General features: G+C 40.8%; 6 protein-coding genes and 1 non-coding gene across 12 annotated transcripts; 4 read left to right on the forward strand and 3 right to left on the reverse strand.

The window, feature by feature from the left end:
- The first annotated feature begins 7,004 nt into the window (after positions 1-7,004).
- Positions 7,005-16,983, forward strand: LOC125303848 (choline transporter-like protein 1). The gene is made up of 16 exons (XM_048257794.1): positions 7,005-7,307; positions 8,000-8,086; positions 8,241-8,383; positions 8,708-8,844; positions 8,962-9,055; positions 10,864-11,024; positions 11,234-11,323; positions 11,476-11,612; positions 11,912-12,098; positions 13,066-13,234; positions 15,039-15,195; positions 15,286-15,369; positions 15,798-15,935; positions 16,117-16,353; positions 16,462-16,533; positions 16,649-16,983. The coding sequence occupies exons 1-16, from the start codon at positions 7,284-7,286 to the stop codon at positions 16,664-16,666; spliced, it is 1,935 nt and encodes a 644-aa protein (XP_048113751.1). The 5' UTR covers positions 7,005-7,283; the 3' UTR covers positions 16,667-16,983.
- A 273-nt stretch (positions 16,984-17,256) lies between these two features.
- On the reverse strand, positions 17,257-20,285 carry aptx (aprataxin). Of its 4 annotated transcripts, none has more exons than XM_048257858.1 (8): positions 19,878-20,285; positions 19,703-19,749; positions 19,536-19,589; positions 19,070-19,306; positions 18,894-18,953; positions 18,586-18,809; positions 17,812-17,915; positions 17,257-17,640 (listed from the first exon to the last, which is right to left on the reverse strand). In XM_048257858.1, the coding sequence occupies exons 1-8, from the start codon at positions 20,005-20,007 to the stop codon at positions 17,486-17,488; spliced, it is 1,011 nt and encodes a 336-aa protein (XP_048113815.1). In that variant the 5' UTR covers positions 20,008-20,285; the 3' UTR covers positions 17,257-17,485. The 4 variants fall into 4 exon arrangements, with proteins under 4 accessions (XP_048113815.1, XP_048113808.1, XP_048113799.1 ...); XM_048257851.1 differs by having other exon boundaries at positions 19,070-19,333; XM_048257842.1 differs by having other exon boundaries at positions 19,070-19,375.
- Positions 20,286-20,314: 29 nt separating this feature from the next.
- dnaja1 (DnaJ heat shock protein family (Hsp40) member A1) lies at positions 20,315-30,174 on the forward strand. 2 transcript variants are annotated; one of them, XM_048257832.1, is made up of 9 exons: positions 20,315-20,408; positions 21,324-21,465; positions 22,782-22,974; positions 23,089-23,193; positions 23,796-24,023; positions 24,144-24,258; positions 24,542-24,657; positions 28,068-28,168; positions 28,437-30,174. In XM_048257832.1, exons 2-9 carry the CDS (start codon positions 21,334-21,336, stop codon positions 28,671-28,673), a joined length of 1,227 nt encoding a protein of 408 aa, XP_048113789.1. In that variant the 5' UTR covers positions 20,315-20,408; positions 21,324-21,333; the 3' UTR covers positions 28,674-30,174. The 2 variants fall into 2 exon arrangements, with proteins under 2 accessions (XP_048113789.1, XP_048113783.1); XM_048257826.1 differs by having other exon boundaries at positions 20,372-20,723; positions 21,328-21,465.
- Positions 30,175-30,277: 103 nt separating this feature from the next.
- LOC125303856 (WD40 repeat-containing protein SMU1-like) lies at positions 30,278-39,836 on the reverse strand. 2 transcript variants are annotated; one of them, XM_048257814.1, is made up of 12 exons: positions 39,634-39,836; positions 38,975-39,185; positions 38,727-38,879; positions 38,456-38,566; positions 37,829-37,969; positions 36,587-36,706; positions 35,619-35,735; positions 35,147-35,274; positions 33,350-33,476; positions 33,034-33,201; positions 32,363-32,515; positions 30,278-31,960 (listed from the first exon to the last, which is right to left on the reverse strand). In XM_048257814.1, the coding sequence occupies exons 1-12, from the start codon at positions 39,657-39,659 to the stop codon at positions 31,862-31,864; spliced, it is 1,554 nt and encodes a 517-aa protein (XP_048113771.1). In that variant the 5' UTR covers positions 39,660-39,836; the 3' UTR covers positions 30,278-31,861. The 2 variants fall into 2 exon arrangements, with proteins under 2 accessions (XP_048113771.1, XP_048113763.1); XM_048257806.1 differs by having other exon boundaries at positions 38,450-38,566.
- A 655-nt stretch (positions 39,837-40,491) lies between these two features.
- Positions 40,492-44,961, reverse strand: LOC125303912 (stabilizer of axonemal microtubules 2-like). The gene is made up of 4 exons (XM_048257877.1): positions 44,757-44,961; positions 42,283-42,474; positions 41,933-42,132; positions 40,492-41,612 (listed from the first exon to the last, which is right to left on the reverse strand). The coding sequence occupies exons 1-4, from the start codon at positions 44,801-44,803 to the stop codon at positions 40,582-40,584; spliced, it is 1,470 nt and encodes a 489-aa protein (XP_048113834.1). The 5' UTR covers positions 44,804-44,961; the 3' UTR covers positions 40,492-40,581.
- A 1,099-nt stretch (positions 44,962-46,060) lies between these two features.
- Positions 46,061-52,001, forward strand: rps6 (ribosomal protein S6). Its single transcript, XM_048257891.1, has 6 exons — positions 46,061-46,161; positions 46,993-47,124; positions 47,333-47,543; positions 48,113-48,259; positions 50,908-51,065; positions 51,860-52,001. Exons 1-6 carry the CDS (start codon positions 46,156-46,158, stop codon positions 51,953-51,955), a joined length of 750 nt encoding a protein of 249 aa, XP_048113848.1. The 5' UTR covers positions 46,061-46,155; the 3' UTR covers positions 51,956-52,001.
- On the forward strand, positions 51,186-51,322 carry LOC125308758. Its single transcript, XR_007195962.1, has one exon. It is a non-coding gene; the product is annotated as a small nucleolar RNA SNORA57 (small nucleolar RNA).
- Positions 52,002-69,807: the final 17,806 nt, after the last annotated feature.

The raw sequence follows: 69,807 nt of genomic DNA on the forward strand, positions 1-69,807 counted from the left end.
AACAGGCAGGCCAGCTAACAGTGAATTATAATAGTCCACTTTGGAGATAACCATAGCCTAACCAGAGTCTTGTGTCAAATAAGGTCTAATCTTCCTAATGTTGGAAAAGACAAACCGACATGACTTTGCAACAACATGCAAACATGGCTAGGCCTACATGCTCAGAGAAGTTACAGTTTTTCTCAATTCCTCTAAAACCCATTGGCTGAACAAAGTTCTCAGTTGCCTGAACTCATTTATCTAACTGTTCAGTCTGTTGTCAATACCTAAACCCATTTCACATGGTAAAACACAATTTGCAGATATCACTTATACTTTTCAGCAAAACTCACTTATACTCATTCTCAAAACACATTCTGCATTAATGCACATGTCATCCATACTGGTAAACACAAGTAGCAACAATTAAATACAAATAGAGCAGACATGTCATTGATTAAACACAACCACTCAAAAAATTTAACTTGTTTCAAATGATGGGACACAACCAATATAAGACAGTTCAGAGAGCAAATAGGATTTTGAAGGTGGGAATGAGAAAGTCTGATTATGGCTAGAAGAAACTATGTGAGAGGACGAGGACGAGTATGCGAGGTGGGGGATGAGGAGGAGGAAGAACAAAAGAAATTGCAAAGAGAAAAGCAAAGTAGTCATTTCTAGATCAATTTTGAGCTACTATGATAGAACATGTTTTTGTTCATCAAAAGACAATGACAAAAAAATATTAAATTTGTTTTGAGATTACAGTTTTTCTCAGTTGCTAAAACACTAAAACCCATTGGCTGAAGAAAGTTCTCAGTTGCTTGAACTCATTAAAGGAAAATTCCGGTATTTAGCACTTTGAGTCCCTTTTCTGGTTTGTTTTGGATGAACTGGAATGGTGGACACCGACATTTTGACGATTGGTCCTGTCTCGACTTTTCTGACTCGTTTTGAATCGCCTCTGACTACTTCAGAGTGGCTGGTACAGGCATGCACAAACATGTCCTTAAAACAACCCTTAATGTTCGTTTTCAAAACTGTGCAACTCACCGAGTGGTTAGTGGTATTGTTCTAGTTCATCCAAAACAAACCAGAAAAGGGACTCAAAGTGTTAAATACCAGAATTTTCCTTTAAGCTATTGTGTCTGTTGTCAATACCTTAAACCATTTCACATGGGAAAACACAATTTGCAGATCTCACTTACAATTTTTAGCAAAACTTTGAACACATTCTCATTCTCAAAACACATTCTGCACTCTAATGCACATACATCCATACTGGTAAACACAAGTGGCAAAAATGAAATAGAAATAGACATACACATCATTGATCAACACAACCACTCAAAGTTGATTTCACTTGTTTCAAATGATGTTTCAAAACCAGTTGTGTGATGTGACCATCAGCCAGTTCAGAGAGCAAACAGGTTGTTGAAGGTGGGAATGAGAATGGATAGAAGACACAATGTGAGAGGATGAGGACGAGTGCATATGCGAGGTGGGAGGAAGGGGAGGATGGCAAGAAAAAGGATTTCTATTGGACACTGTACAATATTGTAAACAAATCGTATGGCCCTGAACATTGTGCTTTCAATTTGTTTACAGTACTGACTGCTCAATAGATTTTGACTGGTTGCAAGTTCATATCAACAAAGAACAAGAATCAAAGGACAATTTTGTGAGATGCAGGGTACTGTTATTAGGGGTACAAGGAGGAGGAAGAACAAAAAAATGCAAAGAGCAAAGCAAAGTAATTTCTACTTGATGTTTTCGTTCATCAAAAGACAATGACAGAAAAATATGAAATAAATGTTTTTAGATTAAAAATGTACTTCTCCCTGAGAACTATATGTTTTGAACAATGTGTTTTCTATTTTTATGGTGTATTGTTTATTGTTTCGTACTGCTTGATATCATTTTGATCACTTTGTTTGATTTGAGAGCAGTGTTTGATTTTGAGCACAAGTAAAACTGTTTTGAAGAGAAAGTTTGATTTTGAGCACAGGTAAATCTGTTTTGAGGAGAAAGTGTGATTTTGAGCATGTAAAACTGTTTTGAGGCAAAAGTTTGATTTTGCAAGAGGAGTCAGAGGTTTTGTAAATAGTGCTTGAAGATGAGGTTTTGTGTTAATGTTTTAAGAAAATGGAGCAAGGTTTCAGAAATTGTGTTTTAGCAATTGAGAAAAACTGTAAGTTGGTCATTAATTATGAGGCCCAAGTTACATGCCGATCTAGTTGGGGTCAGTGAAGATGAGTCAAGCTGGATGTTGGGAATAGCCGTTTTAACTGGAAACACCAAAAGCTTTGATTTGGAGTGATTAACCTAATCTAATCTAAGTAGCCGAGGCATGCATCTTTCTGTGAAAACCTGTGTGGGCACATAATGCAACAACATAAGAACAATACTCCTCAACATGCAGTTATGGAGAATATAGGGATTTCATCATCTAAAGTACATAGAATATGCAGACAATCCAGAGAAATCATTGCAAACAAGTGACAACACTGGAGTGCGTTTCTAGAAAAGTTAGCAACGACGTTTCTCAACCACCATGGTACGACGCAACTTACGCTCAAACCACTACGATGTAGCCTAACATCTGTTTCAGGATGGCAGTGTTCTTTTGGACCTCAGATGACACTGCATTAAAACCAGGCCTGTTTCTTTAAAAAAAAAAATAATGTATGGACTCAGGAATACTTCCAATAACCACTGTCTATGAACACAGTGTAATGCTCCATCCACAAATGCTTAAAATACCATGCAAAGAAGAAACCATGCATATTCAGACATGATACAAATACCACCTTCTTATCTGGGCCTTTAAGATGGACTGAGGTCAAGTGGAACACGGTCCTGTGGTTAGACCAATCACAATGTGTAATTCTTTTTGGAAATCATGGACTCCTCCTGGCTTAAGAGAAGAGGATCTATCCAACTTGTTATTAGTTCACACACAGTTCAAAAGCCAGCATATAAGGAAGCATTCGTGCTACTGCCTATGGCATGGACATCTTACACATCTGGTAGGCTAAGGCACAATTAATGCTGAGTGATAAAGGTTTTGAGTGACATACTGCCACCCAGACAACGTCTTTTTTTCAGGGAACACCCTGAAAATCTCAAGAAAACAATGGCAAACTTTATTCTGCACATCTATCTATCTATAAATTACAGGAACATCTATCTGTCTGTCTGTCTGTTATTCGCATATCTCTCGCTTGTGAGATTGATTTCAAACTTGGCAGTGTCTTGCTACGGGCACGATTAGGCATACGTGTAGTGCCAAGATTGACGTTGTTTGGATGAGTAATGCAAAATATATTGTTAAATAAAGAAAAATATGAAATCATTACATCTATAGGCTTGACTACTGCAATGATCTACTTTACGGCATCCCGGCAAAAACCCTAAATAGGCTGCAGTATCCGTCCGTACTACATGCCGAGGGAGTTCTCGCATGCTGTCTGTGTTTACGTTCCACCTTGAGCTCTCCCGGATACAGCATGTGACGTCATCCACTCCACAATCGCAAGGCTCCAAACCCAACACAGTGATGCCTTTTTTGTGATCTCTGGCGACTTCAATCACATAACACTGGATTCCACACTCACAGGACAGGACAATAGACCTCATGTATGCAAACGTGAGGGATGCATACAGTGCAAACCCCCTTCCCCCACTGGGAAAGTCAGACCACAACCTCATTCATCTCCAGCCAATGTACAAGCCCAAAGTACAGAGGCTACCAGTTGCCACACACACCTTCAGAAAGTGGACACCTGAAGCGGATGAGGCTCTGAGAGACTGCTTTGAGTGCACTGACTGGAGTGTGTTACAGAATGGAGAGGACTTAGAGGAGGTCACACAGTGCACAACTGACTACCTGAACTTCTGTATGGACATTGTTGTTCCCACCAGAACTGTACGCTGCTTTCACAATAACAAGCCTTGGAAAACCAGCAATGTCAAGACCCTTCTTAATAGGAAAAAGATGGCGTACAGAGAGGGGGACATGACAGAGCTGAGGCGCGTGCAAGGGGAATTCAAAGTCAAGCTGAAGGAGGCTAAGGAGGACTACAGAAGGAAGGTGGAACAGAAGTTGCAGGAAAACAACATGAAGGAGGCATGGGACGGCATGAAAATTATAACTGGCCTGAATAAGAGCCGCAGCTCTGTGGAGGGGGACCTGGACAGGGCAAACCAGTTGAACCACTTCTACAACAGGTTTGACTGCCCTGCTCCAGCTCCAATGGAGTGGTCTGTCCACCACCCCCGGCTGACTCAGGCACTGCTCTTGTTTGCGTGCCTGCCCTACCCCCACCTCCCAGCCTCCCAGTCTCTCCAGCTCTGCATCCCGGTGACACCCAACGACCTAAGCCTCCTTATTTAGTATGCGAGGTGGGGGATGAGGAGGAGGAAGAACAGTGGAGAAAGACTAAAGATGACTGAAGATAAAAATCACTTATCTTCTACACAGGACACATTCTTACCTAGACAAGGGGAAAAGTGCTGTGAGAATCATGTTCTTTGATTTCTCAAGTGCTTTTAACACCATCCAACCCCTCAGACTGGAAGACAAGCTCTTGCAGATGGGTGTGGACGCTCACCTGGTAACCTGGATTACAGATTACCTGACTGAGCGATCACAGTTCGTCAGACTGAAGAACTGTCTCTCTGACACTGTGATCAGCAGCACCGGAGCACCACAGGGAACTGTGCTCTCTCCAGTCCTGTTCACCCTGTACACATCTGACCTGCTACAACACTGAGTCATGCCACATGCAGAAGTTTTCTGACGATACTGCAATTGTGGGGTGTATCAGGAACGGGCAGGAGGAGGAGTACAGGAGCCTGGTGGAGGACTTTGTGCAATGGTGCAAACTTAATCATCTCCAACTCAACACTTCAAAGACCAAGGAGATTGGGTGGATTTCCGCAGGTCTAAGCCCACTCTGCTACCCCGTGATTTGGGAAAAGCCTGTAAAAGTCCTGGCAGGAAGCATGCATAAGGATGTAGATCCAGGAATGCACTAATATTTTGTTCGTAGTCCAGTTTGCAACAATTATTAGTTAACACTAATTTGTAAACATGTCGGAAAAAAAATATTTAAAACTGGATATACCAAAAAATGTTGATGTATTGTAATCGCTTCCTGCAAGGACTTTTACAGGCTTTTCCCAAATCACGGAAGAAACGTCGACGCAGCGGTATAGTAGCAGATAATCAGGCAAGTCTTATTTAAATAAACTCCTGGTGCACTTACAAACTTTCTAATGCCTCGTATATTTTTTCTTTTTCACACGGCCAAATTTCCGTCAAGGACACTGAAAGACCGGGGTACACGAAACTTGGTGGGCATGTAACCCCACATGGATAGCATGGAACCATCGTTTTTCGTTTTGATCTGTAGCCCCCCCACTGGACTGGACCCCCGAAAGGAGGGTAGGGCAGACACAGTTTTCTGTGAATATCTCCAGAACCGTAGGGTTTAGGAGGACCACCTTTTTTTGTATGTTGATCTCAAGGGGCCATGTCAACCCATTCCATAACCACTCATTTCATGTATAGCGCCACCTAGTTAAACACAAAAAAGTAAAAATTAGGTGTTGTAATCGCAGGTATCTGTGACCTAACAAAGTCAAAACTGCACGAAATTGGAAGTGTAGGATCATTATGACACCCTCTGAATGCACGCCAAGTTTCGTGGAATTCCGTTCATGCGGGGCCTCACAATAAATGAATTTATGTTACTATACACCAACTGGCCTGTGGTGGCCGGAGACAGTTTTCTGTGAATATCTCGAGAACCGTAGGGCCTAGGAGGACCACCTTTTGTATGTTGGTCTTAAGGGGCCATGTCAACCCATCCCATTACCACATTTTTCATGTATAGCGCCACCTAGTTAAAAATTAAAAAGCAAAAAATTAGGTGTTTTCATCACAATATCTCTGGCTGACATGGTCAAAACTGCACGAAATTGAAAGTGTAGGATCATTATGACATCCTCCAAATGCATGCCAAGTTTCGTGAACTTCCGTTCATGGGGGGCCTTACAATAAAATAATTTATGTGTACATTTAGTGACCGTACACCAACAAAGTTTTCTGTGAATATCTTGAGAACCGTAGGGCCTAGGATGACCAATTTTTTGTGTATGTTTTGTGTATGTTTCCCTCCCGGGGTCATGTTAACCCATTCCATATGCACACATGTGCATAAACAGATACGCACGCACACACATACATTCACAGTAATCATATGTATGACACATACTCACACAGTAGACATATGTACGCATGCATGCACATGCACACACACACACACACACAAACACACAAACAAACAAATCCATGTGCTTTATCGTTACCTTTTTCCACAGTTTGAAATAGCATAATGCACAATTTCTCCAGCGAGGGGGAAATATTGCCAAGTTTCCCTTTAATGGAATTGTGGTTGTAATATTGGCTTGATGTGGTCCTAAAATTGCAATCCTCCAAATCTCATAGAACATTATGCAGCTGTTTCCGTGCTGATAGCAAAACCTTTAGGGATTTTTAGGCCTATTCTGCCTTAGGTGTTTGCCATCATAGTGTTAACATAATAGGCTAATCCACTTCATTGCAAGGGAAAATGTAGAAAGATAACAACGTCAGCACGAACTATTCTTCGAGAGAACAATTTCAGTCATCTCGAGCACACGTTGAACTTTTCAAGATTCTTTTTTGCATAGGCCTACTTATTCTAATACCCAGAAAAATATTCTCTCATGTGAACCCTTGCAGGTAATACAACAACTGTCACAATGCCTCTTTATACCTGCATATACCTGCATATACACCTGCTCTTGGGTGCTCCTTGTTGGTGCCCCCACACACTTTGCACAAATAGGCTGACACCAGACATAATTTCACTGCATTTCTTACTTCCAGTAACTATATGCATGTAACAATAAACTTCCTTGTATCCTTGTATCCTTGTATACCTCAAGAGGCGTTACCCTTACAACAGTGCCATCATCTGGATCTTAAGTTTCGGTTTCTGTCTTCTATGCGGTTGCGGTTGGTTTGTAGCTGGTAGATCCGAGGGGAAGACTCAGTGGTGGCATATCGTAAACAAGAATTTGAAAACAAAAGCAGAGAGAAAAAAATTCAAGGCCAGAATATGGAGTGTTAAGTCGGTTTATCCTAACTCTACAACGATTCTTCAAAAACGTAACACCTTCCAGAATATCTGTTGTTAAGTGGGGAAGGCGGAAGAAGTCCTCGATAGCCTACGTTTTGTGAATTCTTGCAGGCAATGGCGTGTTTTGGCAACAATGAGGTAAATATATATATATCAACGTCATTGTTTCTCTGTTGCGGAACTTGAAAATCTGAAACTACACAAACGTTAGCTAACTTAAACTTTTGGAAATTGTGCACTCTAAAACATACGCTATCGTCGTCCGCAGTCAGTCATAGCAATAAGTCAGTCTTCAACAACTGGAGAGTTATGCATTCCTCGCTATGATTCCTCGTAGACAATGCACAATAGCGATGGTACCATTAGATCCTAATTTCTAGTTCTATCAGCCTTTTGTATATAGACATGTGGGTTGGTGTTCCTCTGGTAGACTGGCACTATCTAGGAAGGGGCTGGTGTTTTATGAACCTCTCCAAGATGTTTAGGCTATGTTGTCTAATGTTGTGTTGAGTCATTTGAAATTGGGGCAGTCTATACATGTTGCTTATTAGGTTGGCTTGGCCTGCCTTAGTACCATTTTTTAGCGCTTTAGTGTCACTAAGAATAAAATAGCCTGGCCATCATCCTGGTTAAACATAGACAGCTGTGATTAACATTGGCTGTATAGCCTACTATAGCCGAGGCTACTACCACAGTAGTCTACCGCCAGATAGCTTTCACAAAACTTGAATTGCAACAAAACCCTTTTAACGTTTTTTTTTTTTTTTACAAATATTTAAATCAAAAAAAGCAATGCCATGTCTGCTAACATAATTTGTTTTTGTTTACAGAAAAGGACTGAATGGACTCCACTGGAGGAGAGAAGTGTCACAGACATACCTTGGCTCATCTTTTTCATTTTGTTTTGCATTGGCATGGTGAGTGTCAGGTTTATCAGCTGATTTTGATATACTGCATTATATCACCACACAATCAACTGTTTGATTTTTCAGATCTTAAATATTTAAACAATAGTCATATTTAATCATGGTCCTTTGCTCATGCTGGTTTTGTGTACTTTGTGTATACTAGGTTATAATAACTGGATTATCAATTGCCATGGGTGGTACATCCAGACTGGTAAAGGGATATGACAGCTATGGGAACATATGTGGGCAAAACAACAGCAAGACTTTAGACATTCCTCAAAATGGAGGGGATTTCACACAGAGAAAGTGAGTCATCTGTTTCACCTTTCTGTTGTAGCAAATACTAGGTATACAGATATGTAGGCATCCAAGACACAATGTTACAAGACATGAATATGGCTATAGTGAGCTTTGGATTCAGCTGTTTTGTTATTAGTTTTACTCAAAACTTTTACTCAAACTCACTTTTAGTGCATACTGTTTGAAAACCTGCACAATTTTCCTTTCATCTGTCTTTACTGAAATACAAAATATAGTTATGCATCTTTTTCTTAACTGTAGGATATTCAGTATGAGATGGTGTATCCAAGTGCCCTTATTGAAATAATAATCTTCATTGGAACCCTGTAGGTTTGTGTTCTTCCTGGAGCCCTGTAAGATTGACCTTGTTAATAGGAAGATGAAGTCAATAGCTCTGTGTGTGTCAAAATGCCCAGAAGAGGAACTAAAAACCCTTGAGGATGTCAGAAAGTTTGCAATTATGAATGGTGAGGACCACAAAATCTGCTGTATCTTTTGATGTAGTTTTGTTTAAAGCTGTGACTTCAGTATTCAGTCCATGTCAGTTCAGCACTGTGTTGTAAACATTTGATTTTTATTTCTAGGGTCAAAACTTTGTAGATATGACATAGAGCATTCCTCTTACCCCAGCCATCCTGACAAAGCAACCGGCTGTCCACAACTGCCTGTTAAGCCCAGGTATGGTACAGAAGACTGCATACATGTTGTACGATTCTCCCCACATTATTAAATCAATAATGCAACTGTCTGCAGCTTACCTTTTACTGAGTAGAGAGAGCTTTCTGCCATGTCTTACTGGTCTGAGCTTGATTGCACATTAAAACCCATTACTGTCCACGGAGGACTTAATTTATTTATATATACCATAATTTAATGCATTTCTTAGTCTAGTTTTGCCATTTTGCAGAACTTTGGGATTTCCCTATGGGGTTTTTAATATAAATACAATATTTTTTAAATCTAATCCTTACATTTCATTGCACTGTATCTTGAAACCTATGTAAAAGCAACTGCATTTCAACAAATGTGGGTGAAAGGGAGGACAATAAAATGTTTCAGAGATATTGACCTGGCTTTAAAAAAGGATTTAAAGGCATCCTAGTTTTTTACCTTAGTAGAACAGCTTCAAAGTAATTTTGAAAGTAGCCTAAACAAACCAGCCTGGCAACTTTGCTCTCCCCCTACCCGTTTTACAAAAATGGTGCAAAAGCCTAGTATTTGTGGGGGCAGCCGTGGCCTACTGGTTAGCGCTTCGGACTTGAAACCGGAGGGTTGCCGGTTCGAACCCCTACCAGTAGGCACGGCTGAAGTGCCCTTGAGCAAAGCACCTAACCCCATCACTGCTCCCCGAACACCGCTGTTGTTGCAGGCAGCTCACTGCGCTCACTGCGGATTAGTGTGTGCTTCACCTCACTGTGTGTTTCACTAATTCACGGATTGGGATAAATGCAGAGACCAAATTTCCCTCACGGGATCAAAAGAGTATATATACTTATACTTATTTGTGGTCGACATAGCCCTTTGGAGATTATCTTTGCCGGTTCCTATCTTTCGGCTTGTAAACAAATCCACACGTTGTTGCACATCCACTACCATGTGCAAGCCGTGAGGGCATTGAATGACTTTTTTTTATCCCCAGAAGAATAGCATATAAAATGGCTCTAAGGTCTGCACAATGGCAATACTGAAGAAAACATGTATATTATAGTCCGAAACTCGGTAATGGAGCTACATTTCTAATCAAGTCTAAATGGTCCTAAAACCAAATAGAAAATTATTGTTTATAATTAATTCTTCTCTGGGCCTATGTGGGGTGTAAATGCATGACATCTTTTGACCATGTGATCACAGGAACGTGCATTTCCACCTGTGTTTTTAGAAATACTGAAAACAGTATGACAATAGAAATGGCTGTATGTCAGAAACGACAAGGATTTACAGCATAATTGTACCGGTGGTGGTACTGTTGGAGTCAGAAGTAGAATTTTAAGAATATGTTACTTGTCCTGTAACAGAATCCGTTACTTCGGTGTAAATCTAATATTCATCATCATATCAAATGATTGTTGAACTTAATTTTGTGATTTTTTTTAAATCTCAACTTTGTCCACTGATGCCATGATAAATATGAACAATCATATTTTTTTTTATTTTGTTTTTATGTGTAGCTTGTTCCAAGAGGCATTACATCAAATTTCATGTTCCTGCCTCTTGCAGAAAAAAAAACTAAGGGTGCCTTTCCTTAGTATACGTTTTTTTTAATAATATTTCATATTTTTTTAATAATCATTAGCCACATATGGTTTAAGGTCTGAACTAAGGGAACTACCTGAACTTGAACTAAAATGTTGTTTTCCTTGAATTTCCCCTTGGGGATTAATAAAGTATCTATCTATCTATCTATCAATGTTTTGAGCTTGATTTAAAGAGTGAGTATGTGACAAATAAAATGGCCCTTTGTTAAATGATTATATCTACCTCTGCAGCAAGGCTCGGCTCAACCGCTGTGTCCCAGTTGATGTCAGCTGCTACGCCCAGTTTGCTCAGGCCCTAGTCAACTCCGTCAGTGAGAACGTGTTCCAGAGGATTGCCGCCGGCGTCATGGCCTCAAAGGAGATCATCTTTGGACTCTGCATGCTCTCAATAGGTATGGCCATCAACTAGGCTAGTGGTCTACCAGTAGAGCACCGTGCAACTGTTTACATGGATTAATAGTATCAAATATGGATGTTAACATGAATTTTTGTTTTACATGGATTAATGGTATCAAATATTTTTCACCTTATTACATATTGGTCTTTATTTATTATGGAGAGATGTGCAGTGAATATGGTGCTTGTCTTTTGCTCTCCACAGTTCTCTCAGGGATTCTTATGGTGGTGATCAGATACATCTCTGCCGTACTGGTGATGATTCTCACAGTACTCGTAGTCTTGGGCTCCATCGGTATGATCAGCAAAAGTCTTTCTGCATCTGTTATCACTTTGTATTCCTTTCTATCTTGAAAAATATAGATTAGAATTCTCAAAATTAAGATTGTTCCGTATCGTTCATCTTGGTCCGGTGTGAAGGGAAATCCTTTTCTCCTTCTGTTTCAGCTGGCACTGGTGTTTTATGGTGGTTGTATGTAGACCTTAAGAAGTCTACTAATTCCACCTCACCTGTTGAACAAGCGATAGCTCAAGGCAACACCCAGGGTCTCCTTGCCTATGCAATCACAGCCACAGTGTTTACGGTAAAACTTTCCAAATATCATTTCGATGTAGATTCACCTATAGAGTAACCTGCTTGTTAGGAATGAAGGCATGTTTAGACTAGTACATTTTAAATGCTTAAAAGTACAAAATATTAAGAAGTTAGAAAATAGAAAAAGTAGGTTAAATTTGTTCACATCTACTATCATTTATCTATTTGAGTTAGCATGTTTAACAAAGCAGTCATTTTTGCATTTATACAATAATGAAAGTAAAGTAAAGACAGAGTGCTGTCGGCAAATGTTATATTACTCTAAGGCTCAGGATGGTCTTTTTCCAGGTGGTGCTCCTGCTGTTGATTGTCTTCCTGAGGAAGCGAGTGGCTCTTACCATTGCCTTGTTCCATGTGGCAGGGAATGTCTTCACTCATATACCTTTGCTAGCCTTGCAGCCAGTGTGGACGTGTATGTCCCTTTTGCTTTTTTGGGTGTGTTGGCTTGGGGTGCTCCTGTCTCTAGGAACTTCAGGTAAGATGTTAGCCTGGGTGAACCCAGACAAATCTACGAGTGCATTTGATTTTGCTCACCAATCTTAATTTAGATTTGAGAATCCAAACGTCCGTATGTCGGTCTGTCTCTATCTTAGCGGTATCTCAAAAACACCTCAAGCATGTGCTTCAATTTGATACAAATGTTCAATTAGACTCAAAGACGAACTGATTAGATTTTGGGGGTCAAAGTTCAAGGTCATTGTGACCACAAGTACTGTTTGTTTTGAAGAGTGGGTGCGCACATCCAAAGTAAAGTTTTTCTGCAGGTGCCAGACAATAGTATCAGACAGTAGAAAAAAAGTGTGGTCTGCACACTGCAACTGCTCCAAAATATAAACTTTATTCATTTAAAAGCAACGTTTCGATCAGCATATGCCTGACGAAGATCCAAGGGGATCGAAACGTTGCTTTTAAATGAATAAAGTTTATATTTTGGAGCAGTTGCAGTGTGCAGACCACACTTTTTTTTTTTCACAAGTACTGTTGGTCCCATTTCCGTGAACCTATATTTCAAGGATGCCTTGAGGCACATTCTTCAATTTGGCATGCTTCCACACAAGGAGTTGCCTTTGCAATTAGCTAATTTGGAGGAGTTGAAATTATGATTTTGATTCAAAATTGATTAATTGTGTAGTAGGCCTAGTAGGCAGCAGTCAACTAGCTGTGGATAAAATTGGTAAAGGCTAAATGGGCTAGACATTCCTATGTATGGAAGTACTTCACTGAAAATGAGATCTGAACAGCTGTACTAAGCATCTGCTCTAGATGACCATATAGATATGAAACACTTGCTTCCAACATCTACTACTAGCAGTAATGTTAGCACCAGCACTGTACTCAGTCAACTAATAAAAATCGTGAAATCCTTAGCAGTAAGATGAATCTGAGATTAGTGACACTATTATGGTGCCACCCCACCAGTCATAGCCCTCTCGTCTCCACAGGAAGCCCTGTGTTGAATACAGACACACAAACGGTGGAGTTCAAGCTGGCTGAGCCGCTGCAGTACATGGTCTGGTACCATGCCGTGGGCCTCATCTGGGTCAGTGAGTTCATCCTGGCCTGCCAGCAAATGACTGTGGCTGGCGCTGTGGTCACCTACTACTTCACCAGGTAAGGGACATGGCATCTCAAGGAAAAGAGGTCTACTGAGGCATAAATGTAATTGTAATAACGATCACAAAAATGAACTAATTAATCAGTTTTGCAGTGATTTATCACGATTAATTGCACAAATGCAAACACACTTTTAGCTTTGAACACAGATTCTGCACAGAACAATACGGCTAATAGATTTCCAACTAGATGTACCGCATAGCGGTACAAAATATGACCACTGCTCAGTCCTGTACATCCTCTCCCGCTTGTCATGATTGTTAATTTGTCTCCATCTCCTACTCAACCCCCTACTCTTGCAACTTTTGTGTGTGCTTGTATGTGCGTGCCTGTGTGTGTGTGTGCCTGTGTGCTTGCATGTGTGTGTATGTCAGTTTGTCTCCATGTCCTATAGAGCCTGACCGATATGGGATTTTGAAGAGTGATAACCTACCAATATTTCAATATTTGAGTTTTTTCAAAAACTGATAACCGATATATCGGCCGATAGTCATTTTAACAAACACAATGTAAAAATGTTCTCCCATAACAAGGTTCTAATCAAGGTGGGACATTATGTATTTGAATAGGCCTAACTATCTAGTTTCCTAATGAAAAGCTCTTCATAAACAGCAATTTATTTGTTTAAAAAATAAAAGAGAGTATAGAATAGAAAGAATAAGAATAAAATAGGTCTTTGTTCTGTGATGATTGCCATAAACTACATTGTGAGCAGTTTATACTTGCAGTGCCCGTTCAAACATGCTATTCCTGTAGAAAACCTATAGCCCAATTGCATGCCCGCAGGTAGGCATGCTTTAAAAATAAGATGATAGGGAAAAACATCATTCCAGCTAAGCTCATTCAATAATGAATATATTATAATACATTAGCCTTTAATAAATGTTCAGTGAACAGACTTTAGGCATGGCTTCATGTGACATTTTTTACAGATCAAAATGATATAAGCCTAACAGCTATTTTCAGTTAAGGCTTTATTTATTGTTAAGCCTATTGAATAACTTCAGGATAGAGATGACAAACCATTTTGTGGAATGATGCATCATATGAAATTTGCAACGATGTGACTTAAAAACGGTCTCTGATAAGCAGTATAAGTGACATCTCGCTCTGTCTGCCAATCATTGTCTGTCTGTGTGGCATTCTGAAACATACTATTAGCTTATCGCGTTTCAATTTGGGACTTTGCAGCTGGAATTGTCGTTTTTTTTATTAAAAGTCTCAAGTCCAAAATAGCCTGGGCTATTCCCATTGTCAGTTTATTGCACATTTTTTCGTCGTTTTGAAGACACTGCATACCCGTTTTTGTTGGCGTGTTGTTGCGAAATCTGCGGAATCATTTTATGCAAGCAAACTGCATACAAGGAGCCTTAATTGTTAGCTCAGATGCTCACATTTATTTTGTGTAGACTTTTTGGTGGACTATGGGCGAGTCATGAGCAGAAAACCCTATTTAGCAAGCAGAAATGTCCTAGCCTGATGTTTAGAGTGCATCGTAGACACAGGTGCCCTGTATATCTTCCATCAGCAAACCATTGCATTAGCGAACGTTAGTGCGACCGGGGATTGTTGACCAAAAATTCAGGAAGTAGATGACTGAAGAAAAGAAAGAAGAAAAATACTTTGACAATCCATATATAACCGCTACGATAGCGGCGGCCATAATAAAACCATTAAGATCATTGACTCTTGGCTTGAAAGGCATATTTTGTATGCACATTAACAAACCCCAGACCAATGAGTGCCAGTTGATTGCCAGTTTTTTGTAGTATAAAACTGCCATTTCACCTATACTGTGCAGGAACAAGTCTCAGCTGCCTGTGATGCCAATCCTGACCTCAGTCCTAAGGTTGGCACGCTACCACTTGGGCACTGTGGCCAAAGGGGCCTTCATCATCACTTTGGTGGAGATTCCACGCCTCATCCTCACCTACATCCACACCCAGCTTAAAGGGAAAGTGAGTTAACGTGAGAGGGCAGGAGTGTTCAGTAGAAATTGCTCTACAAAGACAAATGTTAACCATGCATTGTCAAATTGCATTTTGTAGGAAAATGCTTGTGCTCGCTGTATGCTCAAAGCATGCATATGCTGTCTGTGGTGTCTTAAGAAGTGCCTTCAGTACTTGAACCAAGTAAGTGCTATTTGTTCACTCGTGTTGATGCATAATGCATACTTTTATAATCAGGGAGCGCTCCTAGACAATTGAAAAATGTGCAAAAACATATTTTCATTATTTTTTCAAAACTTTGATGACTTAAAATGTACAAAAATAACTGGTTGAACTTATTTAACAGAGGCTATACCTCTATGCATCAAAGTAACCAGCAGACTTAGCAACAATGAACAGAATTTCCAGTTACACATTATACATACTTCTCTCTGACACGTTTTCTCTGGCACCTGTTATAACATATTTTGGATTGTGTGCACCCGTTTGCAAAAATATATGTATTCGAAATTACTCATCATGAATACCGAAATGTAACATGCATGCCAAATTAGTTGTACTATTTGTAAGTACTCTAGTTTTAAATTCCATTATTTTTTTATCACTTGTAGAACGCATATACAGCCACTGCCATCAACAGTACAAGTTTCTGCACATCTGCCCAAGATGCATTTATTATCATGGTGGAGAATGTTGTTCGTGTGGCTGTCATTAATACCGTGGGGACCTTCATCCTCTTCCTTGGAAAGGTATTGTAATGGGGTAAATTATAAAATGTGAGGAGTGTTGAGGCAAATGTATCTACCTCTAATTTCATATCCAATGCCTATATGAATTGTTAATGTGGGTAGAATGTATTGAATGTGTTGTCTATTTATAATGAAAATATAAACCACTGACGTCTAATTTAGGGTCTTTATATTGTTGCAGGTGCTGGTTGTGTCATGCACAGCTTTTGTGGGTGTCCTTACTCTGAGGTACCAGCAAGAATACACAGTGTGGGTAGTACCCGTGATTATTGCCTGTCTATTTGCCTACTTGGTTGCCCACTGCTTCCTGTCAGTCTATGACATGGTGGTGGATGTGCTCTTCCTCTGCTTTGCCATCGACTCCAAGTACAATGATGGGAGTCGTGGCAAAGAGTACTATATGGAGAAGGCTCTCATGGTGAGTGGGGGAGAATGGGACATATGGAGATATATCTGTTACCAAGCGGAGACTTGACAAGCATGCGAGTTCTGTGTGAATGACTGAGGGTGTTCTTTACTCGTATAGGAGTTTGTAGAGAACAGCCGTAAGGCAATGGAGCGGGGTGCCTCAGGTGGCAGCAAAGAACTGACACCAATGGTGAGTAATGTTTCCCAATTACATTTATCATGCCATAGTCTTAGGCATCGAATCACTTTTCGTTAATAAATTAAACATGTATCGTATACTCATCTGATTCTGTTCTCAATTTTAGGCACGTAGAGGTAGGTAGGTTTGGCTGGACCTGATGAAACAAATGACACCGCAACACACCTCAATCCTTGATGCCATTTTCTAATGCACCCTTTAATATCCTGAAACTGTCAGTGTGTTGCATTCCAGATTAAATGGTTTGACATGTTCTAATGCCAAATGCAGCCTTTAATGTCCTGAAACAGTCATAGTGTGTTGCACTCGAAGCGAAATGTTTTACTTGACTGCCTTAACTTTTTATTCATTTTTTGTATCAGAAAAGTGTTTATAGATATGTGTTAAATTGTTCTACTTACTGGAGTGTTTGTTCAAAGTTATTAAAAGCTATTGATTATATTTTAAAACATCCATGACTTTCTTTAACACATATTCTTTAACATCTTTAACACACTTTAACATATTTAGTCTACAGGTAAACTGCAATCGTAAATTTCAGTTTCTTCAACTGACCACTAGAGGGCAGCATAACCCTTTTCTACTCAGAGCCGGATATAGAGCTATATACGGCTCTGTTTCTACTTAGATCCGCAGCTAGAAATGTTCAACTCTGTTTTTATCACTCACCATGTGTTATGCACTCAGACTCAAAATGTCTATAGTCACTACAAGTTCTAGGAAACACAAATTTATTTATTTGTTGTTACAACTATTAGTAAAAGCGTTCATCATAAACAGAACAAACTAACTTTATGCAGTATTACTCTGCAATACAACAGCTTCAAATACTTGAAAACATAATTACAGCTCTTACGAAGTACTGTAGGACAACAAGAGTCCGGTAAATACAGAATAGTGTAACACGGATAACAATGAAAATGAGCTCTGTACTGAACTGAGGTCAGACTGTGAAGTGGCATTTCAGATGCTCCTTCAGTTTGGGTATGGTGGCTTGTTCCTTTTCACACACATGGCAACGCAGAGGCAGCTTCAACAGCTCCGCCATCCCTTCCTTCACGCTCACTTTTCCATGATGCTCCAGCATGGTGATTACTTCTGATGACACAAAAGAATTACAAGTCAGAACAAGCTGCAATCATTCGATTGCTGGAGGCAGACCATTACCAGGATGTATATGTTATGTATATGGCTGGGGTGATATATCTGGATGAATAGCATCTGTGAGTACATAGTAAAGATTCCAATCCGTGTGTTTGACCATCTTACCTTGAGATTCAATGAAGTAATCTGTAGTGAACGAATTCCAGTGTTTTTTGTTTTTCAAGGATGGCGAGTCAAAATCTTGGCTGATGACATGAAGATGGACATGGCTGCAAAACATGAAAGGACATGATCAATGAAAAGTTAATATTACAGCCTCATTAATGACATTTTGTATTGCTCAGTCCAACCCACTTTTGCCACTTGAGCCAGAAATGAAACAAGGGTTTTTTAGCATAGAAAAGAGTGAGAGGACCCTGAGGAGCAATGTGCAGAATTTCATTCAAGGTATTGCCTACTGGAATAAAATTACAGACCACACATTAAATGTTAAGTAACTGGTCAGTGAGAGAGTCTGACAGATGGGTCAAATATGTTGCTGTTACAGAGATTAGGATTCACTGCAATAGTTGTGTACAAAAACATTTAAACTAACACTGACAAATAAATATAGTACAAGGCATACTTTTACAGTACCCTCCAGAATTATTGGCACCTCTGCTAAAGTTGACTAAAAACCGGTATAAAAAATAATCTGTTGGTGATTTATTTTAATCTCACAATGAAATAAATTAGGGAAAAAAAATCAACCTTGAAGGAAAGCAAATTTATTTTGAGAAAAAGGAAAATCTCAAAGAAATAAATATTTTTAACAAAAACACACAATTATTGCTCACAATTATTGGCACCCCTGAAAATCTTATATACAAAACCTAACAGAAGCATTTTCCTATATATACAGCACTGACCATGTAAAAAGTATGCGTATTTGCATGTCACCTCATGCTGGGGATGGCATGGTAGCCCAGGCGAAAGCTAAGCTGAATAGCTGGACACTGCTCCACCATCTTCTGGCCCACACCCTGCATGTGCACCAGCAAGTCCCTGTGCTCAGCTCGGAGGGCCTTGAGGTTGGGGATGGACTCCCAGGGCAGCACAAGCCAGTGGTACCGCGCCTTTGGGTACTTGTCCTTAATGACGACCACGCGGTCATCCTTATAGACCTACGGGAAGAAGAGGGGCTGCTTCAGTGAGTCTTGTTCATGACACTGACACATCAATACTGAGTGTCAAAATGACACGCATACCTGCATTTTTGGGTCCTGCATTGACGCCTTTAAGCCCTGACTCCAGTGGCCTCCACCTTCCTGTAATCAATGGCTTTCATAAAGATTACACTGAAAACAATGCAAATGCCCTGTGACAACTTGATAAATATTCTTCAGTGGCATAGACCTTGCTGTTAGGAATGCATGCTTCTCACCATATGGGCATTGGAATGCTCAGGCTTTTTTAGGGTAAGGGCAGCACTTGATCCTCCAGACTGGCCTGGGCCTTTGGCTGCATGTACATGCAGGGTAGTATCCTGCACTGTGTGCTCAAGTGTTGGTTGTTTATTTCTGTGAGCCCCATCATGGGCAGCCTCTCCTGATTCCTCGTGTTGGTGGGGTCTTTTGGAGCCTTTACTACTGTTCTTGCTAGACAGGCCGGAAGAGTCCTCCTTGAAACATGCAGTGTATGGATAAAGCTGGTTGACCAAGCAAAGACGCTGTTTAGTCCTCATTTTCACCTGGCAGCAGAGGTAGGCGAAACATTGGACACCAAGGAAATGAACAAATCTGTATCCAGGTCCCAGCATTGTAATGATTCAATGACAAATTCAGAAGAATTGTATTAGGACATTTCTGTTGGACAAGTTTTAATGTATGAATGCATTTTTGCATTTCTACCTGGTTTCCTCTTCCAATGACTGCCATATCAACACTGCTAGGATTGACGCCCAACTATCCAAAATATCGAGAGAGAAAAGTTCAGGTTTTGTTCAGTTCACCACCAAACCATTTTTTTATGATAATTGACGGGGTCTGTAGTTTTACTACCGTTTTACTGCACTGACCTGTTTTACAATGATGTATCCCTTGTTGTGGTCTGCCTTCAGCTCAACTGTGAGAAGACACAGTTCAAGACACAATTCAAGCGTTCCATCTTCCAACTCCGGCCAGTATAAAGCCAGGCTAGGCAAATGTAACAAGGTCTACTCAACAATCTGTCCGTGGTCTAAAGTATCTTACCTTGTTCCCTTGAGCATTTCTGGTCTTTTATTTTCGTCTCCGGCCCTCGACCCAAAAACACTGCTTCCAGGTGGGGTAACTTGATTGGTTTATGACTGTCATCCTCACTTACTAACCAACACGAGGGCATTCCTTATGTAGTATGTTGCATACGTTTGTTTGCAACTCACTGAACTTGCCGCAATGGAAAGAACTTAGCTACATTAGCTAGCTATCACAATATTACAGGCGTTACAATAAGGTATCCTTTTTTATTTTTTTGTACAAGATTCTATAGTTAACCAACTCTGGTTATCAACCGTCTTTGGTACAGAGAATGTCTAGTACAGCCAAAGCAGAAAGATTGTTCCAGATTGCTGTTACAAGTTACAAGCAAGAGGGTCTGGTGTCCCTTTGTTATGATGCACTTCCTGCGACGGTCACTCGTCTCTAAAATGACTTAACTTCCTCTTGGTGGGTCAGTCAGAAGAAGATTCTGGAAGTCTGTAGCCATAGCAACTGAATTACCGAGCTGAGTTGATTTCTAAACTGTTAACAACTGTTAGGTATGGCTTTTTGTCTATATTTTAAACACGTGGACGGTTAAACATTTTGTTTTGCTGATGAAGAGCGTTGGCTTGCTGTTCAGGCAGCTAAGCTAGTCATGGGATTAACGTTAGGCAATGAGTGTTGGCTAGCTAGCAAGACCATGGGAGACGTGTTAACGTTATTTTTGTTGGTCAGCCCTTGAGCACATCGAATAAGTTAATGGTAACGTTAGTCATCGCTAGATCGCCATCGATACATCAACTTTCAATAAGACCTGATTTATTTTTTATGCATATACCACATGTATCCAATGCTAGCGTAAGTTGACGTGTGCTATCAAGTTTACTGTTATCGACAGAAACAGTCATAAAATGATAGCGTGGACCCATGATCTGTAGCACTAAGTCATTGGTTCCTGGACTCACCTTATCAATTACGCTATTGGGTAATATCATAGACCGTATATATACACAGTCTATGGGTAATATCAGCATCAACTAATGTTTTATTTTACGAGTTGTCCTGCATTAAGTTGGCTAGCAAGACTAGCTCTATGTCAATAACGCGTTCTGTTTCAGTCATAAGTTACCCTCGGGGCATTTTTACTGATGGGTCAATTTTGCACCATGGTCTGCCAAAAGACTGATGTCAATAATAGTACACTGTATATTGTCATGGGGACGGCTTACTTTGTAACCCTAACGTTGACGTTACCTCTTGTCAGAAAATGGAAGTTTAAGCAGTGTGTAGGGGATGTTGCAATATAGGCTACTTCGCTAAACGTTTTTACGGGTTAACGTCAGATTGTTCTTAATCTTCTCAGCACATGTACTATAGCAGTCTACTGTTACATCATGCCATGTAGTTTGTAACGTTTTTGTCATTATTATTTATCTTAAACATCGTGCAAACAACTTTTTAGGCGAAGATGGTGAAGGAAACAGGGTTTTACGATATGTTGGGCGTAAAGCCCAGTGCCACTCCAGAGGAGTTGAAGAAAGCCTATCGTAAACTGGCCTTGAAATACCATCCAGACAAGAACCCAACAGAAGGAGATAAGGTAAAACAATCTTATGCTCTGTTTTTTTGTAATGATGAGTTTGGTTATGATTTTCTATTTGCTGTGCATCAGTAGCCACGGTTTACAGTGTGGACATTTCTATTAAACTATTCTGATTGAAAATAAAGTGCCGTCTGTTTACATGGGGTGCGTTCTATTTTGATCAGGTGCTTTCAAGCGCTTTAGAATCTTTGATCGGAATAGCCATTGTTGCCTACTTTTCCTTGAGAAGATACAGCAGTCAATCCGAATGACCATACATGGGTGTTCATTCAGAATTGGAGCGGACTACACCACCTCTTTCATTTCGATTAAAATTCTGATAGGATCAGGAGTTTTCATTCAGATTGAGGTGTTTATGTGACAATTTTTATTCCGATTGAGTCGTTATTCCGTTTCTAACCGGAATAGAAGTGTCCATGTAAACGTGGCTACTAGCTACGTTTTGTCCTGTACCATTATTTAAATGTTTTCCCCTTTTCCTTTAGCTTACGCTGCTAGTAGTTATCCATCAGAGCTCTCCAAAACAGATAATATTGCCATCTAGGAGGGAACTTTAGTTTATTAACAAGAATATTTTGAAAAGGTCGCTTTTAGTAATGTGGTAACGCTGTGAACACAAACCCATATGAAGGTTGGATAATATTACAATTGAACTCGATTCATAAGATATTATAAATGTTAACTAGATTGCAAATTATCTGTGATATGATCCTGTAAGCTTTTTTTTGTGCTATTCAGTGTGACATGATGTTTCCATCCTTAAACATGTGTGCATCTTTTTGGGATGGCAGGGTCAAGATAAAAAAAGGCAGTATTAGCTTTTTCACCAGAGAAGAGTGAGGAGGGTTGAGCAGAACAGACTTGGCGTGTAGTGGATGACGTCAGGAGTCACCTGTTTGGCTGTTTTCTCCCTTTGCTACATGTAGGGAAGGCTTGCCATGAGGCATGTCCTGAAGAGGAGCATATTTTTGTAAAATGCATGACTGTCCTACTAATTAGATCAACACTTAATGTCTGGCAGAGCTCCATGAAAATCATCTCCTGAGATTGCTCCTCTTGGTCCTCCAGCTGCCCATTCAGCATCTGCCTCTCAGACCATACAGAGTGGCATTGGCAGGGCTGTAAACAGAGCTTTAGGAGCACGGAGGGGAGAGGTGTAATTTGATTGATTGGCTGTTGATCTCAAACATTAAGCTTAAAACCTCTGACAAAACTGAATTGCAGACTTAATGTGAAGGACAGCCATATATTTTGGCAAATTTTAAAGTAACAGATCACAATAAAATAAAATCTTGTCTGTACTTCTCTTCTAGTTTAAGCAAATCTCCCAGGCATATGAAGTACTCTCTGACCCCCAAAAGAGGGAGGTTTATAATCGTGGAGGTGAACAGGCTATCAAAGAGGGAGGCAACGGAGGGGGAGGAGGTGGTGGTGTCTTCAGGTCTCCCATGGACATCTTTGATATGTTCTTTGGTGGAGGGGGCCGAATGCACAGAGAAAAGAAAGGTTAGATACGTTTATGGCTTATACAAAGTAAAGAATAACTTACAGTATTGTATTTCCTTTGTTCTTTTTCACATAAACATATGCTGGTAAATTATTTTGTCTTTTTCTCTAAAGGGAAAAATATTGTCCACCAGCTTACAGTGTCTTTGGAGGAGCTATATAATGGAAGCACAAGGAAACTAGCTGTTCAGAAGAATGTCATCTGTGAAAGATGTGAAGGTATTGAACAACACGGATAGGAAACACACCCTATTATGTAATGTCCACACTTGTAGTATCCACTAGGGCTGCACAATTATCACAATCGCAATATGAACCAACGCAATTACCTAATCGCAAAAGCTACAAATAATCATGCACAGTTAATTTGATCACATTTCTTTCATATTCACTTTTATATGCATTTCATCCTCCTTGACTGCCACTTCTGGTTGGTGGATGTGCGTTGTGTGTGAGGGGCACTGATTAGTGAGCTTCATAGTCGATCGGGGGTGCTGTGCTTCTTGTGCACCAGGCGTGCTCACCAATCAGGGGTGGCACGAATTAAAGAGACATTTGGAATATTGAACTGAATTCATTGCCATTAAACAATCGTATTGCATATCGCAATATCCGTCAGAAAAATCTCAATTAGATATTTCCCCCATATCGTGCAGCCCTAGTATCCACATATAGGCCTAATATGTCACTGGGGTAATGTAGTACCCGCTAACTTCATTGCCTTCACATTTTCGAGTCATAACACTGTCATTTAGGTCCTTGGATATTCAAAAGCACCTTTACAAAACATGCTCCTCTTTGCATGTCCTTTCTTGTACTAGGGCGTGGGGGTAGGAAAGGAGCGCTGGAGGTGTGCCCCTCGTGCCGGGGAGCAGGCGTGCAGGTGCGGCTCCATCAGCTGGGCTTTGGCATGGTGCAGCAGCTGTCCACCGTGTGTGGCTCCTGTCAGGGCCAAGGTCAGCGCATGAGTCACCGAGATCGCTGTAAAACCTGTACAGGACGCAAGATTCTCCGCCAGAAGAAAATCTTGGAAGTCCACATCGATAAAGGTTGGGGGAGTTTTCCTCTTGTTAAGACTGTGTTTGGTTTGAGGAGAGAATCTAAATTAGGCTGATGGACATGTTTGTCATTCTCATCTTCTTATGTAAATGTGTGTGTGTTATTCGTAGGCATGAAAGATGGACAGAAGGTTGTGTTTCATGGAGAAGGTGACCAGGAGCCAGGTTTGGAGCCAGGTGACATCATCATTGTATTGGACCAGAGGGAACACTCAGTGTTCACCAGGTGAATAAGAATGCAACGGCAACTCACAGAACACATTATGAAGGTTACATGCGAATTCCTGCTGCTCGGGACCACCAGTGTAAGTCTCTGATGAGCATCAGCAGTTCAGAGTTATCCATTCACACACTGCTCTTCAGCATCATCTTGAGACTATAATGCAATGTTTATTTGTATTGTTAAAGTCGCTTTGGACAAAAGTGTCCACTAAGAATCATAAACATCTGTCAGAGAGTTGACTCTTAGAGAGTTGATCACATTATTGCTGTTTGTGGTTTGCTCCTAGAAAAGGAGAGAACCTCATGATGACAATGGAGCTGCAGCTGGTGGAAGCTCTTTGTGGCTTCCAGAAACCTGTCCAGACATTGGACAACAGGACTCTACTCGTCACCTCCCATCCAGGTACTTTATAGCTAATACAACTCTACTGTTGTGTTGCAATATGTCCCTTTCCATTACGAGTGTTTGGGGTAAAACCTAGGAGGTGGGAACTTGTCCAGTAACTTGCTCTCACACAGTCCTCTCAGTCCTTGTGTTTCCATTACAATTGAATGACCCTGGTCAAACTCGCCAGCCTCTGGAAGTTTGTTACAGGCCCATATGCAGCTTTTACTTCACGATCGCGACACTAATTAGATGTTAAATTGCATAGCAGCTGCAAAAAATACTCTCCTCACACTAATACACCTTTGCTAAAGCTTTATTATCATTTACTTCCGTGCAGAGACCGTAACCTAAATATTCTTACTATCTATATGAGTCTATCCTCCTCGGAGGTGAAAAATAAACATTTTTGAATCACCTATTTTACGCAAATAGGCATACGCTACCTTCAAATATAGTGAACTGAAGTCAATGGAGACCATACGCAAACTTTGAATAGCTGCACCAAATCAAATGTTACATTATAGGTTTCATTTTTACTAGGGGTCGACCAATTATCGGCCTGGCCGATTATTAGGGCCGATATTTAGCATTTTATAATCATTTGTATCGGTCATTTTTTCCACCGATAAGCCGATATTGAAATGGATAAAGAATGAAACGCTACTTTGTCTGTAAAGCCGCCTCTCACTCCCTGAATTTGCTACTCTGTGGTCAAGAGCATTGTCCCCCCACTACACCGCCTGATTTGTTAGTTAGCACGAATGCAGCCAATCAGGATCAAGACTGAACACAGACAAAGTTTAGGTTTCTCACTGAGGCAGACTGGGCTTCAGCTGTAGCCTACGGAGCTATTTTTCGAAGGTAAGGAAGGTAGCCTACTTTGCTGAAGTTGCAGTGAATCACAATCATCTACACTGAAGTTACAAAAACACCACTTTGTAAGCTATTGTCTCTTTGATCCGATCAATAAGTAAAGCACCCACTTCCTTCATTTAGCTTAATTCCCGATTGATGCACGCACTGATGCTGTTTACAAGTTATCCCACAAACTTGGGTGCTGCGCGTCGGGGAGTTCTCTGCCTCAGCCTCGCTTCGTTAATTGTGAATAACGGACACCTCGGCGGACATAGTACAGACAAGTCCTAAATTATGCGATAGCTTAACGCCAAAAGTCTAATTGCTCCTTTTTTGAAACGGACTGTCAGAAAAGACTACATGCACCCAGTGCCAACCGTAATTTAATCCGACCTGAACAAAATCGCGTCCTGAGCTGGCTATTAACGTGCCTTTTAGGCTCTCAAAAGTGTAGCTTATAGACTACACATGGACACAAATTGCATGCTTAAATAGCCTAAGAACTATTTTAAAACTGTTTTGTTAAACTATTCAACCGTAACACTTGCCATCACGCATGCACCTCTTCCTCCCTCGTGCACTCACACACGATGGCAAAGCATCCTCTTTGTGACGGGTCCCTTAACAAGCACATAGCTCATTGTGCAGGCCTACTCTATGAAAATAATTGCTATCACTCAGCTCTTGGATTAACATGATACACAGGATTTACACTTGCAAAGTGATGCAAGTTGATAGACAATTTTGTATCAAAAGAAGAAAGAAAAGTTTGCATAATTTAAATGATTCTGAATGAAATGTTTGCAGCATATAGCCTTTACTATCTACCCTCCTTTTTGACAACTGACATATCGGTTTTACATATCGGTTATCGGCCTCCTGTTTTGGTAATAATTGATATCGGTATCGGCCCTGAAAAAAACATATCAGTCGATCCCTAATTTTTACCATCGAAATTTAACCAGTTATGAAGCCTATTTTAACGGAAATGTGTTCATTCAGCGTAAGCTACCTCAACTCGGTCAGCTTAATTTAGCTCTAGCCTAACTGACGTCTGCCTTGCTTTTTTTTGTAAAGTGCTTATCGTCTTCCACTCACGCCTCGTTCAGGCTATGCACAGGCAGGTAGGCTGAAGCCTTCCCATAGAAAATGGAGAGTATCCTTGTATCTTGTATATGGCCTGGCATGTTTATTATGAACACACCACATCTCTTAAAACAGCCTAATTCTAGTGTCGTCCATAGATGAATACCACGAAATGATAAATGAATACCACGAAATTCTAATCAGTAAAAGCCTATTTTTAGCGGACATTTGTTCATCCAGTGTTGGCTACCTCAACTCAACAAGCTAACAGACTAACTTGTAATCAGTTTAGCTGTAACTGATGTCTGCCTTGCTAGGTTTTTAAAAATGTGCTTGCCGTCTTCCACTTCCACACCTCGTTCACACCTCATTTACATCTCGAGTTCTTTCAGGGCCTACCCCGAGGCACTCCGTTCGGCCCCATAGAAGTTCCCGGAACTGTCGCGTTACCGGGCCGTTCGTGTAAAAGGGTAAAAGGAAACACGCACAAACATCCCCGTTCCCGTAAAAATCAAGTTCCAGGCGCGGTAATGGAAACGGGACTATTGTTGGCCTTTGAAAAAAGGCCTGTCTTTTCAGATTTTCCTCCAACTAGAACTTGGTTCTATAGATGGTGAACAATCTGAGCAATGGGCCTCATTCACCAACCGTTCTTACGAAGAAATTTGTTCTTAAAGCCCACTTACGCAGTTTTTACGAAGATTAGGGTATTCACCAAAATATAGAACAGAATCTACGAACACTCAAGAGCACTCTTACGCACATTTGAGAACTGACTTGTTTGTGCAAAATAAATGGTTATTGCATTTTCATCATATCTGCAGGTGTAAAATCTAATACAATTTAAATGTATAATTTATCATTTAGGATACTAATTTTTTTACTAAAATGCATTCCACTATTTTACAAAACATTTATGTATTTTAGAATAAATATTTAACACACCAAATAACACTTTTTCACTTTTTATACTAGCTACTAAATATAACGACTCATTTACTGTTCAATTCCTGCAGCAGTGCTTTCACTTCAAAGCATGTGTCATATACGGTAATCAAATTGTCTTGCTCATGTATTACAATATACGGTCAAATGAAAGCTGGTGCCTCGGCCTCAATTTGTGTGCACACGGCCCGTATCGGGAGTGACAGGGCGTTTACCTATGCTAATTAAGAACAATTGGCACATCCCATCAACTTAAGAAGAAATGAGATTCAGCATGATAAGAACAAAACTGTGAACTATTCTGAGGTTTAAGAACACTTTCGTGAATCTCCCTAAGAGTTTTCGTAAGACCTTCTTAAGAACACAGTTAAGAAAATTCTTAGGAAGATATGGGTCAATGAGGCCCAATGTCCTGATTTAGAAAATCTATGTGTGTGTATTTTCCTGACATCCATACATACCCTGACATCTGATTTCGTATTTCTGTTCAATAGAAGGAGCCCAAATAAAATATGAATTACTCTGCTTTTTTTTAACAGGAGAATTGATCAAGCCAGGTGATATAAAGTGTGTCTTGAATGAGGGAATGCCTTTGCACCGCCGACCTTTTGAGAAAGGCCGTCTTATCATCCACTTCACGGTGGGTGTTCTCTCAAACTTCCCTTTCTCCCTTAATTATGAAATCATGGTGGATCTGCTGTGTTTCCACTTTACCGATTTGACCTAGACTTATTTTTGCCATTTCTCAACCAGTTGCTCTACCCGAAATATAATTCAGAGTTTTACTATCTCTGAACATGCAACATACTTTGTTTCCTGGCTTCTGATTGGTCAAATCTGATATTTGAGTATGCATAATTTGTCAATCAAGCCCAAATTGAGGATGACATCTCTTGCTCTTTTTCCAGGTTGTCTTTCCAGAGGAAAACTTCCTCCCTCCGAACAAGTTGAAGGAGCTTGAGCGCTACCTGCCCAGGAAAGAGGAGCCAGATGAGCCTAATGCCATGGACGACGACCTGTACATCTACGCTGACCTGGAGGACTGCGACCCGGCCCGGGAGCGCCAGCACCAGAGGCACTACTACTTCGTGGAGGACGACGACGACTTCCCCGCTGGTGGAGGGATGCAGTGCCAAACCTCCTAAGGTGCCTGGGTCTTCCCAACATTCACAGCCCCATGGCACATCTCCGTAATGCCCCCTCCATGAGTGTGATGGGCAGTGCGACCTGGAGGTTATGCCAACTCTATACCCCTACTATACCCACACAACCCCACCCTCATAAAAACCAACCCCATTTCAACATGCCGATGCCCTTTGATGCAGATGGCTCAGTGTAGCCTGCCAAATCAAGTCCGATGTTTTGCTGTGAGGAACTGAACTGAACCAAGACTTATTTCATGACACTGGACTGGCAAAGCCCTTCTTGAGTGAGTCGAGTTGTGGTGAATGATTACACATACTGTCACTGTGATTACGCCCATCTCTAAGGTTTCTTAATGATGATTTTAAGATCATGAAGAGATATAGCAGCTTTGTTGTTGCACCAAATACACATCAATGAAGTGTAAAAAAGTAATTACCCAGTTCTATTCCATTTTGAGGATTGCATCCTCTCATCTTCCATCTCAGTGATGGGAATAATATCAAGATAAATTAACAGACTGAATGTCACTTGGATGAAATAGTTGTGCTTGAACAACTGTCAGCACAACGCATGTTCAAAAACAAACAGATTCAGATTTCAGATTTGTTTTTTCAGAAACAATTCAGATTTGTCAACACCGGTTCAAGTGACCATCCCAGAAGAAATACTGTTGGGAAAAGGCAAAGTTGAAGACAGAGCAGTGTTTATAAGGCTGCTGATGTTTTTAATAGCCAAGATACTTTTTTTACGTCAAAAACCTTGATGTCAGTGCTCCACTTGCAATTGTCTTGCAGAAAAGGGCTTGGTGCCTATATGTGTTTGTTAAATGTTCCATGTCAGTGAAGTTCAAATCACAGGAGAGTTCTTCAGTCCGACAGTGATCGTCGTGCAGGCTTTGACATGTTGCATTTCTTTGCACAAGGTTTAACATTTAAAATGTGAATTGATTGATTTAGTTGATTTCATAAATTGTTTTCACAAATAATGCACAACGTGGTCAGTTGCCAAGTAGTTTTCACAATAGATGCTGATCCACTTCTAATTTCCTAAATGTCATAAAATGATATAGGGTGCCACACCTTATGGACTGCTACTTTCAATTAAGTGATTGGTCTGGTCCCCCATATTATGTTTATTTAAAGACACTGTTCAAAATTGGTTTGCCAGATATTCCATTTTCGATTTATAGGAGCTAATGTAATTTGGATGATTACCTCATTTAATTCGGTGTGCCTGCACTGAAGCCTTATGGTCTGTGGTTCCAATATTGCAATTCTCATTGCACCCGTCTTTCAGATCAAGAAAATGACAAACTTTTTAAAGTGGCTTCTTACTAAATGTATTGACACTTTAAATGCAGGACTGACTGATCTTTGTTTTGTTTTTTTATTCTAAAAGGTGTCTGTGTTGTGTCTATATGTACGTGGGTCAGTTCTATTAGGACCAATAAGTTATGCATTTAAATGTTTTTATTTATAATTAAATCAACCTCTGTTCATATCTGAGGCTTGAGAATATTTTGTGAAATCTCCTACATTCAAATTGTGACTGTATCAGCAAATAGTTACACAACACTGCATAAGCCCATTAGGAAACACAGGGATATGTGCCAAATGCTTACTTAGCTTCAAGCCTTTATTGAACCATGAACTTTTTACAGTATGGTAGACCTGAGACCTTGAAGTGTCTTTTCTAATTTCCACTCAAGAGATCCATTGATTCAAACACAATACAAACTGCAACGCCAGCAATTCTCCATGGTGAGTAAGAGAGTCTTGCAACAGACACAATACTCTACATGGTTCCTATTTAAAAGGAGTACATCACTGGAATCATACTCAGATAGATTGGCATATACAAATAAAGTTACAAAGTTAACTGATCAAATGATGTACATACCAAGTGTATGCTCTCAGAGCATGTGAATGAACTTGGTGTATATAGTGCTATTTGACAGGACAATAACATTTGCAAATGTATGGTAACACCCTTAAAGATCCCATGGAATCATTGGTGGCCATATTGCCTTTCTGCTTGTAAGATAGCATTGGCCCAAACATACTACAACTAGCAGTTGAAATACTCATGAGCAACTTACTCCTTCACTGAAACTATTCAGCAATGTAAGGCAACAAAATAAGAAATTAGAATTTCATATTTAAGACACTGAAGTGATACACTTTAACATCAACTGGCTAAAACTACTCAGCAGACATAAAACACAGGCAGCAACACCACATTAAATATAGTACAGAACTATATAAAGAAGTATAGGTCACATATACAGATGATACCCATGCTGTACAGATACGGCATGCTGGTAAACTTCATGAGGTCAAGTGCTAGAACACACAGGCCCTTAGCATATCACTGCTCTCCACTCCCTCTGAGTGGAAAGTGACAAGGTTTTACTTCATCCCTGGTGTCAAGCAAGACCTCAAAATGTCATCACAGAAAACCACAGTATCCAACAGGAGACACTATTAGACACGGTGAAGCCCCTTACTGATATTCCGTGTCCATTTGCAGCTCTCTCTGTAGTTGACAACATGGCCAACTGGTAGTATTAAGCCGTTCACCTGAACCCCTAAGATTTTCGTAAAGGGCAGACTCATCACTGTAGAAATCAGCATGCATATTGCAGATACAGACAATATTTTGAAATCCCCTTCACATCAACACTAGTCAATTGTGTTTCTTAAATGAGAAATCAGAAATCTGCCATAATTGACATAAAAGAAAATGAGTACAGTATAGATTGGCAATAATAGCAAGAGAAGCCTAATGCGTGTCCAGGTGTCAGGATGAAGATTTCTAAAATGAAAGTCACAAGTTATGAACTATTAACCCGTCATGTTAGTGATGAGTTTTTAGGAAAGCCTGTGCACAAATTTCACTCCATTAAGACCGCCCTGCACAGTCCAGCCCAGCTCTTCATCATCCTGGTGTTCAGCCCTGGACCACAAGGGCCCTTAAAACGAGCTAGCTATTTTGAGGAGCAAATATTTGATCTCATTCATTTTCTCTAACTTTGAGTGATGCTTTTAAGATCTCAGAAACCCATTTGCTGTCGAAATATGACAGAAATAATGGCTTGAATACACAGGGGGTTCTCAAGGTCCAGAACTAAGACACTGCCCATCATGTAAGGACTGGGTTCACTCTCCATACAGCTCTGTGAAGCCATTTAGGGCCTCCACAGTTTCAGTAGGCCATCCTCACTGTAGGTAGCAAGTATGTCCTGATGAGGGTGATGAGTTATGCCGATCACGTCTTTATCATGAACCTGTGAGAACACGAACATACATATATATGTGCACACACACACAGAGAGAGAGAGAGATTAGACACATTCAAAAGGTTACTCCCTCACTAACAGAAGGCTGAACTAGGACAACTACAAAACAAATCTCTATAATGCACCGTAATCTCCATCTCAGAATAGCAGCCTTGTGTGAATCATGCATATCTGCCCCACTCGCCAACACCTCCTGCTAATTCATGCAAACTGCATATTCTAATGTATTCAAATCACATTCTTATCTACCCGAGAGCAAACTGCTAATAGAAACGAGCAATGGAGTGTGAGTGTGAGTGTGTGAGTGTGTGAGTGTGTGTGTGTGTGTGTGTGTGTAGGGGCTCCAATGTGTGTGGGCCATGTGCGTGCGGTGCTGCAGGGCCAGCGTACCGTGAGGCTGCTCTCCAGCCTGCCGGTGAGCGTGCTGAAGCAGTACAGCACCAGGTCCTCGCCCACACAGTAGACCCACTTGCCACGCGGAGACAACGTGCAGCACACAAAGTCCCCGCCTTCTCTTTTCCCCGAGCTGAACCTCCTCACGATCTGGAGGGAGGGAGGGAGGGGACAAGCAGAGGAATGAGAGAGGGATGGAAAGGTTGACTTGCTCTGGAGTATCTCTGCTGTGGGAGGTTTGTCTGGGGACTGTGAACGCCCACACCACTCTGTGCAACAGCAAAAATGTGTTTCTACCAACTGACTCCTGTGGGATACTCATGAGCTCTATTTTATTATATCTAATATTAGAAAAGCAGAAACCCACCAAGATATGATATAATTAATAAAAAACAATCTGAACCATTAAATATAAATGTCATTTTACAATACATATGATAGAATAGATAAGTGCTTTGGAAATAGTGTGTCTATGTTAAGTCTGAAATAAAATAAAACAATCCTTGCTGCGCTGCACTGTGACTGGTAAATATTTCATGTTCTGATTTCCTGTTTGCCCAAGGGTGGCGAGGGTCACCACGAGAGTATTAAATAGAAACACACCTGCCACCTCTATAAAACATTCATTTGACTTCAGCTATTTTAATCCTGGTGTCAGCCCTCCTCACCTGTCCTTTCATGTTCATGATCACCACCGTGCTGGAGCGGTTACACACCACAAACTGCTCGGGGTTCTTGGGCAGCAGGAACATGTTGTTGACCATGACGTCTACTCCTGCGGACGAGCCTGGCGATTTAAATGTGCTGGTGCATTCGCAGGTCTTCACATTCCAAATCTGAGGAGAGCAAGTATGACTAACTTGAACTCCTGCACGGTCACGTTTTGTACATTTCGCTCAAAAGAGCTCACTTCAAGTGAAATAGAACACACTCAAGAGGCTATAACGGTAAGACGAATCCGATGGCCTAAGCTGGTCATCATACCTTGATGATGCCATCTGAGGACGCACTGATGATGTGGTTGCCATCCTTTGTAAATGATGCTTCACTGACAAAGGACGTGTGGCCCCTCAACTCCTTCAGCGTCTTGCCCGATTTCAGCAAATGAATCCTTTAAGAGAATGCATAGTGCCACACACCAGTTTAATATACTGCATATGTCGACAGAAACATACATTATCCTGTATTGAAGGCATGCAGGCAAAGATGGTATTTGCACATAAAGCAATATGAAAGTGAGTTGGACGGTTGCTATAGCAACATGTTTTACTATTCACCCACTGGAGTTTAGTCATCCCAAAATAAACTGCTAAACCAGAGTAACTGTGACCAAATATATTGGTTTAAATCACAGCAAACTGCACTGACAGCTAAAATATACTGATCTTATCTTGACACTTGATTAACCACTGTTTTCGAGCTACTACCTCTAAACCAATTAGAATGTGCCACCACAATCTCCATAGTCTTACATGATGAAAATATGAAAATGAGGGGGGCAATTTGTTTTTTGAAAAATGAACCAACAGGTTTAGAGAGGAAGACCCCATCTCTAAACACAGAGCAGTGGATCATTTGGAATAACCGGCAGTGACTGAATGAAATTCCAAAGCACAAAGTGCACATGAAGCCGGCAACGCTGGCACATGCTCCACGTGTCACACTATGCTGCGGGTGGCTCTGATTGAGTGTGAAGGAGTTCCTGTTTGTCAATAACAACCCCAGTGCTGCCTCTTTTGTGAGCTGCCTGGCATGGTGCAAAACATCTGCCTGCTACTGCACTGGCACGCACACGCACACACACAGACAGGAAGCCCAGAATCATTATCCACTAGTGGTGCACGTGTCGCTCCACGCTACCCTCCCACACACGACGCATGCCTTGCAGAAAAGATCCTAGAGAGGAGAGGGGAGAGAGTGAGAGAGAATGAGAGAGAGGGGGGGGGGGGGGTGATGAGGCTGCAGTATTCTGTCAGGAGTGTGACTATTTCAATTTGAAATGTGTTTTTTCTCCTAATGTAAATTGAATGAGCTTCGGTGCTAATCCTGGCTGAACTCGTTGATTGAGTTTGTCTTTCTCCGAGGTCTGGTAATGGTTTGTATAGATTAGGTATTTCAACAACACGTACAATAACCTTGTGTTTGATGAGCGACATCCCAAAAACCTCCAGCAGTGCCAAAGGCAGTCCGCCTGCGTTGGTTAGGCCTTTAGTTACGACTAATTGAACTCTCTTTCAACAGATTATTTACATTTGCCAATTGCCAGTACGCTGTTTGCACTACCTCAAGAGAACAGTCTTTTCCAGCAACCATGAGATCCTTTGTTCAATTCATTAGCCCTTCCATATGACATATCTGCATCATAGGTTTCACCGTATAATGGAATATTAGTTACGCCACACAAGACCCAGGCCTCACCCACACATGCAGCTCAAATATCTGTACAGCTGCTGCTGCTGCACTGTGTCTGAAAAGAAATGAAGGACTACGCAGATGGACATGTAGATGAACAAGCGAGTGACACAGCGATAGATAGAGAACAATGGACCATTGACAAAGAGTTTATATTTGTCACACAATTATTTGGACATGTAGATGAACAAGCGAGTGACACAGCGATAGATAGAGAACAATGGACCATTGACAGAGAGTTTATATTCCCTTAACATTTGCTCATAAGGGTTCGAACTGAGAGAATAAGAAAGAGAGAATGACAGAGAAAGAGGGGGAGAGAAAGAGAGAGAACACTGTGAGAGAAAGAGAGAGAACACTGTTTTTAACCTGATGGTCTGATCAAAAGAAGCACTGAGTAGTTGACCGTTGTCCTTGCAGAAGTTGAGACAAGTCACTCCTTTGCTGTGAGCGCGCTCAAATCTTCGCAGACACTGCCCGCTCTGAATCCTCCACACCTGCAGTCACATACCGCACCCACAAACACCAGAGCCAGAGCTAGTCAGTCAAATATTCTACAGCAACACATAGCAGGGTGTATATTCAACCTATAGAGATTGCACACACCACAAGTCACATCTTTGATCTCAGCTTATTGTTGTGTTGATGTGTGTTCGAAACCTTATTTTAAAAGTATATTGGCGCCACAACTACTGTGATGAAATCACTAAAAGTACAAAGAAAAGTATCTAATTAAATATAAATAAAGATAAACTAAAAAGCTGCCTTGAAACATTGTGATAAAATCTCAAAATGTGCTCATGTAATATTTTGACACAGAGATCAAAGTTTAGAGTCAGACCTTGATCTTGCCATCCTGTGCCCCAGACGCTAACATCTCAGAATCGTGGCTGAAGGCCAAACATAAGACTGCATCATCCATCATCATGAAGTTGTCCTGGGCCTGATACTTCAGATCCTGAGGAGGATGCAGAAACATACCAGTGAGTGTGTACACACACACACACACACACACACATACCAGTGAGTGCACACACACACACACACACACACAAAAGTTGCAAGACTCGTTACTGCTGCTGATGTAATTATCTGAAATATTCTGGGCCTGGGAGAGAGGACATGAATCTGAAGTTGTAATTATCCATCATGACACTAATCTTCCATACAATCTGTACATCTGTGCTTTTTCCCGATTCAGTCAGCATTTACATTTACTCATGTGCAAACATTTTTAAAGCTGTTTCGTTGCCCAATAGCTTACTATTGATACTTCAGACCCACTAAGAGAAAATTACCACACACCAAATGTAGCAGATTTTATTAGCAGAAGTATTAAATAAATGTTCAATTCACAGCTATTATTATGTTGTTGTGTGTGGTTACGAGGGGGGGGGTTCTGTGAGAGGTCTGTTGAAAATGTTTGCGTGTAGTTAGCCACTAGACTGTGAATTTGTGAGCACCCACAGCCTTTGAGAGGAGGAAAGTTAGGAGTGTTGCCGTTGACAGTGATTCTGCTGCTTACTCACATTGTACTGAAAAATATACTGTTCATGTTTTCCGTATGATATGGCATCTCTTTATGGCTTGTCCTTCCAAGTGTGTTAATGGTTACACAGTTAGTAAATTCTTTTTATTTTCCAATATCCAATCCAGTAATTTTGACCAATATAGGACTGATACTGATCCTGAGTATTGCATCAGCTCTTCCCCAACTATGTAAAACAGTTACTACCACTATCTACTAGGCTACAGAAAAATAGATAAGATGGGTATAAGTCAATCTTTCCTGCTTCAAATACATCATACCTTCCGGATCTTTCCAGTGGTGAAGTTCCACACCTCAACAAAGCCGTCAACAGAACCGGTGATGAGATACTGACCATCAGGAGAGAACCGCGCGCACTCCACATGAGACTTTGGTCCAAACTACAACACACACACACACACACACACAATTCCAAAAAACAAAGATGACCATCATATATTCAAATAATAAACCAGCATGCAAACTGTCAACAGGCAATGTATAGAAACTTTCCCTTTGCGACCTGCCAGACACTGTAGCAAGAGCACAGCATGCCTGGGGTGTCCTGAGGGGGTGATGCATAGGGGAAGGTGATGAGATTTGAGGGACAGATGGGCTGCCTCTCCGCCACTCCCCAAGCTCTGAGCTCTGCATGAAGGGCACGCAGGGAAATCCATCAGCAGAGACCATTACTGGGGGTTGCAGCCACAGAAGCTGAGCAGAGCTGCTTTGGGCCAGAAAAGCAATTATCTTTCTGTGTGTGTATGCGGCTGCCGCCTATGTGCATGAGTTCGTGACTATTTATGCCTCTAAAACTTGCAACACAATGTATCTTTTCTACATTAAAATAGCAGCTTTAAACACAATTAGCTATAGGTCTTTCACCATGCTACATGCTACACTAACTTACAATATAGAGAGAATGGAGTCTCTGACCTTGCCAATCGCCTGGTATTGCACTATATAATGTTGCTTTTGTGAGTATGACTATGACCCTTTATGTCGGTTTAAGACAAAACTATGGAACACCCCCCTTAGAACAAATGGATATCCAGTATGTTGAAAATGGACGAGAATTCCTGCACCGTATCACCTTAAATGCTGTGTGGTGAAAGAAAGGCAGCTGATGCCAAAAATATGATGTATTAAACTGAATAACATTTACACGCATGAAAAGGAAAGCCAAAGGGACCATGGATCTTTTCTTCTCCCTTGTTAGTCCTTTTCATGTGCAGTCCTTACGTTTTTATATTTGAAAACATTGTATTATATTATGTTATATTACTATATTACATTATATCATATTATATTATATTTAATCATATTGCATAATATTATATCAAATGTGATTATTAATTTCACATTCTTATATGCTGTGCTCATAGTCGCTGACATAGAAATACCTGTGAAGCGCTTTATGTCTCAGATAAACACTTTACCCTGCAGAAGGAGCAATCTGGATGCTTGGTGGTTGAAGCAGACATCCAGCCAGTGAATGACTCAGCTGGCATTGGGTGGTTTACCTGAATGTGGCAAATGAGCTGTGCAGGGACGTGCTCCTCCTCGCTGTCCTTCACTCCGTTGCAGACAGTTCCATTGCACTGTGTCATGTCAATAGCCATGCCAGGATGCAGCATGTCCTGAGTCTGCTGGTATTTCACGGACTGGGAGGGAGCAGAAGAAGAGAAGGGACGGGAAAAGGGAAGAGATCAACACCTGACTCCTGTACATCTACAACACAATCTACAAGAGTGCTTTTTATTTAAGCTAATCACACAACCATGTGTTAATCACAGTGAGGGGAGACAGAAAGACAAGGGGGTGGGGGTCTTTATGCTCTCTGGTGTGTTCTATGCTGTTCAAGAGGAAAATAACAGGACAACATAAAAGAAACATGCAGCACACTGTTTCAGTTATAAAAGACTGTTTTAGAAAGATTCTATTTTAAAGCTCATTGATTGCCTGTTGTGCAGTTAACCAATCATAATTGCTCCTAAAATTGGCATCATATCATACTATCTGATCTGCCTCAGTAACAATGAAATTACATTTCTGAATAAGGGTTTGAATGTGCATTAATCTTCTCCCTCTCTTATTCGACTTGGCAGTTTAACTTGAACTTGTATAGGTGAAGACATACTCACACGCACCTGTGAAAGAAGTCCCAAGAGGCGTGAGGGAGGGACCACGCTGACCTCTGCTGCCAAGGCGTGGGCAACTGCCATCCTCCTCTTCTCCTTGCTACTGCCATCTGGGTACGCCTGCAGGGACACAGAGGTCAGCACACGCCGCAGCAGTCCGCTGCATAACAACGCAGCACCAACAGGTTGTTCTGGTGCTCATGCAGATAAGCCTGGTGTTCCATGAGCCAGGCGGTATTCTGACAGACTGCAGGGTAAATGACTCTTGCTCCACTCTCACCTCCTGAGGGTCAAAGTACGGACGTGTTAAAAGGTTCTCCAGGTGGACATATCTGTCCGGCTCTGTCTGTTTCAGGTAAATCATGGGGTCTGTTTGCCACAGCATTGACCGGGCTGCTCCAACTTCTTTCAGCTCGATAAGTTCCAAAACCACCTGTAGAATAAAGATAGGGAACAGATTCAACATCACTACAGTGTTAGTTTATGTCAAAACTCTCAAAGCAATAAATTCGCGTCATGACCTTTTACCTGCTCATACAAGTCAATGAGAATTTTGCAGGGTAGCTTGAGATGTTGTATAGCCAGTAACACTGCATCCCAGTGGCCGTTGTTTATGTCTGAGATGAAGCTATCAATGCTATCCACTGTGTGAAGGTATACAGTACTCTCCTCCTGCAGCGTAGCCAGCGTGCGGTGCAGGTTGTTCTCTTTCAGGTATTGCATGATTAGACGGACGACGCTGATGAAAAACAGCAGTTAAAACGACCCATCATGCTGATCATCACATTTTTGTCATTATTACTTGACAATAGTCATCGATATCTACTTGTCATGACAAAGATAGATCTACAGAGAGAAAACAGGAATTTTAAACTGTTATTTGGATCACCATATCTCTCAAAAATAAGATGCAGGAGAAAGTTTTGTTATCTTTCAGCGAGGACTGCACTGAAAAATGCAATTGAAGTCACCAGGATCGCATCAGATATGGCATAGCTCAGGCTTTCCACTTAACGAAACCATAATTACACTGTCTAATAGGGAAACGCGGTTGACTCATTGCAGAAGTCCCTATAAAACATTGCAACATCTACTACACAGCGTTTATTAACTTAAAATTCGTGAAATAATCATTAATCAGATCTTTCACCATCAATAAACACACTTAATATCTAAATTAAACTTACTCCGTCGTTTCAACATCAAGGGACATTGTAGGAAGTCCTCGTCGCAGTGTCGGAGTTCTTAACTGGAGTGATGCGCAAGACGGTGGTTCTGCCTTCTGTTGATAGCCTACTCAGACACGTGAATAGTGCATTGCTGTGACCGCCCAATACACGTGTTCTAGTGTTTAGCGTTTTGCGTAGACCCCTAAACTCAGCCTCCTTCAGTGCGGAATGGTCTTTTTCATTTGTGTGATAGACTGTGTTAACTTGTCAGGCACATGGACCGACACAGGGACATGTTCGGGCAATGTTGCATTATGTGATGGTTGCTGAAATTGTATCAGCACAATCTCCTGCACGCCTAAATAATGTAAAATCCTATCACTAAATGGCAAAAACGTCTTTAGAAAATCACAATAGTATAATGACTTTTAAACTCCATTGTGCTGTGCGCAGCGCTATGTGTTGCATGCCCAGTGGTCTGCAGTCATTTCTGAAGGACGTGCCTTACGCATACGCTTATCGGCACACGGTTAAATTTCATCAATGAATTGCTAAATTGCTGTGACTTCAATTGAGTCATACAAATATAATGTGTAGGTTTATTTCATCTGATGGCCAATAATGTCTTCACACGTTTAACCAGTGTGCCTTCATTATGATGCTGGACACAAAACGATAATCGACTAGTGGGCTGAGCTCCCAGGGCGAGCCTGATAGGTTCATGGCTCCCGAGTTGAAAGCACGCTATTGACAATGACACCATATAATGCTTTTCATAAATATCAACATCACCATTCTAATAATAAACATGAAGTGATTTGGAATTATAAGAAGCAGTCTCTTTTTATATAATTATTAGAAGCCACATCTCTGATATCAAATGACACAGATGTTTATTTGCTGTAAATAAATGAAACATAATCACAGAGCCACTAGCTATCAATAAGGAATTAAAACAGGTTCTAATTAATTATTTTGTCTGTTCAGACAAGCAGATCTGACTGGCCTTGTTTTGGTGAGGCAGCATGATTTAGCAACATAGGCAGTAGATGGACGAGTAATGGCTTTGCGTTCCTCTGGTGGGATGTTGTGGCACACAATGTACCCATTCTTACCCAAAGACAAAACGTGGCCCTCTGGCAGCTGGCATGCAGGGCAAGGTTGGACCTCGTGCTTCCTATAGGTGCTGCGGTAGGTTGTGTCACGCTCCAGAGCACACGGGCTCAGCGTTCTCTGGACTGGCTTAAAGCTAGCAATTTTATCTCTCTTTTTTGGTGTGAATTCGGCACGGAAGGTAGTGGTGCCCTCAAAGGCAGACAAAGGTGGACGTGTTGGTATAGGCTTCAGGGACTTGCCCCTCTTTGCTCCCTCCCAGGCCCTGTAATGGTCTTGTGTTGCGGAGCAAGCCTCAAAGGGCTCCCCCTTGCTCCAGGCTTTAATACTGGGGCGTGCTGTTGTTGCAGGATGGCCTGGAGCTCCACTGAAGTCCATGTGGGCGGTGGACATGAGCTCCATGTTGCCCTCTGGTGGGGAGTACTCTGCTGCTTTGAGAACACTGGTGACAGGTCTGACCGGCCACACCTGGAATCTGTCCTGACACTCACTTTTCCCCTCAAAAGGTGTCGACCTGGGCTCCCAAGTGGCCTTGACTTTGCAGGACTGAACTGCTGATGATCTGTCACCCTTGTAATCTTGACGATGGGTAGATATGGCTTGGAACGGGGCACTGCTGGGCTTGTAGGGGATCTTTGGCTTTGGGGGAATCCACTTAACCGGGTGTGGGACGTACATCTGGCAATAGACACTTTTGCCCTCAAATGGAAGAGACTCCATCGGTTTCTGTTCAGGTTTGAAGCTCTTACGTGTGCTGGGCTCAGTCTTGTGGCAGTAGTCAGCTTTGGAAGTTGTGGTCATGTCAAGTCTCCCCTCATTCACTTTCAGGTTGTCAATATTCTTGTAGGACGTCCGTGGTTGAGGTGTCCAGGCACGATATACATCTTCAGGAGAGAGCGAAGGCATACTTGGTATTACGAAGTGAGACACATCAGCTCTGACAACAACATGATGACAACATCCAATACTTCTCTTGATTTTTGACCTTGCTGTAGTAACAGTGTGGTCACACTAAATGAGCTGAATAGAAAATGTTGGCATTTGCTTTTAAAATGTTTCATGTTTTTGCTTTTGAAAACTCCTGTGACATCTACCCTTCTAAAATAACAGCATGAACCTTATTCATTCATATGAACTTTAGTCATTCTATACATTGACAAATAAAACGATTGAACTGAGTGATTGTATTGTATTGTAAACTTACCATTATATACCGAGCGGGTGTCCATTTTTGTGGTGGGTGCATTGTATTCCTCGACTTTGCTGGTGGTGGTTTTGTGGGTAGGGTACATTCTGAAATCATTCATGTAGGTGGTTTTCAGAAGCAAAACTCCTGTTAGAGCGGCATGTGCTTTGATGGGTTTGGGTGGTCTCGGTTTGACTGGATGTGCAACATAGTCTGACCTACAACAACACAGCATATAGAATACTATGAATGTACCCAAGGCAAAACTGCACTGAAAGCTTTGTTGTGAAATGCAGAATGAATGACTACCAAAAATATATTTTGACATTTGAAAATGTTCCATTCACTGTGGAAATAAATGGACTCACTGGAAGGTGGTGGTAGCTGATATTTCTCCCTCCAACACTTCATACTCAGAAGAGATCTTTTTGGAGTTTCGTTTGGCAATGGTGCCATGGTGGTGAAACCTGTCCCTGTACTCAGTGAGATGGCTCACTGCATCTGTGGAGCAGCATGCAGGCAGAACTGTGGGCGGCGTGGGATTGTGGCAATGGTGTTGACTACGGGGAGAGCAGTGTTGAAAAAACACTTCAGCTTATTCAGATACATTTAGCAGTTGGAGCTTGTACTGTATTAGTGAAATGTAAACTGAACTGGATTTGCTGCCTCTGGGGCCTCTCGAGGCTAAAGGTGAAAATTATTCATACATACAGGAGCTGGTCATTAATTAGAATATCAAAAAGTTGATTTATGTCAGTAATTCCATTCAAAAAGTGAAACTTGTATATTATATTCATTCATTACACACAGACTGATATATTTCAAATGTTTATTTATTTTAATGATTATAACTGATAACTAATGAAAATCCCAAATTCAGTATCTCAGAAAATCAGAATATTACTTAAGACCAATACAAAAAAAAAAAGTTTTTTTTAGAAATGTTGGCCAACTGAAAAGTATGAACATGAAAAGTATGAGCATACAGCACTCAATTCTTAGTTGGGGCTCCTTTTGCCTGAATTACTGCAGCAGTGCGGCGTGGCATGAAGTCGATCAGTCTGTGGCACTGCTCAGGTGTTATGAAAGCCCAGGTTGCTCTGATAGTGGCCTTCAGCTCTTCTGCATTGTTGGGTCTGGTGTATCACATCTTCCTCTTCACAATACCCCATAGATCTTCTATGGGGTTAAGGTCAGGTGAGTTTGCTGGCCAATTAAGAACAGGGATACCATGGTCCTTAAACCAGGTACTGAATTTAGGACAGATTTCATTTTCCAACAGGACTTGGCACACTGCACTGTGTGCAGGTGCCAAGTCCTGTTGGAAAATGAAATCTGCATCTCCTTGAAGTTGGTCAGCAGCAGTAAGCATGAAGTGCTCTAAAACTTCCTGGTAGATGGCTGCTCCTCTCTTCCTTCAGACTCTGGGACCTTGATTTCCAAAGGAAATGCAAAATTTACTTTCATCAGAGAACATAACTTTGGACCACTCCGCAGCAGCCCAGTCCTTTTTGTCTTTAGCCCAGGCAAGACGCTTCAGACGCCATCTCTTGTTCAAGAGTGGCTTGACACAAGGAATGCGACAGCTGAAACCCATGTCTTGCATACGTCTGTGCGTGGTGGTTCTTGAAGCACTGACTCCTGCTGCAGTCCACTCTTTGTGAATCTCCCCCATGAATGGGTTTTGTTTCACAATCAAGGGTGCGGTTATCCCTATTGCTTGTACACTTTTTTTTCTACCACATCTTTTCCTTCCCTTCGCCTCTCTATTAATGTGCTTGGACAGAGCTCTGTGAACAGCCAGCCTCTTTAGCAATGACCTTATGTCTTGCCCTCCGTGTGCAAGGTGTCAATGGTCATCTTTTGACCATTTAAAGGTCTTTGCAGGTGTTTTGAGTTAATTAGCTGATTAGAGTGTGGCACCAGGTGTCTTCAATATTGAACCTTTTCACAATATTCAAATTTTCTGAGATACTGAATTTGGGGTTTTCATTAGTTGTCAGTTATAATCATCAAAATGAAAAGAAATAAACAATAAAAATATATCAGTCTGTGTGGAATGAAAGTATGCATTATACAAATTTCACTTTTTGATGTGATCAACTTTTTCATGATATTCTAATTATATGACCAGCACCTGTACATCTAAGCTTATACTCAAATACCATTTAATGGACAAATAAAAACAATTAGAATAGACATAGAATGACAAATAGAAAATACAACTACAACATTTTTAATAAAATAAGAATCAACTAAACATTACCTTGTATACGTAGACTAAACTAATGGACCAATAAAATGGACTATCAGGCCTTTGGAAAGGCTTTTTTTAAAACTACATCCTAAAGAGACCAAGAGAGTAAGCACATCTAACACTGGAGACCATTCTGGAACCAATGGAGTGAGGCTAAATGGGGAATAGTGTAAGTCTACTCACACTTCCTGTCTGTGCACTGCTTATGCATGCAAAGTTGTGTAAATTGTGTTTTTCTTTAGCTATCAAATGTATTATTGAACTAGTCAGGAACATAGGAGCATAAAAGAAAGCGCATTGCCCTTTTATGGCTATATTAAAAAAAAATATGCCAGTTGGAATGCACTAAATGCCATGGAAGGCTACACTTTCCTGAGATGAATCCATGTTGTGGACCGTTTCATTCGATGAGCCTCAGTTAGGCTATGCCTGACTACATCGATTTCATTAACACAACTCCCAAAAAGTCTTACAAAATGTGTACGTAAACAGGCTAATCGGGAATGGCAGGAACAAACGGAAGAATTTAGCCTTATTCACTGACCAAATTAGACTAGGCCTTATACCTAGCCTAGGCTACCTTACCCGCAAGTACAGATCTCACAGATCTGGCACGAGCAGAGGGTCTTCATCGCATCTTCCTTTATCCAAACTCCAGTGTACACAAACAATGAAGTCACTGCATCGTAACAGCTGACGATCGAATTTACCAAACGAAATCTTCAAGAAGGCCTAGGCCTGCCTCTAATGGTCTAGCAGATGTAGTTTTTCGCTGTCCTGTTGCAGCTGTGCACAGCCCGTCGGACGTCATAGAACGCTAACTACAGCTGATTGAAAATTCCCATTGTGACATCTTGACATAGCTTAGGAGGTTACCATTTTGGGTATGTAGCCTAATGTTTTTTGTGACAAAATTAAATACATAAATGACATAAATGACATAAATAAATATTTCATATTTCATTTATTTATTCACAAACACACCCCACTCCAATGTTTTTTTTAATGCAAATTTCTAATGCCATTTCATGTTTAGGCTACATATCTCTAGGCTAGCCTACCTATGTGACAAACAAAACTCCCTGAATCTTTGAACGCAACGTGACAATGCAATCCTCGCCAGGATGGATAGATACTTTATTGATCCCTAGGGGAAATTCAAGGTCATAGTAGCATACAGACAACATACACACACATTCAATAATATAAAATTCATATAATATAAAAAAACACAACTAAGCAATAAGGACTGTAGAAGATAAAGAATATACTAAATATACTAAAATACAAATTATACTAAATAAAACTTAATCTAAATCAATTCTAAAAAACAGTCTCCACATAGTGGATGATTGATTAATCAGGTGCGCTTGCAATGACTGAAGCAGGGACTGAACCTGTGGTCCTCTGTGCATAAGGTAAGGTAAGGTGCTCTTTGTGAATGAGTGTCCTGGTGATGGTACAAATTATTAAGTCAAACAGTGCAACAGTGCAAGAATAAAGTCTATATATCTATATATAAATACTATATTAAGAAAGGTATAAGTGTGGTCACAGTTCGGCTGTGGCATGGAGGGAGGGGTTGTGCATATGTGCTAATAAAGCACGCAAACAGTGAGGCAGAAGACAATGGTAAAGTGGCTAGTGGAAAGACAGTTCAAGACATGGAGGTGGTGAAGAGGCAGACAGACGTCTGCGTAGAAGTCTATTTCTCCTCTTCCTTTAAGTGATGAATTGTTTTGGTCAAAAATTAAAACGAACATTTAATGAAAATGCATTTTATGTCGCTTTTGCCTCTTTATTCAAATGGCAATGCACTCTGGTAGGCCTACCAGTCACATGCATAGATCATAGGTCCTCTACTGATCAAGTAGTAGCCTAGCCCCTGTATTACTCTCGCGAGAGTTTTACTCTCTATGTGAGACTACGAGGAGGATATCCGGCCTCTTTTCGGTGGCGGACGTCAGCCAATTCAGTCCCCAAAATGAAGGTGAGGACTCGAAAATTGTGAATTAACAACTTTGTCAGATTTCTATGTCATATAATACCTTCGTGTAGCTTTAGGATAAACGTAGGTCACTTTGATTTAAGAGGATTTGTTGCCGTTTGCCATTTGAAATCCTTAAGATGAGTATAGATTGTATTGTGAGCTCTTCGCTGTAGTAGCAGAGCTGGAAACATGGCGGCCTTCTGGAGTAAAAATGTGCAGCTCAGCATAGTGGGCCTAACTGTGTTGAGTAGTTTCATATACAAATGTGTTTGTTGGGAGAAAAGGCTATTTTATTTTCTCGGAATATGAGCTGTTGTATGACTCTAAGGTGTAAACACTGCCTTGGCAGCTAAGTCGGAAAGTTAGCTAGCTACATAGCACAAACGGCTTCTGGTAACGTTAGCATTAACGTTAGTTGTGTCTAACCAGCTAGCTTTGCAGTTAGTTTTCTGTCTACTGTCAAACTCCTAACCTTTTACTGTCAGGTAAACAAAATATTGAGTGGCGAGCCAAGTGTGTTTGCCGAAACAGCATCACACATGAACGTGTCGTGTGCTCTGAAGGATGTTGAACGCTGGAGCTAGCCCGCTGGCAGGATTTGACTGCATTGCGTTGGACACGTTTAAGAGTAACATTTAGATATGAGCCTTTGTCTTAGTTTGGGGAAGGTTTTGCCAACATTCTGTTGCGTCACGTTTTAATTTATGAAGCTTTCTTTAGCATACTTTCATCTATTAATTAGATGTTTGCACTTGGAAGTAGAATTGCAGCCTCCATGTTCCCTGAGAATGTTATGGCGCTTGTTCCTAACCTGTTCACTCTTTTCTCTAGCTGAATATTTCGTTCCCGGCCACAGGCTGTCAGAAGCTCATCGAGGTTGATGATGAGCGCAAGCTTCGCACCTTCTATGAGAAGCGTATGGCCACCGAGGTGGCTGCTGACCCCTTGGGCGATGAGTGGAAGGTAAGAGAAAGACTGGTAGGGCCATCAATTGCTTGGTTACTTCTGTAGCTTCTGCTCACTAGTCTGAGTAAATCCGAACAACTATGCAGCACAAAACACAGATGGGCTGGTTTGTGGGTGTCTTTTTGGTATTTGAGCCTTTCAGTACCCCATCCACAGTGAATATTTATATAAAGAAAAATCTCTTGTACCCTCCACATCTCTGCAGGGCTATGTTGTGCGCATCAGCGGTGGTAACGACAAGCAGGGATTTCCCATGAAGCAGGGTGTGCTGACCACAGGCCGTGTGCGTCTGCTGCTCAGCAAGGGACACTCCTGCTACCGCCCACGGCGTACTGGCGAGCGCAAACGCAAGTCTGTGCGCGGCTGCATCGTTGATGCCAACCTCAGTGTGCTGAATCTGGTCATCGTCAGGAAAGGTATGGTGGCAGTGGCAGCAGAAGCTTCACTTTTATCTTGCTCTTGTTGCTGAACAATGGGTCAGTGTGGGACTGATTGTGTTATTTTAGTGGCTGTGAACAGGGCTATTTTTTCAATGATCTGTCTGTGGTCATATACTGACTGTTGTTAACAGGAAGCTTGAAATGAGGAAAATGGACTATATGGCTCTGAACTATACTGGAAACTCAAATAACTAATAAATAACAAATAACTAGCAACTTTGCACCCCAGTAGACCCTTCCTGACTGTTCTGTAGTCTCTAAGGGGGGACATGTGGTGCCACATAAACTGTGGAGCTTCAACGGATAACGATCTCAGCCTGACTTTGTGGCTGGGTCGTACTGAATTGCTCTCCCATTCCTATTTTTATCTTTTAGCAAAATCTTTGATTAAGCCCACCTGCAGTTACTGAGGTTGTGAATTGACCTACAGATTATTCCAATTTTCCGTTAGTGCTCACAATCACATCAACAGGTGTAAGTATCTCCTCTGGGTGCCCTGGAAATGGCACAATTGACCGTTCTCTCTCTCGCTCTCTCTCTCTCAGGTGAGAATGAGATCCCTGGACTGACCGACAGCACTGTGCCCCGTCGTCTTGGACCCAAAAGGGCCAGCAAGATCCGCAAGCTCTTCAACCTGTCCAAGGAGGATGATGTCAGGCAGTATGTGGTCAGAAGACCCCTGACTAAGGAGGGTAAGGGTTGCGTGCTTTAGCCTCAATTCCAGTGCCGCGTTCATTAATATCCCTACACCTGCAAACTAAACCAGAAAGCAGTTGAGTCCCTGCTCACCTTACCTCAGCATTACACATAATGGCTACAAAATAGGTTTTGTTCATTCTTTCTGTAGTTGGATGGTTGTGGTGGCCCCATGACTGCAGTACTGTCTGTTTTAGGCGCGTTGACTTTAAATATAAAGAGATCACAATCTTACTGAGCTATGGCCTTCTGGGCTGCCTGAAATTATTTGACCCCCTCTTTACAACATGTACTTACTGTACCACACGTGTTGAGAAGCAATTTCACATCCTGTGACTTGTCTGGACCATTAAGCATGAAACATAATTGAAATGCACTACTTGAAGCTGAGGCTGATACCACCCCAGCAAAGATGCCACCTCACACCTACAGTCAGCATGAGCTTGTTGGTATTTGATATGAGGGTTTTGATGCATTAGTGGACACAACTGATCTACAGTTTGTGTGTTCAGTGGGACTGATCTTTAAAGACCATTAATGTGTCAAAATGTCTGTCAGTTTGTCCCAGATGTGCACTTTCCTTTACAAGCAACAGTGATTTGTTCACCTGCCTAACATTTGGATGCGTGTTCATAAATCTTTTGCTAGTGGTCAATAAATAATGTACAATATGTACATTGCTAACAAGTGCCTACCTTGTAGCTAGTTAGGTTGGTAACATGCTGATGTTGAATAGTTACTGCAGATAGCAGATGCCTTCCGAATCACCAAGTTTTTTTTTTCTTCTTTTCTTCATAACAATGAGGCTGTCAGATTGTACTGTGGTCCTCTGACTTTTACCCATTCTGACTGAAAATGGGTGGCGAGTTAGAATTTAGCACACACAGTGCACTGCTATGCTCACAGCATCTACACAATCGCTGCAGTTAACCAATCATAAAACTCATTAATGGGAACAAGGAGTGGGACAGAGGAAGTGGTCTTTTTAAATCTGACCAAGCTTGCTTACTCTTGCTTGCTTGGTCCGGCACCCCAGTCTGACTCCCCAGTACCCTCAAAGAGCTGTAGTGTGGTACTAAAGAAACTGGAGTTGCTAACCGGATACAACAGGCTTGTTGTAACAGTCACGCTCTAACAGCAATCCAACTGGGAATACAAGTCTGCAGGAATCAGTCTTGGAAATCCATGTAGCAATTATGGTATTTATTATTATTTACTAAGAATCTGTTTTTTTTTTTGTTTGTTTGTTTTTTTTTTTAAAATAACACATACATACAGGGTTCCCATGGTAATTGAAAACCTGGAAAAGTTATTAGAATTGTAAAATCCCATTTTCCAGGCCTGGAGAAATCATGGAATTCAGTAAATTCATTGAAAATTGTCATTAAATAGGAGATACTGTAGGCTATGTTATGTCACAGACTGTGTTTGCTACCTTCCTACTAGATGTAGAATGGTGGGGATCGGTTCCAGGCCATTTTGTCAGGGCGTCAGTCCCAGAAAGTGTTGACGTGTTCAAGTCAGACTATTGAGTTGTCAGAATAACGGTGTCGGAACAGTGAGCAGCCCCCACTGAGGTGACTGCCTCATCTAGGTTCACAGGTTGTTGAAGAAGGGCTCATCATCTAGCTAGCTAGTCGGAACTCAGTGATTCTATGCTTTTGTGAGAAGGCACTCTAAAGCAGGAATTTCCCCAGACACACCGTAACAAAATATGATGGCTAAATATGATTGCTAGGCAGATGGGTCAGGCCCTTAGTCGTGGATGTGCCCGAGGTTTCTTCCTATGTGTATCTCCAATTCTAGGGAGTTTCTCCTCGCCCCTGTTACCCATGGGACTTTTCTTTTCTCTGATTGTCTAACACTCTGTAAAGCGCCATGAGACATGTGTAATGTTTTGGCGCTCTATAAGTAAAATTAAATAGAAATTTAATGCATAACTTACCCAAAACCACTGCCTCCACCCGCTGAAGGGAAGGCTAATAAGCAGGAAATCGGGGGCACATTTAGCCAATCTTGTTGTCACATTTCATAATCAGCCCTTGTGATGTAAAGTAAGCAAGTATGTACTTATATGCAGTCATGAATGTCATTCAAGGTCCATGGAAAGGTTTTGCAAATTTGACAGTGAAAAGGAGTGGGTGCTCTGTACATAACAAATAACTAGCAACTCCGCACCCCAGTAGACCCTTCCTGACTGCTCTGTAGTCTCTAAGGGGGGACATGTGGTGCCACATAAACTGTGGAGCTTCAACGGATAACGATCTCAGCCTGACTTTGTGGCTGGGTCGTACTGAATTGCTCTCCCATTCCTATTTGCATCTGTTAGCAAAATCTTTGAATATCTGTAGTCAGTCAGTGAATTACTGGATAAAGCCATGTTTCCTTCTGTTAACATGAATTTTGCCCCTTTTAGAAGGGCAGATTTTGTAAATGTCAGGCCGCTTGGACACCAAGCAGAGTGTTTGAGGCATTTGTGTAACAAATCAGTGCCTGCTGCTTGGCTTAAGCCTCTTGACTTGCATTTCAAAGAGGACTTCTGCTGGTGTTTGAAATGTAACAGGTGACTTATTTGCATATCCTTTCAGTCCCCTTTTTGCTGTGTTTGGAATCATTTGTGTCAACCTCTCTTGGTCTACCTCAGGTAAGAAGCCCAGGACCAAGGCTCCCAAGATCCAGCGCCTGGTGACCCCCCGTGTGTTGCAGCACAAGCGCCGCCGCATTGCCCTCAAGAGACAGCGCACCCTGAAAAACAAGGAGGAGGCTGCCGAGTATGCCAAGCTGTTGGCTAAGAGGATGAAGGTATGATTGTTAGGGTTTTTGTAACCAAAGGTTCTAATTGACCTGTTTAACAAAGTTGAGCAGTGATGCGTTATAACTGGAAACTTGGGTAAATGGCTAAACAAGATTACGGTGTGATTACCTCCATTTCTTGGCACACATTCTGTTGTTTAGTACTTATGTGTGTAATGTACGGAGGGAGAGCAGTGCCAGTGCTATGTCTTCGGTGCCAGCATGTTCATTGTCTGCTGGTTCTATCCTCAATCACTGGGACACCCCTACACAGTTCTTGCCAGCCACTCTGCTGAAGCAGTACAAGAATCTGGTTAAGTGTTAGGACGTTTGGAACTGGTGTATTCATGTGAAGTTATTGCTTCACTGTCAGTCCTAACAACCATAATTTCTCTCTGCAAAGAAAGTTAAGGTGAGATTGTGCATTAGCAAAGAGCGGTTGTAGCTGTAGTTGTAGGCCAGTGTCAGTCTTTCAAGAAGTCAGTGAGTCTAGCTAGTTGTCAAGCTTGCAGACTGCAAGCATTACTTGAATTGGATTTGCTGCCTTTTCCATAGTTGGCAGGAAGTAGACTGGAGGCCGTTTACTGTAGAAACCTGGGCTATGGAGATTGGGAGAACATTAAAATTATTTTAGTAAATGCCAGCATATGTCCTGCAGGTATAGACCTTTTTTTTGTTTTTAATTATACCAAAGGTCATGCTGCACTGCATGTATATTAAATTGTATCAGACTGCCGGTTCAGTCATTGTGGACATGTGGGAATTTGATCATGCTGATTTTGTGTATGTGTCTGTGTCTACAGGAGGCCAAAGAGAAGCGTCAGGAACAGATTGCCAAGAGACGCCGCCTCTCTTCCCTGCGTGCCTCCACATCCAAGTCAGAGACCAGCCAGAAGTGAAGCACCCACATGTAAATCTGAAAATAAAACGTTTTGGTGAAAAAAAGAGAGATCTTTGTTTCTTTTGCACTTTAAAGTGAGACATTTGCACACGTATTCCTCTCCTGATTGGTATTATAGCTTATACTTGGATTGAATCAAGTGAATCTAAGCCATGGCATGCACATACCTTGGAATTTGGAAATATCTAATGTGATTGAGAGCAGACATAGAGCTGCCTGCAACAACAGCGGCGCTCTGGGAGCAGTGAGGGGTTGGGTGCCTTGCTCAAGGGCACTTCAGCCGTGGCCTACTGGTCGGGGTTCGAAACGGCAACCCTCCGGTTCCAAGTCCGACGCGCTAACCAGTAGGCCACGTAGCTGTCACCTTTCAAAGCACTCGGCAGGTTTGTTTTTGATAAGGGTGCTTTGTTTCTACGTGGCATTTTAGTTTTGATGGTTTCATGCTCTCGTGCCAGCAATTCACTGCACACCACACACTGCTTTCTGTCCCATTTTGTCTGATCTGAAAGGTCTGATATTAGACCTGATAAGGTAGCATTTTAAATATGCAAGGTTGTTTTGTGTGTTGCGACCCACCAATTTAGAAACACTGCCCAGAATTACAAAATATGTGGTGGCATTGCATTCCCTGTTTGTGTCTTTTATATGGCTATGTTAAAGTAAAAGTTGTGTAGAAATCAAATGTTTGAAAAGAGCTTCCTGGACTCAAAAGCAGTATGTTTGAGTTGTTCTTTGCATGGGGAAACTGATTATCTAAAACATGACTCCCAAGGCGGTCTGTTTCAAAATGGTTAAGCCTTTATTTGTATGGCTTGGTCATTTTAACCTTAAAACTCTTCATGTGTTTCAGTAGGGAGTCAAACTGGGAAGGAAAGGTCGTTTGAAATAACAGTCCACCAATCAGAACCCTGACCTTGGGAAAACATGGTGCCTGAAACAACCAGCAGATGGCAATACAGCCCATGTTCATCAAAGGATGTCCGTATAGGGCTCATAAAAAAAAAACTTGCAATGTAAAGAACAGACAAATGCTCAAATCTAAAGCTGATGATAAATGGGGCAATGTTTCAAGCTATGGTGCTGGACAGTGTTCCTCATTTTTGTGGTGTGGTTCTTGCATGTTCCCATTGACATTGGGCAACGATTTATTTTCTGGAGAACTTGGTTGCCTAGCAACATTGCTCAAAAAGTTGCCTTGTGTATCATCACCTCCTGAGGCGTCCTCATGTAGGTCATTTATAAACCCAAAAAGCTTTTTGTTGGTTGAATTCTTCACTGTCTATCGCCCTTTATTATGGAAAGTGAAATATGGTAAATAAACAGACCTGTAATGTGGATGGGTTGGGGGGAGCTTTTTATGCCAATTGGACACCAGGAAGTGAGCGAGAGAGATGGAGTGGGACAGGGAAATTACACAGGGCGGACTGGAATATGGTACGAGTGCTGTAGTTGTGCCACAGTGCCCCCATGATCTAGATAGTCTCTTGCCACAGGGTAGTTGATGTTGCCTCATAAGACCAGTTGAACTCCCTGATGAAGGCTTGATGCTGGAACATCAGAATCTTTAGGTTAAAATGTTCAAGGCATGAAACTTCACCTTGTGATTACATCAAGTCAATACTTTTACAATACAAAATGTTACATACAAATAGATAAATGATCCATTATCAACTGAAATATGCATTGCATACAGTTATGTGCAGAATAATAGCAGTGTGTTTTAAAAAAATGTAATAAAGCTCAAAATCCTTAGCTGTTAATTCCATAATATCAATGCATTGGGAACACTGCACATTCAATTTCAAATCAAAACATGATCAAACTGGTGCATGCACATACTTAGAAGTCAGCATTGATATGCCTCAAGGTGTTGTGTTTTGTAGTGTGATAATTGGCATCTCTAAACAGGAGAACCTGTTTCTGTTTAGCCATCAAACAGGTTCAAACAAAAAGCAGATTTCTCAACAATCAGTAATACATGCTAAACGTGTTGTGTATGTACAGTTTTTGTTACCTGTAACTTTAAGGTCTGTCTTACAAATGACATTTCGCCTACTTATGTGTTCAGATGTGATGCGTCTGTGTGTGTTACATGTGTGTTATATGTGGTTCTGTGCCCACGTTAATCACCCGATAACCGATGCCGATACCAATATTTGTTTAATTCTTTGCTTACATTTTTTTGTTAATCATACCCTTTAGATAAAGAAACGAAAATATTCATTAAAAAAAATAACGTAACCATTCTCAACTTAGTCTGTGTCAGCATGCCTAGTCCACACATAACGCAACATTTAGCTGATGTAGACTTAACAGATATACTGCAGATATACTCCACAGCGTCTGACATCGCCGATATCAAGTTAACAAGGCCGATATCAGTCAACAAGGCCGATATCGGCCGATACCAACAGTGGGAATGATGTTCCCCTTGGGATATTAAAGAGTCGAGCTCCAGTGTGAGACTCACTATTGTTACGTTATCTGATTAGATCAGCAGTAACATTCATATTCCCACCTACTTTTGCCAGTGCTTTTCTCAACAAAAAAAACCCCATATAGGCCTATATATATTGGGTTTGATCACCTGCAGAACTAGCCATCAAAAGCATGTGCAAAGAGGAGTAGGCCTAAGACTGTATTATGGCGTGAATCTGTATGCAGTCAAGCAGACCTGTGACCTTTGGATGGGAAAACAGCCTTCCGATTTTTTGTTTTCTCTCTGTGTAATATTTCTGAAATGCTTTATGAAGAAAGTCACTTCATTGTTTGTTTATACTCATAATCACAGGCTATTGTGATATTGCAAAGTAGCCTAGTATTCCCAGAGTAGGCCTACCTTTGAGTAACATGACATAACCATGGACGGATTATGAACTTTCGGGCCCCTGGGCCAAGATGCATTAAGGGCCCCCCACTAATTATCGCATATGTGGGAGGGGGGGTTTGGGGGTCCTCCCCCAGAAATGTTTTAATTTGTTTGATGTGATTTCCTGTATTCTGGTGCATTTTGGGGATGGCCAATACTTTAATTCAATCAGATTCATAGCCTACATCCTGATTTGTTGATATTGAGGCAATGATTCCATGCAAAGGCTTGGGCCCAAGGGCCTGGGCCCGGTAGGCCCGTGCAGTAATCCATCCTTGGACATAACCTTTGAGTGATGTTAGCTTTCTGGCTAGCTAGCCTATGAACATTTGCAACGTCGCCCGTTTGTTGTTGTCAAGTTCAACGCTTTCAGTTCCGAAGTATGGAGTTCCTTCCCAGCAGGGACCTTCCCACTTCCCAGCCACATTAACGCACTATCAATAGCACACTCTGGCTCCATATGAGAGGTTTTGGTTACACTTGTTACATAAGAGTGACACTGTCATACACATTATACACGTTTATGACATGCTTCTGTCATTAAGTGTCATTCGGTTTTCGTCATGACAATAGGGTTAGAATTAGGGTTAGGGTTCATGTGTCATGACAGTGTCATGTCACTCTTATGTAGATATCTTCAAATAAAGTGTTACTGCTGTTTTTAATAGACTAATAGCCTACGTTTCTGCCTTAGGCCTTCATCAGATTACTTTGAAATGTAATCCATTACTGAATACAGACTACACACCAATTTTTGTAATCAGTAAAGTAATCCTTTAGGATTAGGCTAGGCTACTTCAAAATAAAAAAAAACTCACAAAATCAGCATTCCATTTCTTTTTCACTTTAAAGCAACACAATTTAACGTTAATATTTAGCGTCAAGCTCATTTTGATGCTACACTGACTTAAAATACGGAATAAATTATTTACGATGCACTGTTTAATTTCCCTATTTTGTTTGGTGGACATAACATAACATTCCAGTCTGAAATGGCCAAGAAAGTAATCTGTTCAGGGGCCGTATTCACAAAGCCTTTTATCTTACCACTAGGAGTACTCCTAAATCGCACTAAAAGATTTTAGCTAGGAGTTTTCTCTTAAAAGTTATTCACAAAGCCTTTCAGACCTACTCTTAAGGAAAAATGACACCTCCTAAACTAAGAGTGAGTCTTCGTTGACGTCATTGGATGACGTCATTACTCATGCACGATCTTGACTGAAGTGACCACCTTGATTGGCTGATGATTGTAACGCGGGAATGATTCCAAACACCTCCCTTACGATGATGAGTGACAGGTAACAGGTCTGAGAATGCGTGCGCTACACAAGTAGTGCGAAGGACAGAAGATGATGAATAACTGAATAAAAAGGCCTAGCCTAAATTAACAGAGTAAGGAACCGTTCGTTATTTATAAACGGGGTCACCGAAGGGATTTTGAGTGCTTCAATCAAAAGTTGCATGACCCTCCCCTGCCTGCAAGAACATTTTGAACGACCCTCCAGCAGTCTTTTTTTTTTTTTTTTAAAAAAAGACATGATCCTCCCTAGTCTGAGCGAATTAGCCTAGAAAAGGGTCAAAGGTGGAAGTAAATACAGAAAAAGCATATTTGGTATCATCTGAATCATAATTTTCTGTAGATTAAGAATTTGTGGTGCCTACAGCGCAGATTTGTACCAAAAAGGTCTTTGAATGGAGCATGGCACAATGATTTTTGGGCCAAAAATGCATGTTAGTACATCTTGATATTAGCTGATATCTCTTAAGCCAATTGAAAGATATTCATCAAACTTGGTCTACTTACCCACTATAAGTTGTCAAAGAACTGGCAAGACAATTTAGGTCTTGAGGTCAAAGGTCAAGGTTACAAGGGGTCACACAAATAAAAGCAGACTGTTGGATCTTCATTAACTCTAGTACATTTATTGTCTATACAAGTTAGATGAACTTAGGGACTCAGGGCCATGGGGTCAAAGGTTAAGGTCAGTTTCATCCCCTGACATACAAGGTTATAGACGGAGACATGTTGCACAACATAGACTTGGTTGTTTTTGACATGGGGAGTCCCTATCTACAGCACAAAGAGTTTAATACCCCTCCTTTGTATATAAGAATCAAGAATCTGATTGCAATTACTAGGCAAATGTGCTTAGCAGTTACATACAGTAACAGTGAAATACTTCCACTAGCATAGTTATGACCTGACCAATATCTCTTTCAATATTGCCCTTGCAGTCCTTTCCACAGTACAAGCAGTGCTACTTCCAGCTGTAAATTATAGCTTTCTGTGCTGTTGTGACTTTCCATAAGTTAGTATGACTGTTAACTGTGGCCCTTGCTATTTTTCCCTTCATGGACAAGGTGTTGTCCACTTTCTCTTGGCAATTTCTGTAACCCTGAAGACTAGCATTGTCTTCCAGTTTTGATGTTAGTAATGTGGCATGTCCGTTGTTATCTGTTCAGTTGAAGTGACGGGTGGGCAAAAAATAATATCTAAATATTTTGGAAGATTTTGACGGTAGATATCAATAATATAATTAAATACGAATTTGTCAATCTCTTAAAAAATGGGATTTAATTGTATGAGTTACAAGCCACCTTATAATTTCTTACAAAGCACATTAAGGGACACAAAGTATTAGGATAGCAGTTCATTTTCTAAATTTTGTTTCTGAAAGATGAGACTGTTGTAAGAAGCAATATTTTCCCCTGGGATGAACATCAGTATTTAGTTGTGCTCAGGACTGTCTTGATTCATTATTTTCCATTTCACTGCAATGGATGATGAGACAGCACTTGAAGAGGAACCTGGCATATGCGCAGATCTTTGCGTTATCTGCCAATGTGGAGGTGAACTGTCATCTTGTAGCACTGTCTTGCAAAAGCTGATTTACTATAGCATTTCTATAGGCAACAACACATTTTTAAAGGGGTGGTTCAGGATTTTGGACATAGGACCTCATTTCCAAGTTAGCATGTGTGATATTTATCAGTGGAGACCGTTTTCAACGCGTTTCATCCAGTCCTTCTAGTTGCAGAGTTCGCAGGTGCTAAGCTAGCGCAAGTAATCAGTATGTTAGCCTGCCACTAAAAACAGTCTTACCCACTCCACAGTACAGCCAGGCAAATACATTATAACGGCAGACTCGATGTAAATGTCTGTGTTGATAATTTTATTTCTAACATTATTCTATCCTTGCATTTCAATGATCGCATAACATTTTAAGGGACTAGTTTCTTAGCAGCGGTTAGTAGTACTGCGTTGAAAAGTAAACAGAGAAGCACACTCCAATTAGGATACTGTCGTGGAAAATGTCTACCCTGGAAATCCAGAGTTCTCACGAGAGCACAATGGAATGAGCAATGATGCACGTTACTTTTATCCCTTGCATCCCGGGGAGCCAATCAAATCGGCGTATCTGATATATGCGGGTCAGAGGCGAGCTAAACTGATGACGACAACGCTGCAACATTGGAGGTCAGTAAACATTGGTCGTAGTGTTATCCAATTGTGTCGAAGTCCGAAATCATTCAGAGTAAACATTGGTCTAGTGTTATCCAATTGCTTGCAGTGAGATTTTCAAATGCATGCTTGGTGCCACCGCTCGAGTTGGGCCATTACATTGTTCGTGGCCAGACCCTTAATCTTTCGAGATTACCAGGGTCTGGATTTTCCAGGCTAGAAAATGTCCACTTTCAAATCCAATTGTCCAATTAACAATTACCACATGACTATTTAGTAATTTAGCACTCTGGAACAAGGCATCCGAAGGAGACAATGTAGATAGAAGATTTTCCGAAGACTGTTGATCTTTATTCACCGTATTGCAATGATAGTACAGCCCAACCAAAGTCCAGACCAACCATCAAAGCAATAGGGAGGAGATGTCATCAGCTGGGGCACCCGACAAGATCTCCCCTACGGATGGCTATACACTATATTTTATACTCCTCAGCCCTTGAGAAGTGCCACCCTCTCACGCCATCTCCATCAACACCCTTCACCCATCAGTACCAAGCAGGGTCGCTTACATTGGTAGAAACCATCTTCCCATCATGCATCCTATGTAATGCATAGATAACATATGTAAAATAGTGTAACCCTAAGTTTTTCTGGTTCCTTCCAGTTTGGTGAAATAAGGCCTTCTTATCTTATTCTCTTCCTAGCTGGACAGGCCCTAACTCATAAGGCACAGTGGCCTCCTCATCCCTGTCCTGCCCAGTCCTCACCAGCTTGTTAACACCCCCTCTCCCTCAACACCCTTCACCAATCAGTACCAAGCAGGGTCGCTTACATTGGTGGAAACCATCTTCCCATCATGCATAAAACTATATGCAAAGCTATGTAATGCATAGGTAACATAGTATAACCCTAAGTTTTTCTGTTTCCTTCCAGTTTGGTGAAATAAGGCCATCTTATCTTATTCTCTTCCTAGCTAGACAGGGCCCAACTCATAAGGCACAGTGGCCTCCTCATCCCTGTCCTGTCCAGTCCTCACCAGCTTGATAACACCCCCTCTCCCTTAACCATATAAGGAGGAGATCCTTTCATCCTGGTACCCCCAGTACTTTTCCATTCACCCCACTCCTCTGACAGTCGGTCTGGCCTACACAAGATACAATGACCTCACACTGCTCACAGCAAATGCAGTGGCATTAAGACATGACTACATTCTTCTAAAACATGAAAACCCATGCAATAGTATAAACCCTTATGAAACCCATGATTACATCCATTCACATCCTGAAAACCCCCATAATACCTAGTAGAATCCTAGGTAATATCAGTCCGCTGCTGCCGTTGCTTACTGTATATGCCTACTACCAACTTCAGGGAACAAAGTATAACTATTGCAATGTGATTCAAGGGTAGTTTTTATTTCTAACACTATTCTATCAACATAGACATTTACATCGATTGTCTGGCGTTATAATTTAAGTTGAAGGAAATAGCTCAAGATGACAATGTTTATCAGATGTTTGACAGAAATGGTTTTAATCTAAATGACAGAAATGGATTTAATCTAAAACTTCTGCTATTCAGCTTGTCTAAATGAACTACAATGTTGTTATTGATGTACTGAATGTTATGTAATAGTAGGCTACTTTGTTTTTTACTCCAATATCATTTATGAACTGAAACAGTTATTTTAAAACAGGTATTCACACAGATGTTTGCATTTTTAAAACAGCAAATTATTTAGATTTCCCCTGATTTCAGAGAGGCTATTACTACAATACTAAAATAAGATGTGGAGGTTGAAACAACTGTTTTTATACAGAAAATAAAGTTTGTTTTGCTTTAATAAATGTCTTAATCTTTTTAAATGTCAATTCAGATAGTTGATTCTATGCCTCAGCCAGCTATAGCCTCATGACCTTTAACCTCTACCTGTGACCCCATGATCTTTAATGCCTTATCAGTTAATTTAGGCTTAATTAACTGTGTTGGGTTTAATGAGGATCCTTCAATCTGCTTGAGAGGTATAAAACAAACATTGTATGTCAAGTATGACCTCACGTGACCTTGACCTTTGACCCCAAGACATTAAACACCTACTAATTTTAATCAAGAACGTATGGTGAGTAAGTACACCAAGTTTGGTAAAGATCCTTTTACCAGTATGGGAGATATCAGCTAATATCTATATGTGATAATATACGATTTTGGCCCAATAATCATTATACCATGGTCCATTCGAAGCTATATATCTTTTTTTTTTTGGTACAAATCTGCGCTGTAGGCACCTGAAATTCTTAATCTACAAGAAATTACGGATCGATTGATACCAAATATCCTTTTGCTGTATTGCTGACTACCCCGGCCAATTGTTGATACCTTCCATCCTCGCTATAAAGCTTCATGAATACACATCGATACAAGTTATCGTTCTAAACTCACCCTCTGCTTTCTGATCTTACACATCACACTTCACCAAGATGGTGGCCATTTCAGTAGATTTACTCACTAACATTGTTGTGTCTATGTCTACGTGCGCACCTGCCAGGCTAAGAGCCAAAGAAATCCCCCTGTATATTCACTCCAAGTTGGCCTACCATAACTTACCATCTCTACACTGTAGACCATAAACTGGCTATTTATATGACCAATGTATTTTTTTAACTTTATGAAGCAGAATTACGCACTGCTACTTGGAACGTAACACATGTTTGTTGGCAGGAGAGAATGACAGCGATTACGTAACAAATTGCACTTGTTGCTGGTTACCAATAAATAGGGCCTACTATATATTTTTTTGCAAACAACAAAAACAGAAAGGATGGAGACAGCAAAGCTAGAGATGGGCAGGAACAATGTCAATTGGTAGAAATGCTTGTCAAAACGTTAGGAGCTGGATGTGGATGAATGAAGCACAAGTATGCTTTATAAGCATGCACACTGTTTAAAGTTAGGCTAGGCTACACGGTAAACTACAAGTAAACGAAAGTTAAATTTAGCTTTTTTAGGGCTGGATAAATTTGACCAAATGGATATAGGCTGTTAGGCGTGAATAAAGTAGGCTAGTCTACTTTGTTGCTCCAACCCAACGTTAATGGGGACGGATGTTGACATTTTCCTTATTTTGCGTGAGAAACCCGGGAAATCTCCCTTATTTTCATTGTTCAATGTTGACAGAGCTATGGAACGGAAGAGAACGTTATATGGCGACAGAAATCAATCAAACAAGCCACTTTGATTTTTTGCTGTTTTCATTAATACAAAAGATGGGTGACCCCCCCTCCTAGACAAAAAAAAGTTAGGTGACCCTCCCCTCAACAAAGAATAAAAAGACATGACCCCCTATTTTCCTCCGGTGACCCCGTTTATAAATAACCAAAGGTCCCTAAGGCAAAACAAATAGCCTAGTAGCCAAATGAAACATAGGCCTACGGATTGATGCAGTAGCCTACCTTTGCAACATTATTAAATTAATCTGTCACCATATGCCTACGTTTGCAAAGAGAACATTTGAATTTGATTCACAATGAAACGTTACATTTAATTTACATGTTGACAATGAGTAGTTTTGGTTGTTGTTGGTGGCGTTATTGCATGCCTTTTATGGCTACAGAATTGTTCCCTCGCGATTGGAAGCTCCTGTTGCATACGCATTTCAAAACATCGCAACGTGAAATGCCACAAAAAGCTGTTTGTGAATAGGTCTTAGTGAGTTAGGAGTCCTCTCGACTTATTTTAAGCTGTCCCAGACTTAGGTGCTACTTTTAGGTCTAAAATGCTTCGTGAATTACTTTTAGTGAAAAAAATTAGGAGTCCTAAAGTTAGGAGTGACACGCCCATTATTTTTAGGAGTTGCTCCTAAATTCCACACTTAGGAGCTATTTTTAGCCTTAAAGTTCTTTGTGAATACGGCCCCAGAGTATCAACAAAGAAATTAACACAAAACTATATTTAATCTCCCTTCATAAATGACATAGCCAAGACATTACAAACATGACATGAATTATATCACTATATACAACACTGTACACAGTATTACACGTATGGCAGGGCTGCCAACTTTTCAAAAAACCTTGAAGTGAGATTTGGTGGGGCCAACCAAAATTTTGCTGCGGAAATTTTTGTTTGGCTCATTCAGCATTATTACCATACAGTAAAAAAACCGTACATCAGTGGTTCTCAGGTGTAGGGACCAGGGTCCCAGAGTTTAATTAACATTGGTATCGAAGGGATCTACTACTAGGACCTCGGTCTGAACCTGCGTTCATCTGATGCTGTGTCATCCTAAGGGTGTTTTGTAAGAAATGTTTGTATATTTTAACTTTTAAATGCATCAATCAGGTGCACTTTCAAAATAAATTCAGAGGTCAGACTTGCTTATTTTTATGGAAATATTTGTGCTGTAGCCTAAACTATTTTGCACTTCAGAATTATAACCATGCACACACAGGTGGAATAGTTATGGTGATATTGCAATAAGTTCACAACCACAAAACATATATGCTACATTTCACAGTTCAGAAATGTTCAAAAATGTGTGTACATTTCAGCACTCCATGAAATGATGCAGAAGTGGTCACCTGTGTTATTCAGCTAGTTCATTTAAGATAATATATTGGTCATTGTAATGGCCATCTAGCCTATAGCCTACATACTCTTCCTTTTTCAGGATGTACCCATATCTGGGAACATATGATGTGAATGTTTGCATATGGCTTATGTCAGGCTTTATATCAAAATTTGTGTTTCATTATTTGATTTTCTTTATATTTTTGCATTAATGTCGGAAGCATGCCCATAGAAATATATTTATCTGTTAGTGGGATTGGCTGGAACCTGACAAGAACCATGATAGTGGGATAATCTATGGCTGAGCAATTTACAAAAATGTATGTACTGATAAATAGTTTACATTTGAATACATTATAATTTCACCCTAATGAGACTATGTAGAAATGTGTTGCAATTTCAAAACCGGATTACTCAGGAACCTCTTATTGCACAGAATATATGCTTGTATTCAGTATGGTTTGCTGTTTATTGTGATATTGGGTTTGCCATGTGTGTTGTGTGAAGGGTTAGTGAGATATTTAACCGAGAGTAATGGGTGTGCACTGTGTGCAAAATGCAAATATGATTAGCCTAAATTGCATGTCAGTTTCTCGCGAACCATTTATCACAGCAACTTGGCGCTAATATCATTGGAAACAGTGGCGGAACAAGTCAGAGCCGGGCCGGGGGCGGGGTACATGACCGGGCCCTTTAGGCTATTAAACTCATCATAACATAATTTTACAACATAGGCTACACATGCCCACAACAGCGGGTCTTACAAGCGTCAGTGCCACGGAGAGCAACTATGTCATTTTGAAGTCCATCTAACGTACACGAAGTGTAATCAAGAGAACAACAACAAAAACATTAGGCTACATGACCCCTAATAATAAAACAACAATAATACGCAGCACTAGCCTATTTGAAAGGCATAGACGAGCCTTGCGCTCCGCGAACTCGTCCACGATGCTCTGTGTATGTCCATTTTCTTTGCTCTCTCATTCTCTACGGACAGCATGGAAAGTCCACTCTCTCCTGTCGTGCTCCTCAAGTGGTTTTTAATGATCTTTAACTGAGTGCAAATCTCACTGAATGCAGAAGTTACTGCTGGGTGGTTGCATTGGCGGAGCGAGGGGGTGGCTTCGGGGGCTCAAGCCCCGAATCTCTTTTTAAAAGCCCCGAATATTTTTTTGTATGTGTTTTCAATTTCCAACGATTCTAATTTATAATTTAACTTCCCCTCGGTTTCTCTATAAATGTTACAAAATGTAGCCTACTATTAGCCTACTGAGCAAATATACCTTACTTTCAAAGCCCAATATTGACAGATAACCTGATTTCCCACACGATGAGTTTAGGCAATGCCAGAGCCGAGATGTAGCGGTTTGAGTCATAAACCTGGCAGGAAAGTTCAGAGCGGGCGCAGTCAGTTTAGTTTAACTACCACAGTCACGAGTTGGGTCGCGATAGTCTGTCATTTTTAAAAAGTGGGTCCCCAGAAAAAAAGTTTGAGAAGCACTGGTTTAAACAGCAAGCCGGTAAGAAAAACTATTGTCAAGACATTAGGCAATTAGGCTACCCGGAATACAAAAATAAACTTCAAATTGTATGTATTAGTAGCCTATGTAGTCTGTATTCTGTAGTCGCAATGACCGAATCAGTAGATATACCTGTTGTCAGTTGAGTTCGTTCAATTCATTTATTGTAGTAGCCTAGGCAAATATGAAACGGAGATGTAACGTGGCTACCGGCGGGATTTTGAACTTGCATGTTTCATGCATTTTAGGGCAAAAAATACCATGGGATTGATGTGTTCTCCATTTGAGGAACGTAATCAATTGCGGACGTGCACATAGGCCTACAGCTCAGACACAGAGCGCATATAGGCCTAGGTAGGCTACTTTCACTTTCTAGAGCGCATTCATTAGGCTACGTAAAAGATGATTCATACCAAAACAACGATCAAACATTATCAAATGTATCATGACGTGTTGTCACAAAGACTTACTCCAATTAGAAAATCGAAACCAAAATCATGTAAGTTTAAGTGTTCTCTCATTGACGCCTGTAGGAGACGATCCAATTTTGTAAATTTGCACGTCGTAAAGTTCAATATGAGAGTTAAAATAAAGCCAGTCATACAGCAGAACATTTTATTCAATATTTTACACCTACTAAATCATCAAAGTAAATTTCAAAACTTTTCAGCAACCGTGAGTCATAACTCGTCCTGACTGGGGCAACCTATAGGCCTAAGCCTAATACGTCCCACTCTGCTGAAAATGATTGAAAAGAAACCGTTTGCATGATCTTCTCCTCCGGCCTTGTGCCGTGGGAGAGGCCCGTCCCACCTTACCCGGAGGTTGGGGAGGGCCCTGCGACCGGCCCCCGCGGTGGTCCCGGCCGGGCGTGCCGCACCCCCCCCCTCAAGCTCCGCCCCTGATTGGAAAGCTTTGATTCCGCTCGTTCACATGATGCGTGATATGTATAGTTTAGTTTAGTTGAACCTCATCTGCCAGGTGTTTGACCTACCAGGTTGACACTTCAGCGTGAAAAATACTCATTAATACTCAAAGCATACCTGAAGCCGGGGAAATGCGGGGGAAATACGCCTGGGATGGCTTCTGAAGTAGCATCGCAAATGAGAGAAAATTTAGAAAATTCCACAGGGGTGCTCTTGAACCCGCTCACCGTCTCTGAAAGCATAACTAGTCGATCAGTGGCTCAATAGGTAGATCTATAGATAGGCTAAACTCATTTTTCAGGCATCTGACTGACTGGGTTGATAGGCCTACTTCAGCATGAGAAATCGGGGGTGTGGCGTGTGAGCGTGTGAAACTAATCAAATGTGTGTGTCTCACGGCCAATGCGTGAGAGTTGGCAGCTCTGTATGGTCACCTGAGACTGCTCATTTTGTTAATTTATTACACAATAGTCCTCACACCCTTTTTGCTATGAATCATATGGCCTCCAGAACTCTGTCATTCAAAGAGATGAAACAAAAGCCAATGTTGTTGTATCTAAAGATAAAACAACATTGAGATGGTCATGCATCTGTCTGAACTGAATGTGTTTCCAACAGTATTCATAAATATACAAGGAGAAATGGGGCACACAGACACTACACATGACCAAATCCCGCAGCCATGCCAAAAAAAGACATATTAAGTTTCTGTCTGAGAGCTGATATGCAGACGAGGACTTTACTAACAGGGTGGGTTTTCACTCCAGCCCCCACTACCAGACGTAAGTAATAATAACAGTAGAAATGCTTTTTCTTCTTCTTCAGTGGTTGGGAATCCCAATACTATCTGGCACTGGTGGAGGTTTCATCTTCTGAATTCCATACTCCATACTCATGTAAATACAAATAAAGAGTTTGGTTCCAAAACACTATCTCAATTTGTAAAAACATTAAAAAGTCATGTTATTTAATTGTGTATTTCAGGCAATATCATTGGGATTACAGTTGTGTTGTTTTGATTCAGTAAAGATCAAATAATAAATCAAATAACAATACCTAACTAGAATGTAATGCCAGAGGAATTACAATAGTGGATGGAAAGCTGCTGGCTTAATGTTGGTGGGGAAATACCTTGAAAAAAAACATTAAATCACTTAATCTTTGAGTTCATACAAACCCTCATACCAAAAGACCTTGTGTGTCAAGGCGTTCTTAATAACACTCAAGGTGTTTTTGACCTTGACATTTGACCTTTGACCTCCAACATCAATTCACTTCATCTTTGAGTCCATACAAACACTCACACCAAATTCCAGGCATGTATGTCAAGGCATTCTTAAGATATCGCACTCAGAGTGTTCATTGACTTGACCTTTGACCATACAAACACTTGTACCAAATTTGAAGCACATGCGTCAAACCGTTCTGGAGATATAATGCGCAAAGCATGAGATATGGCTATGACTTTTATTTTGACACACGGGAAACACTTAAACAGGATGTGCAGTTTTAGGGAGCACCAGATTCTATGCATTAGAAGCTGAGACAGTTGATTTCACAGGTGACACCTGTGTCAGTGTTCTAATTAGCCTGGGAACTACTCTGGGAGCTTAACAAGCGCAGCTGCCTTTAGGCCATTATGACATCACAGCCTTTGAAGTCTATGGGGGGAAAATGAGCTTTTTAACATTTTTAATCCCCTATTTCTCAAAAAGTATAAACTGAAAAAATAACTCTCTTGCCCCACTCCAGACCTTCACAACGGTTATTTCAACATGTCTGTACGTTAAGCGGTTAGAGTCGCATTCATTCTTGAAAAGGTAAAAAGAAAAAAGGTTATAATAATAATAATAATAACTAGAATGTAATGCCAGAGGAATTACAATAGTGGATGGAAAGCTGCTGGCTTAATGTTGGTGGGGAAATACCTGGAAAAAAAACATTAAATCACTTAATCTTTGAGTTCATACAAACCCTCGTACCAAAAGACCTTGTGTGTCAAGGCGTTCTTGAGATATAACATTCAAGATGTTTTTGACCTTGACATTTGACCTCCAACATCAATTCACTTCATCTTTGAATCCATACAAATACTCAAACCAAATTTCAGGCATGTATGTCAAGGCATTCTTGAGATATCGCACTTAGTGTTCATTGACTTGACCTTTGACCTTTGACCTCCAACATCAACTCACTTCATCTTTGAGTCCATACAAACACTTGTACCAAATTTGAAGCATATGCGTCAAACCGTTCTGGAGATATAATGCGCAAAGCATGACATATGGCTGTGACTTTTATTGACACAAGGGAAACACTTAAACAGGATGTGTAGTTTTAGAGAGCACCAGATTGTATGCATTAGAAGCTGAGACAGTTTGATTCACAGGTGACACTTGTACCAGTGTTCTAATTAGCCCGGGAACTACTCTGGGAGCTTAACGAAGTAGCTGGCTTTTAGAGCCATTATGACATCACAGCCATTCAAGTCTATGGGGGAAAAATGAGCTTTTTACCATTTTTAATCCCCTATTTCTCAAAAAGTATAAACTTTTAAGAAAATCTGAAAAAGTTACTCTGTTGTCCAACTCCAGACCTACAAAACGGTAATTTCAACGTCTGTACGTTAAGCGGTTAGAGTCGCATTAATTCTTGAAAAGGTAAAAAGAAAAAAGGTTATAATAACTAGAAAAGCATTTCCTGAAGGAAATACAGTGCATGAAAATGCAAAAATATGATGTAAAATATCATACAGAGTAAAAACAAGCTATATTGGTTGCTAAGTAGATGAGGTTTAATATAGTTGGAATGACTGAACAGTTAAATAGGTGGATACTTTAAATGGTTAAATTATTTAGGTAGATAGTTGACGATAACTGACAGTTGGAATGGCTCTAATGTTTGCAAATATGTTTACAAAGATAATAATGCTAACCAAGTTACTATGTTAACTAGCATGTTAACAATGTTAAAATGTTAACTATGCTAACCATGTGACTTAGCTAACCTAGCTAATCATTTTTAGTAGTTATGCTAACTATGCTAACTAGCATGCTAACTATGCTAACCATGTGACTTAGCTATCTTTTGTGATTGTATCTATTGTGATTGGCTGATGACATCACAATAGATACAATGTTAAGTCTATGGGGAAATTTTGAGTAGTTTTTAATTAATAGTTTAAAAAGTATAAAAGTTACCAACATCTATCAACATCCATTACACTATCTAAATTTTTTAAACTATATACTCTGTCTCAGGCTTTAAGCACACAAAATGGCTCTATTAAGACTGCCGTTAAGCATTAAGACTGCCGTTAAGATGAGGTTTAATATAGTTGGAATGACTGAACTAGGTAGATAAGGTTTAATATAGTTGGAATGACTGAACAGTTAAATAGGTGGATAGTGTAAAAGGTTAAATTATTTGCTAGGTAGATGAGGTTTAATAGTTGGAATGACTGAACTAGGTAGATGAGGTTTAATATAGCCTGGCCACCTGGCCTAGGATTCTAATTGCTTAACGGCAGTCTTAATAGAGCCATATTGTATGCTTAAAGCCTGAGACAGAGTATATAGTTTAAAAAATGTAGATAGTGTAATGGATGTTGATAGGCAGATGGTTTAATGGATGTTGATGGATAGTTTAATGGGTGGATGAGTGAATGGTTTGAAGAGGATGAATGGATAGAAAGTTGGATGAAATGTGCCTTATATCCTTGTAGAATGGAGTCACAGAGAGAGTTGGCCTAGTTCAGCAGAAAGCAGTTGATACAGGTGCAATCAGTTGAACTGATTCTTTGATGGGGCCTAGATGAGCAGCTGGAAGTTGATACAGGTGCAAATCAAGTTAATTAGTCCATTGTGATGTCATCAGCCTAATGTTAAGTCTATGGGGAAATTTTGAGTAGTTTTTAATAAATAGTTTAAAAAGTATAAAAGTTACAAAGATGAAAAATACATTGCCCAGATGTCCTAAGTAAGACCTACGTAACATAGTTTGAATGAAGTTTCTACGTTAAATGGTTGAAGCTGCATTAATTGCGTTAGAAGAAGAAGAAGAAGCCTAGGAAGAACCGTACAGTGCATTTTCATGCACTGTAACTAGAGAATGTAATTCCAGGGAATTACGAGTGCATGAAAATGAAGCTAGGACAGACATAGCATAGCTTAATAACTAACTATGTTACTTAGCTAACTTAGCTAATCATTTTTAGCAGTTTTGCTAAAAATGTTAACAATGCTAGCAATGCTAACATGCTAACCATGCTAACTAGCTACAGTGGGTAGGAGTCATAGTTGATGACAAGTAACAGTTACAATGGCTGAACAGTTCAGTAGTTTAAAGGGTTAAATTGTTTAACAGTGAAATATTGTAGTGAGGTAGCCTAGAAATCTAGACGCGCCCCTAGCGGAAGCAAATTACATTTGCTGCCAGGGCTAGTCTAGCAACTCTCCATTGGCTTGTGAGCTCCAGAAATCGAAACTTAATCAGGCCAATGAA

Source organism: Alosa alosa, chromosome 1 (genome assembly GCF_017589495.1).
Source record: "Alosa alosa isolate M-15738 ecotype Scorff River chromosome 1, AALO_Geno_1.1, whole genome shotgun sequence".
Lineage (NCBI taxonomy): Eukaryota > Metazoa > Chordata > Actinopteri > Clupeiformes > Clupeidae > Alosa > Alosa alosa.

What these genes read in the sequence shown, in the direction of transcription:
- dnaja1 (XM_048257826.1), top strand. Translation starts at nt 20,625, where the DNA reads ATGGTAACGTTAGTCATCGCTAGATCGCCATCGATACATCAACTTTCA. An exon ending in CACATGTATCCAATGCTAGC is followed by an intron (nt 20,724 to 21,327) that starts GTAAGTTGACGT and finishes ACAACTTTTTAG; the next exon opens with GCGAAGATGGTGAAGGAAAC. An exon ending in GGAAGTCCACATCGATAAAG is followed by an intron (nt 24,024 to 24,143) that starts GTTGGGGGAGTT and finishes TGTTATTCGTAG; the next exon opens with GCATGAAAGATGGACAGAAG.
- LOC125303856 (XM_048257806.1), bottom strand. Translation starts at nt 39,659, where the DNA reads ATGTCCCTTGATGTTGAAACGACGGA. An exon ending in CTTGATGTTGAAACGACGGA is followed by an intron (nt 39,186 to 39,633) that starts GTAAGTTTAATT and finishes GTTTTTCATCAG; the next exon opens with CGTCGTCCGTCTAATCATGC. An exon ending in TCATTGACTTGTATGAGCAG is followed by an intron (nt 38,880 to 38,974) that starts GTAAAAGGTCAT and finishes TTTATTCTACAG; the next exon opens with GTGGTTTTGGAACTTATCGA.
- aptx (XM_048257842.1), bottom strand. Translation starts at nt 20,007, where the DNA reads ATGCCCTCGTGTTGGTTAGTAAGTGAGGATGACAGTCATAAACCAATC. An exon ending in GAAATGCTCAAGGGAACAAG is followed by an intron (nt 19,750 to 19,877) that starts GTAAGATACTTT and finishes GTCTTCTCACAG; the next exon opens with TTGAGCTGAAGGCAGACCAC. An exon ending in TTACTTCATTGAATCTCAAG is followed by an intron (nt 17,641 to 17,811) that starts GTAAGATGGTCA and finishes TTGTGTCATCAG; the next exon opens with AAGTAATCACCATGCTGGAG.
- LOC125303912 (XM_048257877.1), bottom strand. Translation starts at nt 44,803, where the DNA reads ATGAAGACCCTCTGCTCGTGCCAGATCTGTGAGATCTGTACTTGCGG. An exon ending in TGTGAGATCTGTACTTGCGG is followed by an intron (nt 42,475 to 44,756) that starts GTAAGGTAGCCT and finishes CTCTCCCCGTAG; the next exon opens with TCAACACCATTGCCACAATC. An exon ending in TCAGCTACCACCACCTTCCA is followed by an intron (nt 42,133 to 42,282) that starts GTGAGTCCATTT and finishes GTGTTGTTGTAG; the next exon opens with GTCAGACTATGTTGCACATC.
- rps6 (XM_048257891.1), top strand. An exon ending in CCTTGGGCGATGAGTGGAAG is followed by an intron (nt 47,125 to 47,332) that starts GTAAGAGAAAGA and finishes ACATCTCTGCAG; the next exon opens with GGCTATGTTGTGCGCATCAG. An exon ending in TGTTGGCTAAGAGGATGAAG is followed by an intron (nt 51,066 to 51,859) that starts GTATGATTGTTA and finishes CTGTGTCTACAG; the next exon opens with GAGGCCAAAGAGAAGCGTCA.
- LOC125303848 (XM_048257794.1), top strand. Translation starts at nt 7,284, where the DNA reads ATGGCGTGTTTTGGCAACAATGAG. An exon ending in GGGGATTTCACACAGAGAAA is followed by an intron (nt 8,384 to 8,707) that starts GTGAGTCATCTG and finishes GGAACCCTGTAG; the next exon opens with GTTTGTGTTCTTCCTGGAGC. An exon ending in GCCTTCAGTACTTGAACCAA is followed by an intron (nt 15,370 to 15,797) that starts GTAAGTGCTATT and finishes TATCACTTGTAG; the next exon opens with AACGCATATACAGCCACTGC.